Source organism: Microchirus variegatus (genome assembly GCF_963457635.1).
Source record: "Microchirus variegatus genome assembly, chromosome: 21".
Taxonomy (NCBI): domain Eukaryota; kingdom Metazoa; phylum Chordata; class Actinopteri; order Pleuronectiformes; family Soleidae; genus Microchirus; species Microchirus variegatus.
The window spans coordinates 6,658,643-6,730,731 of NC_139822.1; the positions used below are offsets into that span (position 1 = coordinate 6,658,643).

Consider the following 72,089-nt stretch of genomic DNA (forward strand, 5'->3'; position numbering starts at 1 on the left):
ATGTCAGTGTGATGACCAATAAAAACACAACAGGATTTAAAATGCAATTTCACTCACTAAAGTAAACAACAGCTGTTGTTTATATTCACTAATCGTTAAAAAAACGTCTGGTCCGAGTGGTTATAATTAATGAACACAAAGAAAACATGCAGACCTGGAAAAGAAAAGTGTCTCATACAAAGTCAATGAACTGCTGATTATATAATATTCACTGCCACTAAATGTCTCACTACAATAGCATCTCTGACAAATACAAATGCTTCATCAGACACACCTCTTCTTCCTTCCTGTTCAGCAAGTTGTTCATGATAAAGTCTATGTGTAAGATGAATTTGTGCCCTAAATACACAAGAAAAGGCACAAATGAGTAAAGATATCCTGTTTACAGAAGGTCAACAAAAAGAACAGTGTGGTTAGCGGTTGTGCAGGTCTCGTCTCTCGTCCGCGGGTCGGTTCTACTGTCTGTATTTGAGCCTCTGTGTGATGATACTTTTCCACAACACAGTTCCAGCACGACTCGTCTCGGCTCGAGTCTACTGTACTTGACAGCTGTAAGAACTAGTAGTCTAAACAAAATAAACAGAAATTTGTGCCTGTTACTGTCCCAAATGATTATGTAGAGCCACATTGCGAACTTTCTTCAGAATTTTAAACTATTGTCTTCCACTGTGTCAATCATTTAACGTGCCTCAAATTAACTTAGGTCTCTCCATTGCTGTTGATGTTCGAGTCATCCTGCATGTGACGCAGAAGACACTGAAATCCTTTCTGAGCGACCAAGACATTCATATTGAAACATAATATCTGTAAAAATCTAATCAGAATCCCACTCGAAACAACCTTTTTTTTTACTGTCCAGACTGACAGAAAAATCAAGCTAGGTACAATCACAACAATGGCTGTAGTTAAAAATCCGATTTGGTATAGAGTTATGTGGAGCTGATAGACTTAATCAGCATTGAGTGAACTAGGGATGGGAATTTCAGACATTTTGAGTCGATTGTTTTTTTTTTACAGCAGCAGCAACAGCAGCAATGCGGGGTTGGAAACTATTCTACAGTGTACTACTTTGTTTTAGGCTCAAAAACATGGCTGTAATGTCCATTATTGACCATCAAAGCAGCGATAATAAAAAATGAGGGTGAAAAAAAAAAAAAGAAATCAGGATCTTGACTGGGTGAGATGCTGTCTTCATTCGTGTAAACGGCTTATTGTTGTGTCCACCCCCGTCCTAAACATTAGCGCAAGCTCGTTCGCACTGCACGTACACACGCACAGCCACTGGAGAGAACTGCTGTTGTCATGTAGGCTAACGGTACAGGTGACTGGCCACACACTCATCCTACAAAGCAGCCTTTGAGCACCATAGACAGCGGCTGAAGCTCCATAGTTACCTTACTGACCCGTCCTCACCTATTCCATTCACAAAAACAGGCCGGTGACTTGTGCTCCTCAATGTGCGCACCATCATCTGAAAGCACAGAGGGCCTGGACAGCAGGCTCACCTTTTCGTTCACAGCTTCTTTAACCTTGTTGGTCGTGAACTTTACGTGTTTTTGACACAGGTGAGCACATGTCGATTGTCGATCGATTTGTCGACAAAAAAGTGTGAACTCATTTGATTATGTTTTGATTAAAGTAACATTTGTTTATATTTAAAAGTACACACTGTACTACAGTGTTAAGAGCTACTGTTCTTTTACCTTTGCAAAAAACTACTACCCTTTAACAATAAGGACTTGATATGTAATATATGCATATAGTTCAGATCCTGGAGGGACTTTTTGTCAGAAAGCACCTTGGACATCTTTGTCCTCACCTGCAGCTGCAGAATGACTTTCCCAGCCTCACTGTTGGTGTGCACTTGAGTAAGAACTCCATTGTGCTCCTGTTGCTGTTGCTGCTGTGGAGGCTCTGGGCTTCTCTGAAGCATGTCTTTCACCACCTTGACCTTCAGGCGACTGCGCAGAGTGATGGCTGCATTGCCTTGGGGGAAAAAAAATCCATGTTTACATGTACAGTTAACATCTTAACAAGTTTGAAGATAAGTGTAATGAATTAAACTGCTATCTACCTTCAAATACTTTGGCTACTTCAGTTTTGTATGACTCAAACTTGAAGGGTGTCAGGAAACCAAGTGAGCCAAGGTGGAAAGCCATAACTGGAGGAACGCTGCCCTGCAGAAAAGAAAAAATAATCACAGTATGAGATCCTCATTATTCACACGTCAGTCATCATGTGCAAACTACACACAGAACTATTCCTATTTATCCTAATAACTGAAACATCACAATGACATACAGTAAGTATCTGTGCCATTTGAGATTTCTTAGGTACCAAATTATTAAAACCGATGTAATTTTATTTACATGTCACTATTGGTCTAAAAAGAACTTGTTTTGAAAATCTTTAAATTGATGCTCCCTGTGCGGTGCGTAATAACAAAACTCTGTGACTCTGCAGCGTCTTAAGCTACGCAGCACCATAGCTCTGGCTTACCTTGGTCAATTAGGGTGATTGACAGCTCGTTTTAAACCTCTAAACCGGTAGAATCAGACCCCGGTCTCCAAATGCGTGAGAATCACTTCATTAGCGAGTCAAAAGGACACAAATGCATATGACACATTTTGTGAGGACATTCTCTAATCAGAACGATCTAATGTCGCTCTGTAATGATCAATCAGACTGGGATTTGTCCCCAAAGCATGCTGGGAAGTGTAGCTCTTCATTAGAAGTGGTTTTGTACCGGTGGAAATAACTTGTTTTGATAAACAGCAAAGGTAAAACAACATTTCTGCTTGTATTTCTTGAAAGTCAGTTGTTGTTTTGCTCTTATTTTGGGGCTGGATCAGTGAATCTTGGTCGTAGAGTGATGAAAATGGTACAGCTGGAATCTGTTTGTTCTCCGCGGTCCAGCCAACACGTGTTTTTTTGTTTACATAATCACGCTGGCGCTCCGGTGCCGCTTTTCAATGTGTGTAACGTTTTTTTTCGCTCCTGCTGGTTTGATCCATTGGTGTTTTACTGTGTTTGTTGAACATAAGAATGGTTTATATGAGCTTTTAGCTGAGTTTCTGACCTTTCTGTGGGTATGCAGCATGCCTGTGTTTGTTAAAGTTAGACATGGTTTTATTTTGTCGCTGCGTGACACTGCCCCCGGTACCGGAGGAAACCGTGAAGCAGAGGTTAAAAAAACGTGCTAATTTGTTCCTAGCAGCATAAAATGCCATATTCCCAAAAACTGCTGTAAAAACATGATATATTAATATTTTTCCACTTTAAATTAAAACTACTTCAGCCTGAAATATACATCTTTATCTTTTTTATTATTATTTTAACTCATTAAAGTGAGGTAAATCCAAAGTCAGATTGTCACAGAACCCTCAGATTAATGTGCAATACTCTTAACTGTGCAATACCTGCAATTCTACTTGCCCTTTACCCTTGTTTTTAGTACTTGTATTTAAAACTGTGTACATATCCCACCTCTCTGTTTTATATTTTATATCTCTTGTACTTTTTTTAATCATTATATTTTTTTTTTCTGTATAGTGTTTTTTATACGTTATATTTCTTGTACTTGTATTATAATATTGTTCTACGTTTGTTATTATACTGTTCTTTCCCTTTCCTTTAGATGTTGATTCAGAGAACTCTGCACAGGACTTTAAGTTAAAGCACAAATGGCAAATAAAAACCCTTGAACCTTGAAGTAAAAGATGAGTGATTACCTGGAAGAGAGAGGAGGCATAAAGTAAAGTCCCATCTCCACCCAGACAGATAATCAGGTCAATGCAATCAGAGATATCATCATAGCCTGCAGGTAGATGAAACCAGAGTTATAAAACACTTTGCTGCTACAATTTGAATTAAGATATTTCTAAAGACTTCAGCAAAGTAGTCAGAATGCTCCTGTTTCAAGAGGCCAAGGAAAATATACATATGACTTCTGTATACTGAGGATTTCGGACAAAACATCCACCATATGTAGTCAGTTACTCATTCAAAAACAAATGGATTTCTGAAAACAGTAGATTCTACTGTAAGATCCAGTGTGTAACATTTAATTGGCAGATTTAGAAAATATCACTGTTAATTATGTTTGCATAACTGTATACTTTTTTACTTTAAAATAAACAGTTTGGTTGCTGTAGCCTTAGTTTAAGTCTTCTACATGTACTTTTGAGCAGGGCTTTATCAAGGCGTTGAGAATGAGGGTTTACATTCTGTCTGGTATGTGAAGGCCACAATAACTTTGCAAGTCTGATCACTTTTTTGCCTTTTTCTCTACAGAGCTCCCCTACAGTTTTGGAGTACATATTTTAACGATACCACCAAAAAAAAACTATCCCATTGTCTACCATTTTATCCTCAATGTCAGTAAAACCTCACCACTGAGACTCCCCCCTCCCTTGGAGGAACTCCAGACATCACGTGACTAAATTTTTCTATTCTGCCATGTTGGCAGGAAAGGTTTTGGCTAAAATGAACCATACCAGTGCCACTTTCAATTCATACTAGTGCCTTGAGCACTTAAAATCCAGAGAGATCTAGCAATATACAGTTAGGTCCATAAATTTTGGACATCCACACAGTTCTCTTTATTTTGGCTGTATACACCACTACAATGGATTTGAAATGAAACGAACAAGATGTCCTTTAACTTTCAGCTTTAATTTGAGGGCATGTACATCCAAATCAAGTGAACGGTGTAGGAATTAGAACACTTTCTATATGTGCCTCCCACTTTTTAGGGGACCAAAAGTAATTGGACAATTGACTGAAAAGCTATTTCATGGACAGGTGTGGACTATTCCCTCATTATTTCATCTTCAATGACACAGGTAAAAGTTCTGGAGTTGATTCCAGGAGTGACATTTGCATTTGGAATCTGTTGCTGTTAACTTTCTATATGAGATCCAAGGAGCTGTCACTGTCAGTGAAGCAATCCATCATTAGGCTGAAAAATCTAAACAAACCCATCAGAGAAATAGCAAAAACATTAGGTGTGTCCAAATCAACTGTTCAGAACATTCTTAAAAAGAAAGAATGCACTGGTGAGCTCAGCAACACCAAAAGACCTGGAAGAACATAGAAAACCACTGTGGTGGACGACAGAAGAATTATTTCCCTGGTGAAGAAAAAGCCCTTCACAACAGTTGACCAGATCAAAAACACTCTCCAGGAGGTCGGTGTATGTGTTTCAAAGTCAACAATCAAAAGAAGACTTCACCAGAGTGAATACAGAGGGTTCACCACAAGATGTAAACCATTAGTGAGCCTCAAAAACAGGAAGAAAATATTAGAATTTGCCAAACAACACCTAAAAAGGCTGTTAAAATTCTGGAAGAACATCCTATGGACAGATGAGACCAAGATCAACTTGTACCATAGTGATGGAAGAGAAGAGTGTGGAGAAGGAAAGGAACTGCTCATGATCCAAAACATAGCACCTCATCAGTGAAGCATGGTGGTGGTAGTGTCATGGTGTGGACATGTATGGCTGCCAATGGAACTGGTTCCCTTGTATTTATTGATGATGTAACTGCTGACAAAAGCAGCAGGATGAATTCTGAAGTGTTTCCAGCAATATTCTCTGCTCATATTCAGCCAAATGCTTCAGAACTCATTGGACGGCGCTTCACAGTGCAGATGGACAATGACCCAAAGCATACTGCAAAAGCAGTATTTTAAGGCAAATATGGAATGTTATCAGTCAATCACCTGACCTGAATCTGATTGAGCATGCATTTCACTTGCTGGAGACCAAACTGAAGGGAAAATGGCCCAAGAACAAGCAGGAACTGAAGACCGTGTCAGTAGAGGCCTCACAGAGCATCACCAGGGATGAAACCCAGTGTCTGGTGATGTCTATGCCTTCCAGACTTCAGGCTGGAATCGACTGCAAAGGATTTGTAACCAAGTTTTAAACAATGAAAGTTTGATTTATGATTGTTTAGTTTGTCCAATTACTTTTGGTCCCCTAAAAAGTGGGAGGCACATAGAGAAAGTGCTCTAATTCCTATACTGTTCACTTGATTTGGATGTAAATGCCCTCAAATTAAAGCTGAAAGTGTGCAGTTAAAGCACATCAAATCCATTGTAGTGGTGTATAGAGCCAAAATAAAGAGAACTGTGTCAATGTCCAAATATTTATGGACCTAACTGTGTAACAGAACTTAACAGACTGAATATATCTGAGCTTTGTAATGCCCCTGGGTGCTTTTCACAAGCATGGAAACAGCCAGAGTGGACATTATTCCAGACCTACCAGTATTCATCTTTCTGATGCAAAACGTGTCATTTGACTCACAGTAGGGCACATTTGGATAAGGGAAAACAGATTTTTTTACAAGTCAGGGAAAAACTGAGGGAGGGAAGCACCTTTTCTAAAAAATACTACTGCTATTCTAGCAATACAAAGCCACATTCAAATCGGTGAAGTATCCCTTTAATATAAAGAAAACAAAAAAAGTTATTTAGCGTTGGATTCTGTTTCTGATATGAAGTGATCAAGCATAATCCATTGTGTGTGAGTTATCATTGCTCCATCTCCTATGCTCGCTTTGAGTGCGTTTTATGGCAGGGACCCACTTTTGCCATCACTCTGGATCTCTGAGGATCCAGTAAAATGTTCTCCCATTTGCTCGTCCCTGACTGTTTTGTCATCCCAGGGCACAACATCTATCCCACCATGTTTACATTTTGTGAGTACCACCATTTTACCTGGCAAACATCCTGTCTATGGCATTTGAACAGCACCACTTCCAAAATTTGTTTTGGTTCCGAGTGTTGCATGACGGGACTGCATGGTGTTAGATACTAGAGCTCTACGCAGTGTAACTATTCGATGTCGCTTATTATTACACCGGGGACCTTTAACACTCTTATGACCATCATGATAATCAGGCCACCTGGATTTATTTTGATTTTATGGCTGTATTATTGTCAAAAAATTTTCAATGAGTGAGTGCTTCTGCCCCTTTCTCAAAGATAACTTTACGGTACTGAGAAGCTAATGTCACAAATGTGTGATGCGCTGGTGAATCTTGTGATTGGACAGTCGTTCCGCAGAAGTCCTGAGGGCTACCGTAATGACAACTGTATGGGCGCAAAGCTCTATTTCTCTGCTTTCCATCTTCTACCACTTTATCCTCCATAGGAGGGTCGCGGGGGGTGCTGTGCCAATCTCAGCTGACATAGGGTGAAAGGCGTGGTCACATCCTGTCCAGTCTAGAGTTTTTGAATTTTCTAAATATCACAGATGGTCTAGGAGTTATGGTAATGAGAAGTATGCATGCCAAATCCTGTCAATAACGACAGGTACCACAGAAGGGTTAAATATTTTCTTACTGGTTATATTGACAAGATTCTGTAAAGAACTATGAGCTCATTAAGTATTGAGTTCCTTTGTGTCTCGACAAGTTCAGCACAGATATATGGCTAATGATAGGTTGTGTTCCACAAGTGACCAAAAGATGGGATTAAAACAGTGTCCATTGTGTTTAACAAGTCTCACCCTCTCTGAAGGTGCAGAGCTGATTGCGTATGGAGCCGAAGGCCTCGTCCTTTGACAACGTAGCATCATCTGCGACCCTGCGCTCCACATACACCATCATCTGCTTCTCCTGAAAAACCCAGATGTGCTTTAATACTGACATGACCAAAAGACACTCAGACACAGCTGAGCGAATGCCAAACATGTAAGTTAATATGACAGTGTTGGGAATTTGATACATGTGTGGTCACTATCCAACTCTGACTGTTAGCTTGAAAACATCCGGCCACACGTGGTTGTCAGAACTTCATGTGACAGACATACACATTCATGTCTGGACCACTTCCATCCTGTTCTACCACAGTGTGTTGTTATTTGACAGTGAATAAGAAACAAACTCTTTACCAAATGTAAAACACAGTTATTTCTTTTGATAAAAAAAAAACAAATATCGCAGTGTGTATTGCTACTGATATACTCACCGACAAGTGTTAGAACAAACAGTAATTTTACAGACAAAAACAAAATAAATCACAATTTGTGAGGTTTTCTGATGCTAGTATATATCAGTTGTGTTTGTAAACAATCAAGCAGACATACATATATTTTTAAATTATGTTTGAGAAACATACAAATGCAGACTGAACATCCATAAATCACATTTTAATCATGAACACTGAACACAAGTCTTATTTATACTGTCAAAAATTCATCTCAAAGCTCCACTGCAGAACCTAAATCACACTCCATGGACTTCTGAGTAATTACCAAAACAGTACAGTCTCTGACCTACTTTTGTCTTTTCTTCCCCTCTACTCTCACACACACAAACACAGAACAAAGAGGGGATGTTTTATGATGTTTCCTTCTGCAGTAATTGTGTAAGTTATGTGCTGTAAATCTGTCTTTTAACATATAATTACTTGTCCAGACTGCAACCAGGAGCTGTGTGGTGAAGGAAACAGCAGCAGCTGTGATTGGTACATGCAGTCACATAGTCAGACAGTGCACTTGGTTTGCTTTGCATTCTGTCAGCGAATCACACATTTTCAATACTGCACGATTATGTTGCAATGAAAATGCGATTGTGACATCCTACTGAAAGTCCAGGTTTATTTTTAGCAGTAGAATCCACTTCTGAAACTTTTCATGGGGCTTAATGGTGTTTTCATCCTGAGTGCTTTTGTATGAAGCTGCATCCCTTTCCTCGCACTCAGACGTGACATAAAATGTGTCGGTGTGCAGCTCGGAAATGTCACCACAGACAAAAACAAAACACTGGCGTGAGTGAGTTGTGTGGAGCTGATAGGCTTAATTATGAAGTCAACTGACAATGGTTTGAATGTAGCAGACATTTCTTTTATATATTTAACTGTTACACACTATAGCTTTAAGACTTACAGAAAAGCGTGCAAATAACAATATTTAACATGTACCACACACAGCTCACAGTAACAAACAAAGTAAAACTGAATATTTTGGGTGTAAATAAACACTGTATTTTCCTCATCTGTAAGACCCAAATCCCACTATGACATCAGAACTTTCTCACCATACAGCTTTTAAAATGATGTACCTCCACTAGAAATCTGCAGAGTTCTTTAAAAGGCTCCACCAAGCTGTCATCTCTGATTTTTCTGATGACCAGCACATTGACTGGAGGTTTATTCCATGTGAGCCGCTGGCTGGCCGGGTCCTGGATGTGCCTGAAAAACAAGAACAGATACAGACAGTTGACGTGAGTGGGTAAACAAACAAATTATAGACACAATAAGAAAGAACTATTAATCACTGATGTCTAAAAAGCCCCCTGTAAATTCTAAATAAAGCTTCTGTACTGATTATGTTTGAAAATGAACATTAAATCTAGAAAACTTATAAAGACGCAGACAGAAAAAGTGATCAAAAAGTTCAAACACATAGAACAAAATAAGCATAATCACATTGGCTGCCTTTTGTTGACAGCCCCAAAACAGTCAAATGTTGGCATTGTATCACGCATTGTCAAATAAATGAAGCTTACACTGCACTAACAACTGAAGTCATTAAGTGTAATGATACTTTCATATTACATCTGTGTAAGTGAAGTCCAAATTCCAAAACAATTATCTTAATCTACTTTACCATTTTACTCTCCTCCTTTGCATAGTGAACAGCAGGCATACAGATGGTTTTCAAGGTTCAGGGAAAAAACTCTGATCAGCTGACAATAAGCCTCTGTGATCTCTCAGTGAGGCATACCATTGCCTGTCAAGATCCAATCAGAGCATTCATATCTATATTATCTTACTCAGTTACACAAGCACTTTGTGTCAATGTCCCCAACAAACAGTAAAAGTATACTCTGGTCAGTTTGTTCCACACAAAGTTTGACACACTCAGCACCGTCAAGCTTACATGACTGATGTCGGGTTGGGAAGAATACAGGCTTTGGGTCCAAAGTGAGTGGCTGGATATGGTCCATGTAGAAAGTGGGCTCTCCTGTGAGAATTTAAGAAAAAAAAAAAAGAAGTCAAAACACTATCACCTCATGTCCTCGGGTAGCAGAGTTGTGCCAGTGGCATGGAAGACCAGCTGGCGACCTGCTGTGCAAACCTCTTAGGTGAGCTTTCCGATGTGTCGCTTGCTGACCCAGAGGGCTCCAAGTGCTCGTGTTGGCCTGGCAACCTCCGCCTCTCCATTTCCCAGAGCAGCTGTTCATGACCATCCCCCCGTCGATGTGAACTCTTCCCCTCCCGTCGTCTCCTTGGTGACTTTGATGGGAGCTCCCTGTGCTTGGAGGGTCTGGCTGACTCGGACAGCAGACCAGGGGGTCCTGAGGGCCGCACCATACTCCTGTCTGGCACTGCTGAGGTTCCCAAGGGGGGGCTGGTCTCCGAATTCTCCATTCTACCAGGAAAAATGCAGATGTAAGACTTTGAATTTCAGTATGATTAGTACAGAAGTTACTTGCCAGAAAATTGATCTGAAAATCAATACTTTTAGTCATCATAAATATAATTGTTAAAATTGAATTTGAGATTGTCGGACAAATCAATAACCTAAGAGTCACATTCATAGAAAACAACATCAACCATAAAAGAGTCCAACTGAAAAAGCTGAGAATTTTTACAGTTTGACTCAAAATTATTAATCAAGTATCAAAATAGTGGATGGTTAACTCTGTGTTGTTATACTTATAATTCAGCTATTAGTCCAAGTTAACCAAAGATGGTATTTTTTCCTCATGCCAAACAGGAAGTGAAAATATACCGAATAGCCACTAAAAAAAAACTGAGTTTGAATGGTAGACAATGGAAAAATTATCCTCTACTTCTGGCTTTATCTATAACAAGATAATGGTTTCAATCAGCTCTCCTTCAATTGAAGATAATGATAATGTTCCATTTAAAAGAAAATAAAAGATAATGAATGGCATTGATGAATGAATTAATGAATTTAATTCATTCATCGGTGCCTGGTTGCAGGTGATGCCTCTGAAATTCTGATGGCCAGATTGGGATTTTAAAATGGGAGTTTAGATTCTTATGGGTGATGTTGCAGCCAGTTGACACTTGGAACAGCAGTCAATCAGCGTCCTGACCTACATTCAGTTATCAGTTTATAAAGAACATCTAGCTCAAACTAATGCCATCTCACATAATTATCCCAACTCCTGTAAAACAACCCTCTTAAGGCCATTACGTTGAGAATTAATGGGGGTGGATACCTACACTGCAGTGTAAAGCAGCTTTGAGTGGTCATCAAAACTAGAAAAGCATTTTTTTTTTTTTAAATACACTGTGGGAAACTGACCTGGCCTTGGCAGAAGTGTGTTGTATTGTTTGTTGTTGTTTGTATTTGTATTGCGAGTGTGACAGAAAGAAGACGAGGTATTGAAATAGATGCATGTGATCCCACACAAACACATTTTGCTCCACAATAAATTACTTTAAACTGATGCAGCTAGGTTAGGTTTCATTTTTTATGTGGCTGCTAATGTTATTATTGTTGCCCTTACTGTAACTGGGGTTATTGTTTTATTGTTGACGTAGTTGTCGGCACTCTATTATGTAACTGCAGGAGAGTTGAAGGTTAAAGATAAAAATACAACACATAAGCCAAATGCCTTAAATCACCAAAAAGCTCTTCTTCAAAAGCATAAACTTCTTCTTGGAGGTCTTATGGGCTGTGCTATGAAGAGAGATTATTGGGTTAGCGAGGTACAGAGCCTAAAACCACAGTTTACCATGTCACGGATGTGGCTCTCTTTTAACCTGCTGCAAGCTTAACCTGGCCCAGACCAGGTTATGTTCAGATTTGATCTCATGCTCTTTAACATAAATGGAACTACCCGTCATCTCTTGAGGCACTGATGCTATGAACAAACTTTAACTCAACAAAGCAGCATTTGTAAGTATCATAGCGGCAAATCGCCATCACTTGGTGCTTGGTTCTTGCAAATTTGCAGAGTTTAGCACATTTATTATCATCTTGCTCTGCTCTGAGGAGACATTGAACGACTCAATAATGTCAGAACTTAATAAAAAAAAAATTACATTTCAAATATATTTTTAAACACTTTAACAGCAGAATAGTAATTGGTGAAGTTGCATGTTACATATTCATATCCTTAACCTCACCTTTCCCCCTCAAGTGCGTTGGCGAACCAATAAAGCCTACACTTGGAAGCAAAACTTAAAGTTTAAGTGGACAAATAATTCATAACAGAGCTGCTTCCTTGTTAAAATATTATTCTTTCTCAACACTATTACGCGGCACATGATAGGTCCAATTTGTGGTGAAATAGAGTCAGATGACGCGTCAAAAAGAAAGCCTGAGTCTGTTGAACTTGCGTCATAGTACAGACCTCAGGAAAACAGTTTTAACAGAAACGTAACATTAGAACGTTAATAAGAAATAACTGATTAGACTGCATTATTCTCCCTGGGTGCAACTAATAAACGAATGAATGTGAGTATCAAGCCATGACCTGCAGCATTCCATTTCACGTGACATTTACAACAGTCTGTTTAGGTCAAATTAATCAGCTCTTTTAATAGCGACACCGAGTGACTGAAGTGAATGAAACACACAAAACTGACGACAAACCCCGGCCTCAGCTTAATTAAGCTAACGTTACCTAGCAATAGTTAGCAAGTTAACCGCTCTGCATTCAACGTGGAGACTGGACGAAACGACGCCCTACGGTGTCAAAATACGCAAACACACCACGGAGATAACGGTTAACGGCAAAACATGTATTTAAAGACAAACTGTGGCGTCAACGTCTACCAACGGACAGAATTGAGCAGGTTTGCTGTCCTTCGTCGTGGGTTTGTTGGTGGTAAGCAATCAGTTTGAAGGTGCATTACCACCACCTACTGGACTGGAGTACTACTACTACTACTAATAAAAGTAATAATAATAATCAGAATAATCATAAATAATAATATACTGTAAATCGTGACAAGAGCAAAGTATTGCATATAATATGTTGAAATGTATTAGGGTTTATTTCTTTAATGTTAATGTAGATTGTTCCAACACTCCTCTGTGTACTCATTTAGAGAGTGTGTGAAAATATAAAATCTTTTCAAGATGTTATTGTCCTCTCAGGGAAATTTTTCTTGGGCAAAAGAGCACATGCAGAACAACACAGTACACAGAGACAACAGCCAACAAAATGACCTATAATGAATGTCAAAAGACAATATTGCACCTGCACCTAAAAATGAGTATTACATCACCCTCAAAACACATAATTTAAAGAATATTAAAATGTATACAGGCAAAACTTTTCTTTAAAAATATATATATATTATTATTATTATTATTAGCAGTAGTAGTAGTGGTAGTAGTAGTAGTAATATTAGTAATAATAATCTTGGAGTGTCTGGTGTTTTATGAGTGAATGTCAACACGACAAAGATTACGTCACACTTACGTCAGCCATTGGTGCCATGTTTCTTTTGAGCTTTTCCCCTAGCTGCCCTCCTCTCTTCTGGAACAGCCTGGTGAGTTTGTTTGGACATCCAGCTGGGACAGGATTCTTTGTCCCTGTAAGACAGGAAGATAATCATTAGTCACATAATTAAAGCTTATCTGCCATTCAGAGGTTTGCTGCTCTACTGTTGGAAATATACCTCAACATATTTTCACAGCTTTAACAGCAACACAGAAGATAGATATGGCTTACCACGTATGTGGTGTGTGCAAAACAATATGGAAATATTTAGTCCTGTGAAAGAGTACTGGTTTGGTGGAACTCGTAGAGCGAGTTGCGCTGACTAGCAGCCAACTTAATTCGATGCTGCAGCTGTAGTGACCACAACTGACAACTGAATTCAGTTCTAACATTGATAGCCATAAACAAACAGAGTGGGAAGGTGAGGGACATTATATAAAAACTGTAGGGACCAAGGCACTTTATTCACGTTGCACTAACTTGATTAATTCATGTTGAATTAACTCAACCAATTCATGTTGATCTTGGCTAATACGTTTAACACATTTGACGATTTCATGTTGAACAGGATCACCAACATGTTTTGCCTCGTGGCCAAATCACAGTGTGACAGCCATCTTTGGTTAGATCAGTGTAATCAGTGTGGCAAAAATATTGACATACACTACCGGTCAAAACACCCCAATTCCATTTTTTTGTGCCATTCAAGTCCAATGAATAGCTTGAAATGGTACACCTGTAAGAAGTGAAGGTAAAAATAAAAATAAAGATAAGGTTACCCAAAAAACGAAAAGAGGAAAGTCAAGGTGTCAGTGAGAAGAGTTTCCTTCACTCAGAAACTGACAGAAACTCTGACAGGAAGAGGTCTGGCGGAGCCAAAGCCCCAATCACAAGACAAGTTTCTGAGAGTCAACAGCTTGCATGATAGGCGGATCATCATCATCATCATCATCACCTACTCCACGGCGTACAAAACTCCTGTGTGATAAACCGAAGATTTCAAACTTTGATTCATCAGTCCATAACACCTTCTTCCAGACTTGTAGTCCATTGGACATAATCATATTTCTAATAGTCATTTTAATATTCTTGATTAAACAAAATATCATAACATAGAAGTAGTTACCTGAGACTTATTTGAAAATAACTTGTGGTCAGCCACTCCCTTCACTCACAGCATGTTGACACTTGTTCAAACACCGCTCCATGCAGCTGGACATGTATGATTCACAGGCTGATGTGTGCGCGTTCCTGGGTTTTAAAACACGCCTTTTTTTTTTTTTTTTTTTTTTTTTTTAATGGTGGTTTTCCGTGAAGTTGGGGACAGAGTTCAAAAGGAAAAAGAAAAGAGGCAGAAAAGCAAAAGTCACTCCATAATATCGGATGACTGCATTCACACAGGTAATCAATCCTTTGTCTTTGCGTTGTTTTAAAGTCAGACTCTCATGTCTGGTTTTGCCAGGTGTTGTTTCAAAGGCCTGTTTTAGCTCGTTAATCTTCTGCTGTTTTATTTGCTAAACTCAAACATGTTCTTCATTCAATTTGTTTAGTTTACTGACTGAAACTTGTTCGATTATTACATTTACACATTTTTCTCTCATCTCTCTCTGCGATAATTCACTTTAACAGAGTGAAGATTGAGGCTTGGTTTTCTTGAGCCAATATTTAATCAGTGTCACTTCCTCTTTAGCCTGTGCAGCTTTTACCACTTCTTCTGAAACTGTTCATAGTTTATTACATGAATGGAGACACAGCAGGTGTAATGCAGCATTAGAATAGAATAGAATAGATGTAAAATCTCCACACGAAAACATTTGCATCACGTCCAGTGTAACCACAGCAAAACAAGGAGCTGCTCACACACTTCACATGGTGGCGTTTAAAAAAGGGGGAGGAGACTGGGACAACAAGCTTTGTGCTGATTAGACAAGAGAGTAATGAAAGAGTCGACCAGTAAGCAGAGGTTGGATTTCTGTATTATAAAACTATACTTAACCCTTGTTGTTCAGTCAAAGTTATGATTTATGTTATATCACATTTTTATTAGTAATATAAAGTAGCAACAATTGTGCAGCCAATAGCAAAATTGGAATGCAGTAGCTGGAGTTTGACCAGAGGGAGGCAGTAGATGCACCAATTTTTATCACAGAATGTAAAAATCTCAATACTTTCCACTGAACTGTGATGATTTGCACCTGGAAAGACAAACATCATTACTAGATCCACATACACTGGTTTACACCTGAAACAAGTGGTTTCGTGGTTTTGATTACACTATACAATGACTAATTGTTGTTTTGAATTTAAAATCCTATTCCTTCAGGCAGCAGCAGCAGCAGTACCAGCAAGTAGCTGTCTCTATAATGGTCCAGAGTTCTCTGTGCTCTCCTGGTTAAACGCGTCTCCAGACAACATACCATGGACATCTCCATTCCCTCCATCCTGCTCGGACTGGGGGGGAAATGTCTGCTCAACTGGTTGCTGGTGTTTTTCCAGAAGAAGCACATCTGCAGAAGTTTTGTGGGGGTTTTCAGTGTATCCCTGTCTGTGGTGGACACAGCCATGACCCTCCTCTTCGCCGTCATTCACATTCACAGTGACGGACACTTCCTGCTCTTGGACTTGCATCTGACCAGATACCACATATGTTTGCTGGTTCAAATCCAAGGGCAGATCTACAGTGTACTGCAGTGGCCTGTTGTGATCGCATCAGGTTTGGACCATTTCTGCACCATTTCACTGCAACCTCTCCGCTGCAGGGCAAAATGGATTGTGCACTCATTTGTGACCGTTCTCCTGTGGCACCTCACTGCTCTCTACGTCTTCCTGCTGTCTGACTTTGTTGCCGTCCTGGAGGATGTGCCTCACCACCAGCTGCAGCAGTGCAGTGTGTTTCACACCACTCAGATCCTGCAGGTCATCACACTGCTTTTCCTGACTCTGGGCTGTGCAGTGCTGCATGCTGTTTGCAGCACACGATTATTAGAAAACCCTCCTGTGAAAGAACAAATCACAGACCACAGCGGAACTCACTCTAGGAGAAGTGTTGTTTGCCAAGTCCTGTGTATATTTCTGACCACATGGGCGCCGCTCCTGATTTTTCTGGCCATGCTTCTCCTGCTACCCATGGGAATACCCTCATACCTGGGTCTGAATGTTGCCTGGCTCTGCTTTCTAAACAGCTTTTTGATGGCGGTCATTTTGTGTGTAGTCTGTCCAGCCTCACAGTTGGCACAAAATGTGGCGGCAGTGCCAGCTGACAGTTTCTGTGAGTGGAGGTTTAATTTTAGCTTGGCTGCAGATAGAGGGACACAGCATGACAACACAAACCACTTTTATGTAGGACACTCAGTCGACGAAATAAAATAATACAGAAATCTGACTGACTATTATCTGGTGATGGCTTTCTGTCACTGACTCAGTCCAAGATAGTTGATGAAATATCTCATCAACTATTTAATGAATTAAAGTGAACATATAAGATAAGTTGTCTTTGGTGATCTGCTAGGTTTTCCTGGAAAACCTTGTACTTGTCTAAAACTGTGGAATAGTTCGGTTTGGTACAGTGCAGTACAAATCATTTTGCATACTACCAACATAACCGGACCCCAACCGCTCCATTATTTGGCATCCTTCCCTTGAGTTACAAGAGTAAAAAGGTATGGTAAGAGTGACTCCACCCAACAGTCAGCTGATTGGGTGACAGGAAAACTTAAACATCCCATTCTCTGTTCTCATACAAAGCTTGAAGTCTTGTTGAGACAAACAGCCACAAGCCGAGCAGGTGGATGCAAAAAAGAGCTGCTGGATGTCCTTCATTTTTGTCGTGCTTGAAATCGTCATTCGATGTCGTCGCCAAGCAGTGGTACGGCCATCGGGCACAGCCTACACCCCGTCTCCCAAGTAAAGGTACTGTTCTTATTTGAGATTCAAGCCTGACCCAGGGCTAATGCTGCGTTCCAGAGCCCATCCAAACCAGTTGCACGTGGGAATTATCCTACCTCCAACTAGAAAAAGTGAACTGGAATACCTGTCGAAGTGGGACCTCCTACTCGCGAAGTCGGGGCTGATCGACCTACCCCGACTTCGGAGAATAATGGCGGCGCCCATGGAGTCACACAAATAGGCTATAAACTTTACTTTTCTGTGTATAGACTTGTTTTAAACACAGCAATTTTATCACAAGAGTACATTTTGATTTATGCAATGACATATGGGGTGGGTCGCCAGCCACCACCACAATAGAGGCCGGTGTCTAAACATCTGAAGTAACGACACCGTGGATAGTACTGCTAGCGAGTCGTCTGATCCGCCAGAGGGGTCAATAGTCAGCCCTCGGACCTCTATGAAGGTATATTTGGTGTATAATATAAATAATTTCTCATTAATGAAATTCTTGATTCTAGATCATTGAGCATTTTCTTGCACGAGTGCTCGAATCTGCTTCTACGAGTTTCAGATACTTTTTCTCCTCGCTAGGTGGTATAAGTGGTGCAAAAGGATTTGTAACTTGTGCACACCGAGCGAATCGATCGACAAGAAAACAAGGCTCAGAGTGGGTGGTGATTTTTGAGTGACAGCTCGGAGTCGCAGATTCCCGACATTAAAAGTGTCAAATATACGAGAAAATAAAGTCGCAGATTTATGAGATTAAAAGTACATTTCCATTTTATTAAATACATAGACTCACACCCACAATTTCTCCCGTTGTTTATGTGTTTTATACATATAAACCGTGTCTATATCAGTTCAGTCTGTGTGCTGCCGGCTGCTCCCGTCTAGGTGACAGCGGCTGGATAACCTGCCTTCACCAGCTGACTGACAGACATTTACTAAACCAGAATAGTTTTAATATCGGCTCCATGGGAAGAAATCAACAGTGTTTAACTGATTCATTTACTTTTTTTCTTCGCCCAGGCAAAGCCTTGATCGTGCACCTATCTCTGGGGAGAGGCGGAGGAGGGTGCCGTGTAAACAGTAGTGACAACAACACCCTGGCGTGACAGATTTTTATTTTTTTTTACTTTATTTTCTTTAGTTAGTTTTACAAATAAACTTACAACAGTAAGTGAGTAGTAGTAGAGGGCTCTGGGGCTCCAGGGAGGCGGGTAGGTGGTGGTGGTTGTCCCTGCTGTGGAGCTCCAGGGTGTGGGGCAGGGAAATTCGTGAAAATTAAGAAAAAAGTCAAGTTAAACTAATGTTAAACAGTTAATATTAAACTATGGGACGCCTCAGGGCTGCAAACCTGGCCTTGAGCCGACCACATTCTATTACCATACGGGCCCTACACAAACTGAGTCCAAAGTATTGTTCTGATGGGTTAGAGCCTCCACCTGAGTACTGTCTCATAAGGTAAGGGAGAAGGGGGTAGGCAGGGTCCCCCAAGAGAAAGATAGGAATTGGCTCCTCTTCATCCACAATCTGCTTTTCAAGTGAAGGTTTCTTCCCAGTCTTTAAGTATATGTTCACGTTTGAATTTGAAAAGACTCAAAGTGCTTTACCATCTTTAAAACAAATACAATTACAATAGTAGAACATACATGGGATAGCCTTTATCTAGAAAGAGAACAAGAGAGCTCAAAAACTTTGATTAGGCCTACCTGTATTTGTGGTCGCACACAGCTTGGACGTTCAGGGAGAACCTGTGCTTCCTGTTAATGTAATCCATGGGGTTGACGGCTGGCTGTTTTATGTCAATATGTGTCCCGTCTACCGCTCCCAAACTTTACGACCGATGTCGGATCTGCGAACACTGAACAAGTACACGAGACAGTACACGTTCAGGATGTTAACACACGCAGCTCTGATACGTTTCGTGTGTCCGAGCGATTGGTTCATATCCATCGATCTAAAAGACGCATATTTTCACATCCCTATTTACCCACCTCACAGGAAGTATCTCAGATTTCGTTCAGTATCGAGACGTCTGTTATGAATACCTGGTGCTCCCGTTTGGGCTCTCTGAGCCCGCGGGTGTTTGTAAAATGCACCGAGGTTGCAATAGCACCTCTAACCCCGGATTTCCACTGGACGCGTTACAGCCGCGCAACGTCAGTGGGCGCGTGACGCAGTGCCTTGGGAGCCAGCGGTATTGACGGAAGATCGCGCAATAATCTTGAACGGATGCGAGTTCGCAAGATCGCACTATAGACTGTGTGTATAAAGGAAACAACAACACAGCTTCTTTTCATTCTCAGACGTGGAAGAACTGTTGATCTGGAGTCATAAATGATTTTATGTTTCCCGTCTCTCGTCGTACATTATGACTCTCCGAGACGCTCTGATTAATTGACTGTTTACCTGGTAGCACCGGTCACGACGTAATGTTGATGTGAAGTTGTGATAGGCTGTATGACCTGCGTATTGTGTTTTATTTTGAAAGGTGGGCGGAAATGTTTTACTTTGATTCTGTGTCACTTTTCCTGTCTAGTGCGAACTGCTCTGTTAGAATTTACAAGGTTCAGCAGCGGCAACGGCAAAAATAGAACTGCTACCTATCGATAGCGCTGCGGCGAGCCGCTTCTGGGACGCTGCTGAGACGCGTCACAGCGCACCCAGTGGAAATGCTCTCATTGATTAGAATGGAAGCGTTCCGCGGCAGTAACGCGTCCAGTGGAAATCCAGGGTAAGGGAGAGAGGAATGCAGCTGGCCCCAGCAACTTCAGGCACACACCACCCGCCGGGAGCGGCTGCCATTACCCTTCGGTGCGTCAGTACGGCATTCATTCATTTCATTTCAATTGTAGCTACGTAACTGGCAACCCATTGCTGCTCAACCGCTGAGACTCTACTGACTGCTATGATTGCCAAAACATAATTTCAAAACATAAACAAACTTTCTGGTGCGGAAAATTTTTAATGCAAATATTTTTTTTTTTTACTAGTTTTGTTGGTGAGTTCAGTTTGTTATATGAACATTATTCCTGGTCCTCTGTGACATATTAGGAGGATTTTGTGGCCAGTTATGGCTCTAAATTTATTACATAATGCACCTTTAAATGCTTTTTCATTCTCAAGATGTAGCTGCATTTTTTGACTCATAAATAAAATTAATAATCAATATTCCAAACTGCCTTTTCTTTTTAACTTCTAGACTACTTATTCTGTGCCTTAATTAAAAGACAAAGCAAAATATAAATGTCTTACTGCGTGTCCAACGACAGTATTGGCCAGCAGCGCGGACGACACATCTACCCTTTCCATATCTATGGTGCTGAACAGGTACTATATCACATCGCCTGACTGCTGACGACTGATTGACCAGAGTGCTGTCACAGGAAGAAAAGTCTTCCACAACTGTAGATCAGTTAAAACTACTTTAACAATCCCAAAAACGTGGGTTAATCTCCGACAATTACCAGGGAAATGTCTGACATTTCAATATTTAACCGAGAAGTCTGGTCTGCGACGGTCCTCCACTCGTTTGTGTGGCTGTGTTTAGCAGAGCCAGAAGAAGGGGAGTGGCCAGTGACGTCACTATCCTGCGCCGCTCCGTATTGTGATTGTCTTTTAATTAAAGGTACAATATGTAGTATTTATGGGTTTATATAACCCAAAATCCATATTTTTATACATATTATGTGCTCCTGCATTGTCTAGTCGCTGTATAATAGTTTTTGTTTCATTTTCGTAGTGTTTCAAAAAGTCATGTTAGATAACATGACCGCGGACCGCGGTTGCATAGCCACTGTTAGTAGCGAGACGCCATGTTTCTACCGGAGCCTGTAAGGACAAACGCGAGAGAACAAAACAAGCGTCTCTTTACTTGTAGCGGAAGTCCCGCCTCCTCTCTCTCCGCTTCGTCTGCTACGGCCGCGGTAGCTCGCCCTCTCCCTCACCTCACGAACCTCATCTGCTGACACGGAGAAAGACAACGAGGACGACATTTGACCAGCTGCGGATACCGTAGCGCTCAGGGAAGGGAGGGGTGAGCAGAGCAGCAGGTCTTTGTTGTAAATTTCAGCCTCTCCTCTAGATGGCACTATAAACTACTTATTTCCCCTTTAAGGCACATAATAAGCAGTCTTGAAGTTGAAAATTAAAATTCAGTTTGGAATATTGATTATTAATTTTATTTATGAGTCAAAAAATGCAGCTGCACTTTGAAAATGAAAAAGCATTTCTGTTAATGCATTTTAATTTGGATAATGGCACAAATTTGTTTCCATAAAATTGTTGTGTTACTGATCAAGTTATTGATGAACTCATGGTCTCAGTTGCTGTGGTGCTCGTGTGTTTTCATATGACTTGTAAATCAGCTGTAGGACACTGGTACTTCCTCTCTTAGATACCCAGTGCATAAGCGTGATGAATACATGTGAAGTGAGGAGAACTTTGTTAGCGTCACGAGCTGATGAGAAAAGGCAAAAGGCAGCAGTGGTTTGACACTACAGAACTTTACTTGAATTTGATCCAAGTTCATTGTCTATACAGTGCATATTTACAGGATCTGAAATCAAGGAAGAGCAAAAAGAGAAGAAAAAAAACAAAATAAAGACTAGATACAACTGAGGTATTAGCTAAAAGCATTTACAGGTATGTCATTTACTAGTAAATATCAATGATGATAAACAGTTAGAGATGCAGTGTCTTCTGCTTAAAAAACATTTTTTATATATCACAACATGAGGTAGGAGAACAGTGTCTCGATTCATGCAAGAACAAAAGTCTCATCACACTGTAGTATTGGCAACGTAGTATGCAATGGTCACACACAGACACTGCATTTCATATTTCTGAACAGCATCGTGGGGGAAGAACGGGTTCTTATCAGCAACGCCATGAATATTTACTTTTTTTTTTTATCTTTTAGAACAGGATATGTGGAAATTAAAACGTAATATTCTTAATAACCAGTGATCTGTGTGGTCAACTCTACTTTTCACTTCTCCCACACCAGCATAGTATAATCACCTATAACCTATGCCCCAAAACTTCAAAGCATTTACAACAGGTCAAAGGTCATCTTGGATTAGTTCAACTAGTTTTCGTCACCATGTAACTCCTGCATTCAAATGTGTCTTGTGTGTAAAAGCCTGGCTTCAAACATCAAACCTGTCAAATGTTCTCAACAAAGAAGCTCTCCTAACACTGCAAAATGCAAAGAAAATGGCCCAGCACGCCATCATACAAATGATCATTTACTTTTTTCCATTAGGGTGTTTAATTAAAGATGCTAAACATCGCCCCCTTGTGTTTAAAGCACACAAAAAATAATAAGACATTGTCATTAAGTCAATTTGCTATTGTGATGAATTCAAATGGTTTTTTTTGTTGTTGTTCTCAATAGAAAATAACACTGATTATCTTATGAGAGATGTTTACACATCCTGATGAGAATATTCAGAAAACAACTACTCACAAAGAGCTACAAGAACACTTTTTTTCTTTCTTCTCCTTCTCTTTTCTAAAGCTGCCGTGTGTCAGTCAGACGTGGACATTCAAAACACACACACTTCATCTCTCTCTCTCACAATCTCACACACACACACACACACACACACACACACACACACACACACACACACACACACACACACACACACACACACACACACACACACACACACACACACACACACACACACACACACACACACACACACACACACACACACACACACACACACACACACACACACAATTTCCAATCGAATTCAGCTTATGTGGCGTTATATCTAGCTCAATAATGACAAACTTGCACATACTCAATGTTCATGCATATGAGCCATCTCCATAGTTTGTGTGTGTTACATGGGGAGGATTCTTTTTTTCTTCTGGTTTGATTGGTAGAGTGGCCCGGTGACACTTGCAAAAAGCAAACATGCAAAAAGAGGAATCCTTTTTCATTTTCTTATCTTTTTTTCTTCCAAAATGCATTTTCTTAAACAAATATTTTCAATTTAGCAGAGAGAATGATGGGTAACAAGGGGGGGGGGCTCATTACATTACAAGTTTAACAGTTTGTTAAAAGATGAAATCCTCAAAAAAAACAAAACAAATGCTTCGAAAGGGGGAACGTGTGAGACAAAGTATTATTTTCCTATTCTGCCTTTGTCCTGCGTCATCATGTCTCAGTAAACCATGCATTTCACTCCCTGACATCCACTCAACAAACGTCAAGTCCTGATGTCTGTTAAGATCACTCGAAGAAAAAACAAACAAAAAAAGAAAGAAAGCAAAAACATTTTGGCCGTGTGAAGCCTTAGATCTGGTCCAATTTTTATAACCTTTTGAAGATTATTCATATAAGAACAGTTAATATATTAATGACTACTGTATTTACAAATTGAATATAAATCTTGAATATTAATTCATTAAATATTTTTCTTTCATAGTTTCAATAAAGGTTTAAATGGAACAAGAGTAGAGTGTATATTTGTGGCATGGGCTTGATTTCACTGGTTTGCACCTGGCTTCTATGACCATCAACAAAGCACAACTGTACCCTGCCCAGTCTTTAAGATCTGTTATTGTAAAGGGAAGCTGTGTAAGAAAATCTGCATCGAACAGGATGGAGCACAGTGGAATGTCTATCAATTTGCATTTAGAGCAGATGCATAAAAAAGCTCAGCCGTTGAGCCTAGGCCGATCCCCTTCTCTTTTTAAACAATTATTTACACACACACACACACACACACGCACGGATGCACACACACACACATACACACAGGGATCTCCTCAGTGGCAATAAAAAGCACTTTTGCCTGGCAACTGACACAATAAAAGTCCTCTCTTCTTCTGGCTGGATCTCTGCTCACTCTCCTGTGCTTCTACAAAACACCACACACCCCCAGCTGATCTAGCACAGGACATGGATGGACGGGTGCGTGAGATTGAGTGCGTGACGACAGTTCTCTGGGAGAGGAAGAAGGTTGTGTAGAGGGATCCTGTACGTCTGGGCCCCCATGGACATGGTACAAAACAAAAAAGGGCTCCCTCTGTACCCCTGGCGCCCAGGCCACCCAGTCTGCTTGTGGGGGGAGATGCATCAGTCCCCCTCTCGTCCTCTCCCTGCCTGGTGTTATTTGTTCAGCCAGGCAGAAAAAAAAAAGCAAGACTGAGCCCAAAACCACCCTGGACTAACTGCTTTCACCTACGACCCACATTCTTTGACAAACAGGGTGGACGTGAAACCGTCTGTTAACAATGAAGTCAAGTGATACAAAAAAAGGAGGAGAAGCCCAGAAAACAGAGAGCCAGTGGAGTTTTGATCATCTGCTGGGAAGCTGGGGACCATTGTTCTGCATGAATGCCCTGCACGGCACTGACACACTCGATAGTGTGTGTGCATGTAAGAACTTCATAGATTTTATAGTAACACAGTACAGTCGCTGCACATACGAGACCTTTCTTCTCTTCTCTGAGAAAGGCTTTGCCAGCTCGGTCAGCCCCCGTGTCCAGACGCATTCCTTTCCCAGGAGACTCTGGAGGAGGAGAGCACATTAAGTGCATTACACTGCTCATGGGTTTGTTCATGCCCAGCCTGAAAAGAGCACAGTGTTTTCTGTCTAGGCCAAAGTGGGCCAAAGCAGTGTTAAGGAGTTTCCCAGCAGAGGGCAATGGTCCCAGCTTACAGCAATGGAAGGTGTGAGGTCTCTTGTAAGAGGGAGGAGGCGGAGCAGGGGTTGTGTGTGTATAAGGAGTCACTGGGCAACTGTTGGATCAACCGATAGACTGTTTGGTCTACAACATGAGAGTCCAGGTGCCGCCAGACAGAGTGAAGAGGAAGCTGGTCTGTGTTAGGAGCAGCTGGAGTCCAGGCCAAACAGTCTGTTAGCTTTTTACCTTGTGTGCCTCACACTCAAAACAGTCATTTCACTCAAGTTCAATGTCACCACTGGCATATTTTCTGCTTAAAATCTTTTTTTTTTCTTTTACAGTAAAGGTTCTCCTCCACATAAATTTGATATCTTAACGTTATACCTTTTCTTTCTCTGTATTTTAGGAAGCAAAAAAAAGAAAATAGTTTTTATGTCTGTGCAGTTTCCTGCATTCGCTGGAGCAACTGGCCTGAAGGTACAGAAAGACGGAGAGGAGATGCAACCAGGTGCTGTTACGTGTCTGTGGGCACCGGCTGCTGTGCCAGGTAGTATCGCGAGGTGACGTCCACAAAGAGCTGAGAGAAGTGTCCGTGCTGAAGTCTCAAATCTCCAGAATCCAGAGTGAGCAACAAGGGGTGAGGTGAAATGTAAGGGGGAATAGTGATGGTTGAGTTTGTCTCTACTCAGCCAAACTCCCGTCTGTGAAGCAGCAGTTTTTTCAGTAAAACTATAAATTAAAATTATACATGCCACAAAAAAATTTAAATACTGTTAAAGGAGAGGACAGAGGGAACAAAAGAAATAATAATAATAATAATAATAATAATAATAATTAAAAAAAACACACACACACCATAAAACTTTTCTTTTAACTGATGTAAATTACAAAAACACAAGTCAGTCCTTAACTGTGTCTGTAGAGGCGGTAGGTGAGGGGGAAAGGAATGAGGGAGATGAGAGGGAGGGGAGGCACTCGGAGGAGTGGCAGTTACTTCTGGCCAGAACCTGGGGCCTCCGAGATGGAGGAGGAGAGTGGGGAGTGGGCATTAGGGGGTCCAGTTGAAGGGGTAAGAGGAGGAGAGGGACTGCCTCCCCCCGCGGTAGACCGAGCCATCTGCTCTTTGAGTTGGGCGATGGTTTGCTCCAGCTTCTCCCGCGCCTCCCGCTCCCTGCGCAGCTCCTCCTGCAGTTCCTGACGGTCCGCCTCCGCCCGCTCCAGACGCTGACGAAGCTCCGACAACTGTGGAGACACAGACATGAAGTCAAGCTGTGACAACAACACATTAGGAGACATTCAGTCTAGTATAATTATTTTCATAAAAAAAGGGTTTTTGTCTTTGGAATATAGTGAAATACATCAATATTCATGATATCCTAACCCCAACGTAAAGTTAATATTATAATACATCTCTAATCAGCACAACATTAAAACATCTAGAAAGTAGATTAAAAAATTAAAAGACAAATTGTGATGACATTTTCTGGGGATGTAGGCTATGGCCCAAGGATGAAATTGTTATTATTATTATTATATACGATTTTGGTGGTGATCCAAACACAGAGCTGGATTCTGTAGTTGTACAATAAAAACTACAAATCATCTGAATTACCCAAAACATGACAAAAAGGACACCCATGAGCGATTCTACCATGAGCAAGGTGTCATGATTTTACTAACTTTAAAAACCTGTTAAATTGAAGAATTACAAAAAAAAGGACAATGTTTAACCTAAGTATAGCAAACATATGCACAGCCTCTCTCACAAATTGGTAGACAGCCTGACTTTGATGCCAAGGGGAGCAGGGGCATGAGGAGCTAGAGCTTCAATAACAGAGAGGAGGAGGAAGAGGTGGAGGATACTGCAGCACTGAGTAGTATTGGCCCGAGGCCAACAGACCACAGTCTATCTCAAGATTAAGACTAGCTGAAACCTAAACAATGGACATGAATGGCCACAATTTGTCAAGACGCTCAATCACAGAAACATTTTGAAACACACGTTTTGGTAGAAAACAACCTGCACTGTTCTCAGATGAAACAGGAAGAGAGCAATATTAAAGAGTGGAAAAGTTGGTTGAATGACTTGGTTGGACTCTTACAACCAATGCTGAACTCAGGTTTCTATGGCAGGAAGCCCCTTGGAGTATTTCTTCTCCCCTTTAATGGGATCCTCATCCATCGCAGGATTGCACCTGCCATAGAAGCCGTAGGTACCATTTCTCACCTCTTTGGTTTGACGCCGCCATGGTTTGAACTACTGACCACCGACTTAAGAGGCAACCGACTCTAACTACTATTCAAATAAATATGTTTTCATTTGGTAAGTCCACCAATCCACTCAAACTGTTCTTCTTTGGGCTTCTCCCTTTAGGGGTTGCAATATCGGATCATCTGCCTCCATCTTGCCCTAGCCCTTGTGTCCTCTACTAATATAATCACTATCCCTTCTCTGCACATTACCAAAGCATCTCAACCTTGCCTCTCACTAATGGTGTGAAATTAATACTGACCTGAAATTAAAAGAACTGAGTAAGGCTCAAAAAATTACAGATGAAAGATGGTAATATATTTAAGTAAATTAATTTATTGTATATGCAAAAAAGTATGAATTTGATTCCAACTGGACTAAGATCTGAGAAGAAAGCAATGCATTGTATCATTCTGATTCTTTTTTTGATGCCATCACATATAAATTCTCCTCTACCTGTGCTGTGTAGTGAGCCTCTTGCTGGCGCTGTACCCCAGTTTCACAGGCACATGCCTGCTGCCTCAGCTGCTCCAGACGGGTCTCTAGCTCCAGCTGTTCCTGGCGGGCCTGGTTTAGTTGCCGCGCCTGCTCGCTGTGAACCGCCTCCAGCTCACTGCGAAGCTCCCGCTGCTCGGCGCTCAGCTCCCGTAACCTTGCTGCCTCGCCCCCGCGCAAAGCCTCCAGCTCCTGAAGGCACAAAGACTAAAGTCAGAGGAAATCATGATGATGTGATACTATTGACCTTTGTCAGGAAAAAAGCTCGACATTTCAGCCGTTCTATTAGGAGACAGGTGTCAAATACACATTTGGATATGGGGGAATGTAATTCTTTATGTCCACGCTGTCCAATAATTATACAATGCTGTGTATTAACCAAACATTGTCATTTAGAGTAACTGTGCTGCTGCAGAACCATCTGGTGCCTAAATGTTTCATGTGATATGAGGGAAACATGAAGGGGTCAGTGGAAGGTGGACCTCACCTCCACATCCACATCAAGGACACTTTTAATAAGCGTGGACAGTTATGGTCTAGTTTATCTTGGGCTCATTTATCTTGGTCTTTGTTTTTTCTCACCAATTCCAGCTGCAGCTGCTTGTGCAGCGTGGAGTTCAGCTTATCCTGCTGCCTGCTGTACATCTGCATGATCTCCACGACAATCCTGTCCTTGTCGTCCTCCAACCCCCCCACCACCGCTGCAGCGCCACTTGTGGTGGAGCTTGTGTCTTTTGCCACTACTTCCGTTACCGGCGTCAACAACGATGCAGGAGGGGGAGGAGGGGGAGGGGTGTGGACAGGGGCGTGGGTGGCTTTCTTGCAGCTAGGGCTGCTCGTCTCCATGGAAACTGCATGGGTTTGGCATTCCCGTTCGGTGGCCGAGGAAGCAGCGGCATTTCGGGATTTGGCCTCCTCAGCACTAGCAGCAACGGGAGGTGACGCATGGAGATCTGAGGGGGGGGGGGGGAGAGAGAGGAGGATGAAGGAGTTAAAAAGGGGAATACAAAAACAATAGAAGGTGCTTTAAAGACAGAGGTGCACACTCCCGCCTACGCTACGGTACACCCTCGCACAACCTCACAGAAGCTCACACCTCCTTTCTTACTCTGAACACGCACGCAAGCACGGCATGGCAACAGCCAAGGAACGAAACACTCGCCCACAAATTCCCTGCGTGTGACCTCAGACACAGAGAGAAGAGGGAGGAATACAAACCACTCCTTCCCCACTCTGCCTTGTTTCCTTACTGTGGCCTTTAACGCTGCACATCATGGGGAAAACTGATCAAAGAGTGCTGTGCTACACTTCCACACACAAGGACACGTGGACAGATGCTGCAGTGGCGCATGTGCAGGCAAGCAGTGAAAGAAACAGTGACAGAGAGAGCATGACGAAGACTGGGTTGTTTACCAGAGTAATGTATTCATACAGTATGTGTGTGACAGGAAACGGCATGCTCCGTACACAGCTTGTCTGGCGCTGGAGAGGACTCTCATTTACGGACTCAAGATGGCTTATGTGTAGGTGCACACGCACACACAATGGCCACACACATAATATGTCATTTGGGGCAGTCACACACACACACACAGGCAGAGGATGGGGGAAGTGACAGCAGACTGAGAGGGAGGCAGAAAGAAAGGAAGCTGGAGAGGATGGATGGAGGTTCAGGAGGAAACAGATTGGACGGAGAAGAAAAAGGAGAGCACAAAGCCAGAGAGATGAGAGAGAGACAGACAGACATTCAACATGAAGTGATAACGACAGACGGAAACTACTGCTGTGATTCTCTTTCTCACCCTGACACTCCACTGAAACACATACTGTACATGTGTATAAACACACCTCTAATGCCTTAATATACACACATTTCAATGTTCACATAAAATCATAGAGTACAGAGATGAGGTCACTGTCTTTTCACCCCTCATGCTCAATCGTGAGGTTCCCCCAGAGTCTTTATGTGAAGGTCAATGTATGATTATGTGTGTGCTGCTGCAGGCTGCAACGTTAACTGTGTGTGTGTGTGTGTGTGTGTGTGTATTGGTTGGCGGTTGTATGTTTACAGTAAGCACGTGTCAGCTCTTTGAGTGTGCTGCATGTGCATGATCTGCATGTCTCTGCTGCTTATGTTGTATGTATGCAAACAGACCACACTCGTATGTGCTTGATGTATTTAGACATGTCAGTGCTGATTGTGTTTCTACTGTACAACTGACAACCTCGCACAGCCGTGTTCCTCTTAATATTTCATAATCAATTATCGTCCCTGCTACCTACCACAGACTGTGTAAATCATTAAACCTTGAACTAATTCTAATATAAAGTTCAAACCAGAGTTCATAAATATTTGACAGTGGATTCTAAATTCTTTAGGCGCAGCTTTAAACCAGAGAAAGGTTATAAGCCCCAATTTGACAGCTATCTTTTCCTATATCATGCATTATGTGTCAATTCACAAAACTACACAAGCAGCAGATAAAACTAGTACATGTGTTGAATTCAAAACAGGAAATCAAACATTCAACTCGACATCCTGACCATTTTCATCATGACATTGCTACGCTACACCTCACATAAAAGTGATTTCTGAACATGAAACTTCAGTAAATTTGCCACCTCACACTAGGTCACTACTGCTGTTCTAAAGCCAATCATTTAATGTTTGGGTTTTGAGATAGAGACAATTTTCCTGCATTTTCACATGTTTTCAGCTCTGCTGTTTTCACCGCCTTATGTGAACACAATGGTTCAGTGTATGGACATTGCTGCATTTACTGACACAATAGTAGGTTCTCTTTTATCCAATTTGATTAAACTTGAGTGCAGTGTTTCATTATAACATGCAAATGAAGGTGTTTGTTCCAGCTGATAAAATATAACAGTTTAATGATAACAACATAGTACAAAAAACTTCAGTAATCAGTTATTGAACACATTTTATGTCTGCACTGCAGTAAATGCAGTATTTTCATGAAAAATAATAAGGCTGAAAATTAAAAAGCTACAATTCAAATACGTTCATTATTTCACCCACAGCCTTGTGGCTTTCTGACCTGCTTATCCAATAGTTTTTTTTTTAATATTCCTAGACCATGGAATAATTAGCTAAATCATACTACAGCAATGGCGCTTTACAAAAGCAGCCTGACAACCTTTCCCAGAAAGAAATAACAGATGAATAAAGCTTTGTCTGCTTGCGATGGTTTTGGGGGGAAAAAGAAGAGAGAGAGAGAGAGAGAGAGCGCATATGTTCATAGTCCCTATTTAGATTCTGGATGTATGAGTTGAAATGTGCTTGTAATTTTGCTAAAATGTGTAAAGTGTGTCTCTGTGTATTAATGTGTGCACCATTACTGACCTATGGGTGGCTCGACATGGCCCAGCACTCTGCGGCTGTAGTGGCACTTGAGCAGCGCTCCGAGCATCTCAGGGCTCATCTCCGCCTCCCGCTGCAGAGACACGTTGGGAGCCACCATCTTATCATACGTGTACAGGTAGTAACTGGAAATGAGAGAAACAGATAGAGAAAAGTCATTTAAACACAGGAAGATAAACCCTTACTGTTTTTTTTTTTTTACACAGAACACTGAACCTGCATTTGAAAGGTTTCACTTGAACACTCAACGGTATAGTAGTGTGCTATTGATAATATACATAGAGGCTACTGACACCAGTATCTGTTTTTGTCAGAGTCTTTATTATCCTAGCCATAATGGTAGCAGAGTCACCTTTCACATACTTCTCTGACTTTGCAGTTAAGACCATAAAATGTTATGAGTTATGTTCTTTACAGTGCTGATATAGATTTAACAACATGTATTCACACAATAGCGCTGATGTGGCATTTACCTTCAGAAGCGGAAACAGAGTAGTAAAAGAAAAACATTTATTGGATGACTGCTTTAGTCTACAGTAAGTGCACATGAAGACATGAGTTGAAAAACAGTGTGGAATATGGATATTTCTTATCATGTGTTTACAGGATATCAGCCCAAACAGACCTTCAGCTTATCACAAATGTTCAGATTGTGGCTACAACCGAGACATAGATAGGACCTGGAGATGAGCTGAAGCCATTGACAAACACTATCTGTCTATTTCTGGCTGCATAGTGGGAAAAGGAGAGGAGAGGAGGGGAGAGCTTTGAAACCCTCCCCCACAGCAGTCCCCTCCAGACAGCACTGAGGCTGGAGCTGTGAACTAGGTTAAGCATGACAGCTCAGTGGGGCTCTGCCTGAAAAACTACAGCACAACCAACCAGACCCTGCTCCCTCTGCACTACATGGAAATAAAGCACTGCCTGCTCTGCCAGGATGAGAATGTGAGACGCCTTCAAATGAAACGGCTAAGATGTGATTGAATAATGTAAGCAAGGCTCTGTTTAGACAAGTAAGCCACTAATGCGTTTGAAGCAGCAAAACATTTCATTATTACAAAGGATGCAGTTTTCTGAAAGGTGACCTGTCATCTAATCCTGCCATTTCATGTCTTAACGTCTGCAAGCCTAAATACAGTCAGTATGTCAAGGCAGTCACGTGTAGCTATGGCACCATTAACCACCTAATTTCATCCTTTAATGTGGATGAGATGACTTATTATTATGTGAGCTATCAGAGCACCCTACCCTTAAAGCCGAAGGTATGGACTGGGTTAAGGAAATTTACTGAAAGGGAAACTGAAACATGCTTGTAATCATCTCAAGGCAGACATTATTTCAGCCGTGACCCATGTTTAACAACAAACTTTGACACTCAGACAAACATCTGATAACTCATCCTCTTACAGCGTCACAGCACTTTTCTGGACGCAAGCAGGGCAAACGTGTACTTTCACAGAGCAAGACAAACACACGAGAGCTGCTAGACAACATGTTCAGTTATTTTTCAATCACAACAGGATTGGAATATCACAAGGTTTTAGACAGTTGGTTGCTCCTCAACCAACTGTCTAAAACCTTGTGATATTCCAAATCCTGTATGTATCCTCAGACTATGCTTATCCTCCTGATAAGCATAGTCTGAGGATACATTATAAATGCCTTTTTATCACACTTACTCTATCACACCTTACACTCTAAACAATACATATGCAATGGTATAACAGTGCTGTTTAGTCAAGGTTAATAGGATGTAGTACCTGGGATGGACCAGGGTGGGGTGTCCTGGCTCCTCCTTGATATCCGAAAAAAGACGATTGAACACCAAAGAAGGTGGAGATGTTTTCCCCTGTGGAAAACAAAAACACACACATAAATATGGCAATATGGCAACATTTGTCTTTTTTAGCTTTTGTGTTACAGCAACAAAGGCACAATGGCTGCTCTTCAATCCTCATTTATCGACCTTTGCATACAATTTTGCAGCTGAATGGGTGTATAATCACAATGGCAGATCAGATGCATGGAAAAGTGCACACACACACACACACACACACACATGCATACACATGAGTACATGGAGAGAAACAGCGGGAGAAGAAAAGGGAATGTGATGTACTGCACATGGCACTTGGGGTGCCATAATTTAATAAAGCTAATATATGCATGCATACATGTTGATAAGGGATCATCCATCAGGTATCACATGAAAGTCAGAGTGCGTGTGTGTGTGTGTGTGTGTGTGTGTGTGTGTGTGTGTGTGTGTGTGTGTGTGTGTGTGTGTGTGTGTGTGTTGGAGGAAAAAAGATCATCATGATAGAGTGCATCTTCCCTCTGAATGTGTGTAAAGATGGTGATTGGGGGTGGTAAAGAGTAGAGCCTTTCAGCAGTGCCATAAGTATATTCCTGACAGGTCAGAGAAGAGAAGTGTGCCGCTATGAATGGATGAACAGGGGGTGTGTCTGTCAGTGGGGGTAGGGGTGGTGACCCTGAGAGCTGAACTGTGCATAGAGGAGGGGGAGAAGAGATAGAGGATGTGACGCCGGAGCAGGAGGAGGTGATGGAGCGATGGATGGATGGGTGCAGGGGGGGAACTGACGACTGACCTTTCTGGCAGGGTCAGCATCAACCAACTTGTCACTGGATGAGCAGAGGTCTGCAGAGGATCTCCTCACCTGGCTCTCCTCCTCCACCGACTTCTGAAACACACGGAGACAAAGTGCTGGTTAAACACACTCAGCAAGTAAAACTGACAAAACGGAGCACAGAGGTAGCACAGGAAACATTTGTAGGGATCCTCGCAACAATTAAAATGATGCACACTCGTGTCAGGCAGCCTGGGACTGAGAACGAAGAAGTGGAGGGAAAAAAATTACAGCTGGCATCCCAGTCACGGGAGGGGGGGGGGAAATAGAGACAAATGGCATTTAAAATATAGGAAATAGAGACAAATGAAATCCAAGAGATGGAAAATGGAGACAAATGGCATTAAAAGTGAACAGCTCAAGTGAGCTACTGCCTGAAACGGCCGTGATACAGTGTTGGAGAGAATGAAGGTGGCAGGGAAATGGATAAATAATGGAGTAAAGAGCAGAGACAATGAGCCTGTTGAGGAAAGCCTATGAATAAAACACAAGTAAAACCATGTTGGTAAGTCAACATGGCTACAAGATGGCCTGTCATTATGTATTTCTGCACATTCATTGTTATACATACGGCATGATTGGATATGTGTATGTTGACTGCTTATAATTCAGTGTGTCAACTTCGCACCCGTGAGCCCTGTACGATCAAATAAATACTGCTGGCGCCGCCAGTGTGCGTTTGTGGGTGTGTGTGTTTTGAGCAAATCCAGGAGACACACAGCAAGAGGCCACAAGCTAAAGGAGTTGATGCTTATCTGTGGCAGACAGGCCTGACAGTACACACAGGCAACCTGCAGTTTACACACATGCACATTACACACACACACACAGCACTGAAACTGGAGGGACAAGAAATGTACAATGAGCTGCTGGATAGACCACAGCAACAGACAGAAACAGGATGGAGAAAAAGAGGGCAGTGAAAGAGAGCGGGAATCCGATGAGAAAAAGAGTATAAAAACTGAGAGAAAGAGAAAAATGTTGAAGAAAGAATCAATAGTTGACTAGTAAGAATGAGCGCGCACGTACACGCACACGCACACGCACACAGAATAATAAACAAATAAACAACCTTTCATCAGCTGGACTTAAAGGGACACTGTGTAGTATTTATGGGTTTATATAACCCAAAATCCACTTTTTTATACATATTATGCGCTCCTGCATTGTCTAGTCGCTGTATAATAGTTTTTGTTTCATTTCCGTAGTGTTTCAAAAAGTCATGTTAAATAACATGGTCGCGGGCCGCGGTTGCATCTTTGTTGTAAATTTCAGCCTCTCCTCTAGATGTCACTAGAAACTACTTACTTCACCTTTAAGGATTTTCATCTATGTTGCCAAGAGAATTTACCAAAGCTAAACAGCCTCTGAAGAAACCTGCCTAATTACTGTGACAGCCACGAATCACATTAGCTACTAATAATCACTCTGTTTCTGATGTATCACACACTGTCATAAATTACATGCCAAAACAAGGACATTACACCTTCACACAAACACACCAGTTGTGTCATTTATCAAACTGGCTCGTACTTGCTTCTAAAAACATAAAGATATGTTTCTGTTTTATATTATTCACTGCTGTGTGACATTTCAGACTGAAATATTCTCCCTGCTGCATCTTCTTCAGCAGTAAAACTGTCTATTTTCACACATAAACAAAACAGAAACAACTACTACAGAGCCTATGAATTCATGTGTACGGTGTGTAGGGGATTGTCCCTCGTTTACAAGGACATGGGTAAATGATCATGTGCATGCAAATGTAGGAGGCTGGAGCCATATGCGTAGCCAGGTATGTCTCTGTGAGTACGTTTACAGAAGGGGGCTTGTCTGCTTATAGGTGCTTGTGGTTGGTGTTTTTTCCTTCTTTTTTTTCCTCCAGAAGGCAGCACTGCAGCACAGAGGGAGGGAGGGAGGGAGGGAGGGAAGAAGACGGAGGGAGGGAGGGAGGGAGGGAGAGAGGGAGGGGACAGAGATGGGACAGGGTAGAGAGACAGGAAAGGAGGGGACAGAGAGAGAGAGGAGAGGAGAATTGACAGAAACAACAATAAACCCTCTGCAGTGGTGTGGAGGTGAGCTGGATCTGCGTCAGCTGGATTTTCTCCAATATCAAGGTTGTGTCTTTGCCTCTGTGGAGGCCTGGAGGCGTGTGTGTGTGTGAGTGTGAGTGTGTGTGTGTGTGTGTGTGCGCACGCGTGCCTGCCATGGATGTATAATATGAACTGGATAGAGCACCGCCCTTTCGCTTCCGTTCATTCCTATGAAGCTGCTCACCCAGCGCATATGCCAAAAAAGTTTTTTGGCGTTTATTTCCGGGTTATGGGGCCCATAGAGCATGCGCAGTAGTGTCCCTACCATAATTCCTCTCGCCTATGTGAACGAGCCGGATTTCATGAATACCGACGTCACGTTAACTTCGGCTTTTAACCATGGATTTGTAAATAAATGCAAAACCAACGATAGCGAAATGAATATAGTAAGCTGAAAAGTACAATGACGGAATTAAAGATTAAAACGATCAATAAAAATGGTTTATTTGGGTTAGGACCGTGACTATTACGTTATATGTGTTACAGGAATCATGTTGTTTTTGTCTGATTTCCCTTATATACTTATATAATTATTATTAGGAACAATAACAACGTGTTAAAGTAGGTTTATAACTCCCGATTCTGTTAATGAGCACCGAAATAAACAAATAAAACCTGCTTTGTCATAATATTTTGAAAATGTAAATGAAACCCCCTCATTGTCTTCATTTATTCACATTTCTCATAAAGTGTTCATGTCGTACGGTTCACTGACAGCAGCGCTGTTCCCGAGACGCCACATGACCGCGCTTGGCTGTGCTCGTACACAGCTGTGACGTCACTCTGAGAAATAAGATTTGTCTGGGCTTATTATGGCCTTTAGGAATGTTTTTCAAACATGAATCTCCATGAATTAAAAATATAGAATATAAAGATTTATAAAAGCCCGTGTCCATGTCTCGAGGTGTCCTGTGGACACTTTTACACGCGTCATTTTTACTATTGCGGTCAATGGGAAAATTGCTTTTTGGGCTCCATGGGATTTTTTGTTGCAGTACCCACAGTGGCCACCATGCAAAAATTGTCTTCAAGGCAGAGGGGGCGGAGCTCTATCCAGTTCATATTATACATCCATGGCGCCTGCGTGTCTGTCTGTGTGACTCTCTATTGAATGGAATCAATAACTAGACAACAACTGTCTAACGTAGCGTTTATCTTTGGTTTACTACTGCGACTGCTTGATAAACGAACATTTCAGGGCGGGGAAGGGGGAAAATCGACAGCATATACAGAGTTTTTTTTGCCATCCTGAAACAGCGCTTCAGGGTTTTTTCATTTCAAATGCTCGTGCATTGCTGTTGTACTGCTGTGGTACGCCAAAGTAAATTTGCATAGTCTGCAAACTGCATTGTTAGAAGACTTAAGGGAAAAAAATTCCCACACTTTTGAAGACCGTAGACGTGTTTTTTGCTGAGCGTTTTAGTGCATATTTACTGCCACCACTTGACTGGAGTGAGAGTTCACCTGGTAGGTTGTTTGGAACGGGGATTCAACAGGGAAAAAAAGGGGGAGATTTTGAAGTCGACTACGCGTCCCAGCTCTAGTGTGTGCGCATGTGTGGAGGTTGAAAGCACTTCTAGCAAAACATCCCAAATTCCCAATATGTTACTCCCCCCTGCCCAGGTGTGTGTGTGTGCGTCTGTGTATGAGACAAACACAGACAGGGGGCGAGGACAAGGCCAAACTGACATTAATACCAGCTCACCCAGTCATCTGACTGACCCCCACCACAGCAGATGTGCCGAGGAGAGAAGCGACAGCTCATTATAAGGAGGTGTGGGTGGGTGTGTGTGTGTGTGTGTGTGTGTGTGTGTGTGTGTGTGTGTGTGTGTGTACTTATTTGTGGCACTGGGCTGGTGTTTGTGTGCAGAGAAAGAATGAAAGGCATTCGTACATGGGTGTCTGTGTGTCCAGTGTCCATATAGAACATTTATGTATGTGTGTTGCACTAATGGCTGCCTGTGTCTCTCCCTGTAATTCCTGCTTACCTGACAGTTGACAGCTTACCGCCCACCACCCACACACCCCCTGCTCGTTATTCCTGTTGCTTTATTTCTTAATGAATGTGTGCGGGTGCAAACGTTGGCACATTTTAACACAACTCTTTTCCACTCCTTATTATGCCACTTTACCTTTTTTTGTGTGTGTGTGTGTGTGTGTGTGGGGGGGGGGGGGTTACAGAAGGGCAAGGGGGGACACCCTCTAAAAGAAATCCTAGCTAAAAGCCTGGTTGCTACGATGACACACATAAACCTACACAAATGTTTACACACTCACAAACAGACCCTAACCCTTCTATGTCTCCAGTCCTTTGTCAGACTGAAGCTCGCCTTATGACAATGTGGATTAGCATTCCATACACTCACTCAGCTGAACTCTGCCCTTGTTGTTCCTAATCACCAGCAGTCTGCCTGCCGCGTGCACGCGCACACACACACACAGACACACACACATAGACGCACACATGTGAACTTTGTGGACTATTTCTACAGTAAGGTCCTGCGACCATAAGCACACAAAATATATCCCCAACAGATGCATTATTATGTTTTTTTTCCTTGTGTCTGTGTTGCCCGAGTGCTACTAAAGCCCAATTTATACTCCTGCGCAACGTGCTCTACGTAGGTTACGCAGAGCCTGTCACAGAGCCTCTGCGTCGTCTCTGGCTGCACTAAATATTTTTTAAGTGTCCGTCACTCCGTCAAGGAACAACGGAGACGTCAAGAGCTGTGATTGGTCCTCAGGACAGGCCGAGCTAACGCTGCTCTGTGCCGGCTCACAGTGCGCACGAGCACCGTCCACAGAGGCGGAGCTGATCACCGCTGACAGCGTCGGTGCCAAACTATAAATACGTCATATCTTAATACACACCGCACATGTTTAGACTCTAAGGGTGAATTCCAATTCCTTGCTTAACCCTCAATCTTAACCCTCAATCTCAAAAATGCGCGCTCCCGCTAGTGCAAGTGCTGTCCCGATTCTCAGAAAAATTGAGTTGAGTATTGAGTATCGCCCTCAATATTGAGATTTTCCAAGACTACCCTTGGGAGCAAGGGCTACCCAGAATGCATTGCGTGTTTTCACATGAGAAAGATGGCGTCGAAAGCAGCGAAGCAAGTGCGATACAAATTAAGTATTTTCTTGGTTAATAGAGATATAAAAATTATGAAAACCATTGTATTATCCTAGTTTAGGCCCATATTATGGATTACTGACGTCATTGTTGCGTAACATTTATTTTTATTTTACGATCGTTTGTCAATAGCCGGCCGGTGCGCACGCTCGATCGTTCGCTATTGTTAACCCTTCAATAAGCCGTGGTGTGTGGTAACTGCCAGCTGAATATGTCCGTGGTTGTGGTACTTGTATGAGTATCATCTTATAACTAACTGACAACCTAATAACTTGACTGAAATAAAATAATAAATAAATAATCGTGACGTAAATGTGTTCTTCTTCTTTTTTGGAGTTGACAGACTGGACGCAGCTTTCGCGTTATTCTGCCCCCCACAGTCTGAAGACGTATCTGCCTTTAAGGGGTGTCCCATTTCTAAGTGACAAAATAACCCTCAACACTTGGTTTTGAGGGCCAGTTAAGATTAAGGGTTGAGCTTGAGGGTTAAGATTGAGGGTTAAGATAGGAATTGGAATTGGGCCTAAGTGGCTAATTTCTCCCCTCAAATTATCTTAACACTGCTTTCCGGGGCACAGAAAAGTGAGAAACGGCAACTGTCAATGTTATTTCTCTGCAACAACAACAGTCTTTCTCTCTCGGACGCCACTGCTCACTGTAGCTAAAAGCACAAAAACCTTGCACAGTGACCCCTAGTGATCGGGTGGGAAATTGCAGTGCGTGTCCGTCACCACGACGGAGAAGTAAGAAGGCTCGAGGTGTCTCCGTGGTTACGCAGTCGGAGAAGTATAATGTGGCCTCTAATCTGTCAATAACAAGCAACATTGTACTACACAGACATCCATGGCTACACATTCCTGTATACACAGTCTGACAAACGCAGGGGGAAAAGTAAATGCAATTTCAGCCACAGACAATAATTTCCACTATGAGCTCCCGGTATTTCCCACAGCAAAGTACGACATCTAACATGAAACAGGAATACTTGTCTTGATTATCTTCTCAGCTGGAAATGTACCACAGTGGGTGCATACAGAGACACAGACATTCACATTTAAAAACGGTGTCGTTTTAAGCTTTTGCAGATTACATGAATTTTAAGAGGGCCCACACTTGGTGTAGTGGTTAGCACTCTTGCCTTTGCAGCAAAAAGACCTGGGTTCCTGGGTTCGAGCCCCGTTTGGAACAACTCCGTTTGCATGTTCTCCCCGTGTGTGCGTGGGTTTTCTCCGGGTTCTCCGGCTTCCTTCCACAGTCCAAAAACATGCGATATGGGGATTAGGTGAATTGATCACTCTATATTGACCGTAGGTGTGACAGTGTGAGGGAATGGAAATGTGTTTGTCTATATGTGGCCCTGCGATGGACTGGCGAACTGTCCAGGGTGTACACCGCCTATCGCCCAATGTCTGCTGAGATAGGCACAGCAGGGCAGCACACTGCCCGGTTTTTATAATTATAATAAAAGAGGAATGTTCTAACACAAGTCTACTCATCTTTGAGTGTAATATACATGTACACACACACTCACCCACATAGCAGGCAAAGTGCAAACAAGTCTGAGGTCAAGCTCTCCTTTTCCTCCCCCTGCATGTCTCTCTACTCCAGTCACGTGGACAGATGACTGCCGTCTCAGTGAGTGCACGCACACAGTTGCTTGTGGCTATAAATACACATGCTGTCTCCATACATGTATAATAAAATACATACAAGGCATGGCCCCCTGCCCTACACACATATCCAGTTAAGTGTTGTGTTCTCCACACAACAAATCATTCTTTTTAAAAATTTTGCAAATATATTAAGCAAAAACAAACACATTTCGGAGGATAATTGAGAATATAGCCTACGGAGCTTTAACTCCTGCTTGAATTTAACAATTGGCAATGATCCTAAGAAGCTGGAGAATAGTTGAGACACTAGCACAGTTGAATCAATTAGTACTCAGTATACTGTGTCTCTTTTATGGAAAATACATACACATTATTGTATCAGTTTCTTACGTCAGAGTATTTTCTGTTTTTAGGTGTTAAAAAAATCAACTCATGTAAATAAGTGATTCTTATCTTCAAAGACTTTAAATCTATTCAAAACTTCCTAAAATCGTTGTTTTTTTGTTTTTTTTAAATAACATTGCTTTGGTTTTGATTGGCCTGTTTCATTTCAAAAGACCTGTGCCCTTAGAGCGTAGTCCTCAGACCTTAGTTTTATGATTAATGATGATGAAGTGCAAATAACAAATAATCTTGGAGGGTTTTTTTTCTCTATATTACCAACGTTTACAGACAAAACAATCCAATGTTTAAGAAAACATGACCATTAGCTGCATCCCTGCAAGTCTGTGTAGTATAGTTTTTAGCAGGCAACATGAATTGACTTTTGAGAGAATGTGTTTCAGAAAATCTAAAACTGTAAAACCCTGGTCAGGATACATAACAGACAATCACATGCATACGAGCCCAACTAGTCACACCCCGAATGGCAACACTTATCTATGGCACAATAAAGAGGACACAGGCCTTTGTTTGAACTTTCATCTCAGAACAGATGGCCTTGTGTGTTTTTGTGTCAATGAGTATGTTATTTAAAATATATTTAACATTTCTTTTGGGCCCTAAAAACGTATAAACACTGTTGGGTCCAATTGTTCTCACATCTGCTGAAATGCTGGCACCAGTGGCTTTGTATGAAACGTTTGAAAACTGATACAAACCCCCAGCAATCGCTGCAATCTCATTCATGGGGCAGAAACTGTTGGGCTCACAAAACATAACTGTGCCACCCATCCTCCTGCTTCCTCTCCTTCCTACTCCTCCCCCTCCGAGCCATTCATGCACCTGGCATTCAAGAAAGGGAGGAATAGGGCAAAGGATAGCAGCAAACGCAGATGGAGTAATGCAGTTCATTCTCCTTTTTTTGCTCTCTCAGTAAGGAAGTAAAACAGCCTTTACTTGGGTGTCTTTTCATTCTGGTTCAGACACCAGGGGAGAAAAATAGGAACACACATACACAGAAACTCAGAGACTCAGAGACAGTCAGTCACGCCCTGTCTGTTTCTAAACCACATCCTGTTCTGCTGCGGTCGGCAACTGAGTCGAAGATCAAGCTAGAGATAGTGTAAGATGTATACTTCCTGGACAGACCATGCAACAACAAGATATTGTAGCTCCTTTGCTGCTTCACGTCAAAGTTCCCCTTAAATTTGATCTATGTTGTCTTGTCTTTTACAGGGTTCGTACGGCTTTTTAAGAGTAAAATTCAAGCACTTTTCCAGCACTTTCAAGATAAAATATCAACTTTTTCAAGGAACTCCGGGCTTTAAATAAACTCTATATATACATATATATGACAAATAATCCTTCCTGTATACATTCATTTATGTTTTACTGTTGCTCTTTCGCAGAAATGACAACCCAATTTAAATAGCAAGGGAACAAAGCTATTGTGTTTATTTGCCATTCATAAGTTTTTTAAATGTATTGTTCTGTGAAGCAGTGTAGCTCACAAAATAAAAAAGTAGCACACAGAGCGGTGTGGTTTATTCTTTTGGCCACAAGATGGAGTATCAACTAAAGTGAGCATAGCGTATCCATAGCATAGCGGCGCACCAGATAACTTTATATTTTCATTTTATTCAGCGTGAGAAATACAATGTGTGGCAGGAGTGCGTGACAAAAGACCGAAAAGCGAGACTGCCACGCTCAGTTGGTGAGACTTGAAAGTAACACCCGAGCTAAAGCTACATGAACATGAATGAACAGTCCTCCAAAAGGACATTGTCTGATATGAGATGAACCAAAACTTTATCTCAAATAACTAACGGTTGGCATGACTTGTAAGTGCTGATTCCCCCATTCCATAAAGCACTATGTCCTTTTTGCAGAACGTACAGTAAGCCTGTCAGCCATTTGGGCTTTGTCGCAACCGCATTTTATATTATATAATATATATATTATATTTTTCAAGCCAGTCGGCATTGAAACGGAAAAATGGCATGGTGTTATGAGGAGCAATAGGTCCATGTGAGCAGCAAAGTGGTTCTGGATAATTCCTGAAGCGATCGCCAGGTGAGGGGCGTGCGCTTCAGGAAAGAAAACACGGGGAGCAACACTCTTGAGAGACGGCTGAACAAAAAACGTTACACCTTCATTTTATTTTAATTTCCAGAAGACGTTTTTTTTTGTAATTACAACACTGGTCAATATAAAGTAAATCCAGCATTTCCCAGCACAGTGCTCAAATTTCAAGCACAATTCAAACCTTGAAACACTATATTTAAAATCAAGCATTTTCCAGACTTTCAAGGCTCTGTACAAACCCTGCTTTTACTAACAGTTAAGATCAGACTAAAGCCCAATTTATACTCCTGCGTAAAGTGCTCTACATAGGTTACGCAGAGCCCTCTGCTTCGACGGATAGCCTGTCGGAGAGAGAACACACAGCACATGTTTAGATTCTAAATGGCTTATTTCTCGCCTCACATTGTCTTAAAACTGCGTTCCGGGACACAGAAAAGTGAGAAACGGCCACTGATTCAATGTTATTCAGCTGGAACAACAACAACAACAGTCTTTCTCTCTCGGACGCCATTGCTCACTGTAGCTAGAAGCACAAAAACCTTGCATAGAGACCCCTACTGATCGGGCGGGAAAATGCAGTGCGTATCCGTCACCATGACGGAGAAGTATAAGGGCGCGAGGGGTTTCCGCGGTTACGCAGCCGGATAACGCATTACGCAGTCGGAGAAGTATAATTTGGCCTTTATTAGTGTTTGTACTGAGAATTGGATATATTCACTGAGGTCCCTCCCCCACACACACACACACAAAGGCATTAGTAGTATTTCTCATTAATTCAACAATGTTATTACTGTACATTTGTGTATCATGAAATAGTAGGAAATATTCAAGTGCTCAATCAAGTCAAGAGGCAATGAATATTCCATACATTCTGCCCAGACTACTTAAATATTTTTTTTAATACAGCAAGTACTGAGACTATTCAACTAGTTCTGTTTCCCATTGATTCAGCCACTGGACACACAGATGTGATTAAACCAGCACAACATAGATGAGGACAGGTCTGACAGGTGGACGATTAAAACAAACAGCTGACACGGAGAAACAAGAAAGGACACAGAGAGAAAATAAAAGACTGGCGGCAGACAGCCAAGACACAGGAGGAGGCAAAGAGACAACATGTGACTGTCTGTCTGTCTCCGTCTCTGCCTCCCCTCAAACACACACAAACCTGTTCCTCCCTCTTTCCAAACACGTAGAGAAAACAGCAGAGCTAGACAAGCATGGTGATAAGGATCAGCCAGACTAGTCATACCAGTGTGTGCGAGTGTCTCTCTCTCTCTCTCTCTCCCTCTCTCACAGATAAGGACGGTTCATTCCCAACTTGCTTTGGCTTCAGGCCTAGGGCACATTTTTGCGTCACATGGTTGATCCGTCTAGACAGTCATCTCTCACACACACGCGCGCGCACACACACACACACCAGCTTCTTCCTCTATAACTACAGCTTCAGTCAGCCATTTTACAGTCCACACACCACAGCCTTGACAGCTAGAGCCAGTGCTACTCAATGGAGAAACAGTGGATGGGAGTCTATAAGGGAGAAAACTGAAGCAAGCTAAAAGAGTGAGGAATCCCCCTCTCAATAAATGTCCACCTACCATACCAGCGACCGCAGTTTAATTTGGAAACCAGCCTCAGTATTTCACTATGATCCTTTACATAAAAAGCAGCCTCTTTAAGCTTATGCGATCAATTTTTCTATTCATCTCTTCTGTCTCTCTTGCTATCTCTCCCTTTCTACTCTGTTTCTCATGTTTCACAGTCAAATCCCAGATGGCAGTCTCTTGTCTATATTCATGGCGGTGCATGAGAGGAGTTGTAATAATGTTACCTCATAAATGGACAAATTGCCTGACTGGAATACAATGGGCCACACTGTCTAAGGTATCCTCCACTCCTACATCACACACACACACCATAAATAAAGATTACTTTCATTATAGATTTATCTGCTTACTTTTACGGAGTCTGCACTCCACTCATGCAGGAAGTACTGAACGATTCTGTGAACAAATCTTTTTAATTAACTGAGTCTAATGATTCAAGATACCGAAAAGAAAGTCACCAGTCACTAGCTTGTTGTTTGTTTGCGTGTAAAACCAAGATGTGCTGTGCTTTACATGCTATGATGACTCTGCCCATGTGGAGGTACTATAGTCATGGAAAACCATCCCAAAACCATGATTATAACCAGTCCAAACCCCTAAAAATTATCAAAGAAGATTACGAAAACCAGTTGAGGCTGTTACCGGTTTATAATTTATATATTTTCCTTAATAAATGAATAAACATTTCCTGGAGGCTAAGAACTTTATCTCTAAAAAAAGGGTCATAAAACCTCTCTATCAACCATCTTTAGCTCATCTGTCTAACCTTGTTTGTTATATGAGAAAGGTTATGGTCCAGCCCTGTGAAAGATAAGCCCAGCTAAAGGGTGAGAGACTTGTGATGACTGAAATTTCCTGTTTGTTCCTTTCGGCTACTGTAACACAGGGTATGGTGATGAGTATAGGCTCTCTCTTACCAGGTCACTTATCAGCACAACATTCTCACAATTCCCTCCCTCCATCCCTCTTTTTTAAAGTTATGCAATGAGTTTAAATATGAAGTAAGTATTAAAGGCCTGTTTTAATTGTGGTCAGTGATGTCCATCCTTCATAAAGGAAAATGGAGTGAGTCAGTGATGGGCATTTAAAATCATCTAGATGCAAAAGAGCATGCTGTATAAACTGTACATGTGCAGCTCAAGGTATCTTGCATAGCAGCTCACTGTGTGTGCTCTACTTTCCTTCCCCATTGCCCCCCAGTGTGTTAATTACGAAAGCTGTTGAAGCTCAACTTTGTGAATCACCCAGGCCAAGAGACAGACACACACTCAATCATACAAACAGGTAAACAAAAGTCCCATCAAACAACCACTCCATCAAACATCGATGAAGGATAACGAGTAGAATGATGTGGTTTACTGCAAGTTAAACGTTGATGCACACATACACACACAGACAGACACGAGCAGACACATGTCTTGTTCCCAGGAGGATGCATCAACTGAGAATGAGGCCAGTCTGCGGATGACAGTACTCATCATTTGAGCTTTATCTGGGCCAATGTGTGTGTGTGGGCTTTACCACCTCTAAAAAGAAAAGTGTGTTGCCATGAGACATTTGTTTGGAGGTTGGTTGGTTACTGGTTCAAATCAGCAATTAGGGATGTGCAGGCTTCCACCACAGAAACCCAAATGAACAGCCTGGTTGTCTGTATGAGGGAGCTGAGCTAACTATTTGAATGGATAAAACAACTCAGAGTGCTTGGAGACAGAGGGGAGTGAGAGAAACGCGGAGAGGGTGAGCGTTGCTAAGCAGACTGAAAGCAGAGAGAGACTGTCAGCAAGCCAGAAATGCACTGCTATCACTACAGAGAGAGAAAGAGAGAAAACACAAAATGGAGACACTGCCCAACCCTCTGTCTTGACAATAAATTACACAGCATTTACTAAAAATGGCTTGGAAAAAAACATGCTGAAACCTGTTTATAACAGCTGTTTAGTGGCTAAATAGGAATCTGCAACAATCGTATCTTAACTTGGCCATTTTATGTCTAGAGTTCAAGAACTTAAAAATTAGCTAATGGTGCTAATGCTTCTTGACAAAATTCTTGTGCTACATACCGAAAAACAATTTTAAAAACATAGGCTTTTCACCCTGGACTAAAATCTCTCCTCCCTTGCCCTACTATGCAGTCATTTATCGATCTGCAGTTTGTTTACTTCTTCCTCAGCACAGGATGCTGCTCTGCTCTGCTTTGCTGGTTATCACTGTCTGCAGCGAGAGAGAGAGAGAGCAAGACACACAGGGAATGAGGGTTAGAAGGCTGACCCACTGCACAAACAGCCCCACCTGGCCAAAATGTCTCACATGGTAAAATCTATTACAGACATGCTCAAAGAAAGAAAGCTAAATTCAAACAGGCCCTGGGTCCTCTGAATGTTGTGCAGGGAGCAGTGGTCTCATCCATATTACATGCAGGAGCTTGTTTGACGTGCCTCCACTGCTCATCTCTGCATGGGCAGCCTGGCTTTTCTGTCCATGCCCCTAGGGTTCTCCTGTCGCTCGCTCGCTCGCACGCACACACGCACAGTAGTTCCACAATGGCTGGCGGAATGCAGATGTCACTACATACATTTACTTCTAATCTGATGAAATTGGGATTTTCAAGAAAGAACACTGACTGCGCACAGAGAGCCACCAACATTTGAGGCTGCTATTCATTTCCATCCTGCCTGTGCCGATATTAAAAACACCAAATCCTGTAACAGAAGATCACCAGACTCACCTCATTAAACAGTAACCGTCTGGGCGAGCTTGACAACAGCCCAAGTAAAACATGGCTGTGTATGGGAAATGTCATTACAGTTGAGTCAGAGCTCTAAGTGAACACACCTGGGGGTAGATCAAACAAAGTGAGTGAGAGACTGGAACGGTGATAAATCTCTGTCCTGGCTCCACCATGACGCTGATGAGCAGAGACCAGACCACAGCACTGATGGAGCACCATGACTCACACTGCAGGAAAGGGTTGGCGTGGTGAATGGAGGAAGTGGTGAAAAGTGGTTTTGTGCAACACTGTCTGTGTTTGACCCTTTAAACTTCCTTTAATCATGAACACTGGACTGTCATCTGCCGTGTGTCCTGTGCTACTTGTACTACATGTTGTCACATGGAGACAACATGGAGACAAGTCATCCCTCTTGTCATGGTGAAGTCACTGTCACAGAATTTCTGTAATTCACCTCCGGTTACTTTATTTCAACAGGCCCAATTATTTTTTGAAAAAGGTAAATTGTGGTGTCCGCTAAAACAGCAAACAGAAAAGGGCAATATTGCTCAAATTATACATTATCTTCCTGGGGGCAACTCCCTTTTCTCTCTCAACATGAGTCATTTTAATCATCAAGTACTGTACAAATCTGACAACAATCTGGACTCATCTGGCATCCGGATGCATCTCAGCCAGTACATTTTGAAGGTGATGACAGAAAATGTTTGGCATAACAAAGTGCACTAGTCACAGGAACTGGTTAAAATGTAGCCAGACTGTAAACCACAAGGCAATGCTTTACTGTTTAAAGGATAAAGGGTAATAAGGGTCTGTGATGACCAAGTCGGCTCACGACCAAGGCCGTTTTCAGTATGAGCAACAGAGAAACCAGAAAACGAAGAGGACACAAAAGGAAATATAACTTCAGAGTGAACAAGAGTTAGCATGCACTATTCTGTTTCGTAGGTACAGTCAGGAAGGACCATTAGAAGTTGAATCACTTCAACAAATGCAACACCCAAAGATTTGTCCTTAAGCCTTAACTATATTGTAAACCTATTTTGTAATTAATTGCATCTGAAGGTCAACGACCTTGAAGACTATCTACTACTTAGCTTATACTAAGTAGTATAAGGTGCAGTAGGACTGTTGAAGATCCAGAGGGAAATTGTGCTCTATTTACAAACTCTAGATTAGCTGGTATAGACCGCTTAGGGAGATGAGGCAAAGACTACCGTAGGGTTGCATGTATGTGTCTGCCCTAAGAAATATCAGGGAGACTGATGATTGCCACGAGCCCCCATGCAGGTGGGAATGGTAGTGAGATAAACACATCAACATTCAGCATGCCATAGGCAAACTGAAATGGAGGTCAGGTCAAACCACATAATGCCACTTGTTTCCCCTTTGATAATGCAGTGTGTTTCCAACTTGCTAACTTTACAGGCTTGGCCAGTGCAACATTAGTCAAACTCCTAGTGAGTCCAGGATTTACAGGCTATGGAGGCAGCCAGTAGGCAGTTGAATGGAAACAAATCTGTCAGGAGTTTGATGTTAGTGGAGCAAAGGTAAGCCTGCAAAATAAAGGACTTACAAGACAAGTAATCACCTACTACCCAGGCTTGGCAGGTCTGCATCTCACAGTGGGTCACTGCTCTCTGCTTTCATCCGCAGTGTAGGCAGAAGGTCAAAACTAACAAGGGTCTTGGCAGCACTTTCACTGGAAGCCATTGTTAAACATGTGGTACCATTTGACAAAAGGACAAGGACACTCAGTCAAGCATATCAAGCAGAATCACTTCCATAGGGAAATGATGAGCTATTACCAAACATGCAAAAGCATTACTGACAAAGGGGAAAGATGGGGATTCCTTTAATCATATAGACCGTCTATTTTCTCCTGATTTCTGTGTTTGCAACATGCATAATTGATCAGTGTAGCAGCTAAGCATAATGTGTTGTGGGACTCATGACACAGCTTTGATATCTTGTATTTATCTCCTTGTCTGGGAGACTGTGCCTGTGGGTGAAAATATAAGAGGCGACCTAAATGCCTATATGGTGTGTGTATGCATGTCTGTTTATGGTGCCCCTATGGAAAGCGGTGTCTCTGAATCTCTCCATTTAAGTCTTCATTAATCACCATTCCCACTGGGAAGGCGGCACAGAAAAGTCTTTCAAATGCAAAGGTGCTTGCTCTGCTTGCACAAAACACACACAGGCTGGCTGTCTCTCCCCCACAGCCCTTTTACAGTATAACACCCTCGGCCTCCAACTCCCTCCCTGCCCCCAACACACCCACAACCTGCTTGTCCGACTGTCTCCCGGGGACACCAGAGAGTGGACAGTTAATCTTCTCATCAACACATTGATTAATTAATACCAAGGCTCCTCATTAATCTGTTTTCACACAAAACAACCCAGGCAAGCTTGTCAAACATATAACAATGCAAACTAGTTTCTCTTCTTCCAGTCATGTTTGAACTTAGAGCAAATTATGTCCCCCCCCTGCCCCCTTACCTTCGGGCAACAAATGGTCAACAGTGTACAGTGAACCTACAAACAAACTGTCTTTAAAAGGACTAGAAGTAATGTCTATAATGAATCACTAAAGCATCCAGTCCTCATTCCAACATGAGAGGATGAAGAAGCAACAGTGTGTAGCTGCCATCTTCTCTCTGTAACATTCCTTAGTCTTTCCTTGAGTTCATGGGGTGATGCTTAGGTTAGATATATTCAAGCAAACATTAGCTTAACATTAGTAAGAGGGCTTAGTTAGATTAGTACGTTGACTGAGTGTTGTTGTGAGTGGCAAATAGCCTTTTAAAAGCCTGTGGGAGTATTAAGCAGGGAGGAGCTTCGCAAGATTGTTTAGTCTATATGGCTGCTGGCAGACGTGGCACAGGCTCCACTGTATCTGAACCGACCTATCTCTGGTGCCTGCTGCTGTGGTTTGAACACATCAGAAACATGTAGCAAAGCATCGTCTTCTCCTATTGGTGAGGAAGGTGAATAAAGGTCTGAGCCAAGGAAACAGTCAAAAATAACAAGCTGCAGCTGTGGTGGGAAACTGAGCACCAGCCAACCAATAAAAACAATGTTTTAACCGTGCTGGGTTGTGTACAAGAAAAGCCATGAGCGAGTGGACAACTAATTTAAGTGGTTAACTGGACTGTGGCAGGGGGATGCGATCATTTTGAATTGTTGGTTCTGAAACCAAAACACATAAGAAGATTTTTCTTGCCTATTTAAAACAAAATTAATGACTCTGGCCTACCTCCAATTAGCCGCAATGCTGTTATGGAGCTGTGGTACTGGCACTGACCTAATAGTGACATGCCAGAGGCCCCCTCAGCTCAGCCCGTCCGACCTTGTGGGGCCCCATTTATCCTTTTACAACAGGCTGCAAACACTGGCCAAGGCTCGGGGTGTTTAGCACAAGGAACACAGATAGTCTTCCACACCAAACTACATACAAGTGGGATAGACTGTAGGTTACTCTAGACCAGCATTCAAAGAAGCTGCTGTGAGTGTTTGTAGTATAAGTGGATAATTACTCTTAGGAAAAAGCATAGACACACATAGAAATGTGTGTACGGGTGTGGGGCAGAGGAGAGCGCTCAGGAAATGCGAGCTCGCCAGCATGTGATTGGCCAACCAAGAGGGATGTTCCAGGCTAGATGTGTGGTTCAGCTCAGGTCTTGGGAAGGTTAATTTTCAACTCGGGGAAAGAAGAGCTGGGGCCCCAGCCCCCTGGAACAACCTGCCTGACAAGGCTTGTTTCATGGAAGATGACCTAAGTGTAGAGAGCAGTTTGTGACTGAACCAGCAGCAAGACACACCTGTCCTAGCCTTACCACCCATATCCTCTTACTTTCATGCTCTTTACTCCTCCTCTCTGCACTTTACTTCTTTACACAAGAACCAAGAAGAAGGACAGGTCAAACTGAGAGACTGGTGAACATGTCTTAACACAAACAGGAACTTATGCAACACCAGCTGTGGCCGCCATAACCGAGTCTCAGTCCCTATTTCCCTCTTCTTCCATTTCCTCCTGCCTTGGTCCATCTCTTCTTCGGTTCAATGCCCATGTCACCCAGCAACTCGCCACATCCATCACAGTTGGAAGCCCGATCAATAGCCAATGGCCTTCCTCTCAATCGCCTCGCACACAAGTGGTCTTTTGCCTTATGTAACAATCAACTTATCGGGTCATTCAGCTGTTTAATTTTGTTACTGTCCGCTGATCGAGGCCCAGGGGCTACTGACTGTTTACAGACGTGGGCAACAGCAGAACGGTCTGGGTTGAGCGATAGATGAATGAGGAGCAGACAGTGGGCCATAAGTCAAGATGTGTAAGGACATGAACCCAAGAGAAGCAGAAAGAGGTTTGACTGGCATGAAGGAATAGAGGGATATGTTGAGATAGGGGAAGGCAGCACAGTCAATGATTATCATGCCTGCCAACATTCAATTAGATGCAGCCCAAGAGAATGACTGACAAGTGGACAGACAGACAGCCCAGGAGACAGCCAGAGAGTGCAGATGCACTGGTCCGTGGTAATGAAGTCACCGGTTTTCAAATAGAAAATAGAGGAAGCCAGAGAGATGCAGCTGTCTGCCATCTGTGCTGCAGCCACTGTGTCAGCCCAACCAGGGAGGCAGACAGAGAAAGGCTGTTCTCTCAGTCTGACACTTCTGACTCTGGGCCAAAACAACGCTACAAACAGGGCTGAGACAACTAAAACGCACACAGTTATGTTCACAATGTTGCTCTTCAATGAGGTTATGCTTGCAATAGTTCAAACATTCCTAAAATATCTGCTAATATTTTTTCTTTTCTGGAAATTGCTACATTTGTTGTTCTTGGACTGAGACAAGATTTAATATGAGCAAATTAAGGATTTTGGCACCACCGCACATTGCTGTCTGATAACAATCCATGTAAACATGTAATACCTATAAACAAAATGTCTCTCCAGTGAGACAGATACCTCATAAGGTGGTGGGGACGATCGTCACATTGGAATGTATATTACTTCCTGTCTTGCTAAGGAAAAACAGACCCAGTATAAGACCCAGTGGAAAGTACACGTGTCCACCACAACCCCTGAAGGAAAAATAACTCATTGTTTGACCAAAACTTATGTAACAAACTATTGCTGTCTGTTAGTGGCTTCAGTCTTAGGGATATGAGGCAAAGTCTGTCTACTGATCTGTCTACTGATCCCTTTTGGGATCAGTAGACAGGGTGTAGTACCTTAGGTCACAAAGCATTATTTATAGAGTGAAAGTTGCAGAGTTTTTAACTGCGCCCTCTCAAACAAAACACTCCTAACAGGATACAGGACCAGTAGCCGCTGGAGAAAGTGGGGAATACGGCTTCCAGAAAGCTCCACTTGTTTGTATCTCTGCTCTTCTAGAGGCCTCTGAGCTCACCATTAAAAATGAACAGCTTGAAAATGTGCACATTGACACTGTGTGTAAATAAGGGCCACTGAGGGGGAAAAAGGGTTTGGCCAACACCCCAAGGTGAGCCATCTTTTTAAAAAGCATGTGCAACTTTAAGCTGCCTGGCTGGCCTTCCACTAACATCCACTGGGATGTGGAAAGTATGAGTCACACTGTCAGTGCAGTGGAGGCGGCTGGACAGAGTCTGTAGGATGTTCAGGGTGATGTCCGTCTGCCTCACTTCCTGTTCAGTGAAACACACACTTGCATCACAATAAAATACACACATAAACAGAGAGTGGTTGGTACTGGAGGGGAACCCCCAATTCCTGATTGAGTAAAGTGAGATGGTGCCCAGTTCTCTTGTCTCTGACCAATCACACACATCCGCTGCGGTGGTTGTTGAGGGTAGGAGTGGAGGGCATCCTCTTTGAATGCCAATATTCACCTGCTTCCTCTAGACCCACAGGCATCTGTCTTTCCAGGAATGTGTCCATTTGTGCCCATGTATGCAAGTCTACAGGGACAAAAATGCAATTTCCAGTTTTTCACACCATTTCAGCAGCAACCAACCCCTCAGAAGGTGAAATCTAGTTACTACTGTCAAACAATATGTTAAAGATCAAAAAAAGAATCCCCTCCCCCCCAAAGCACCTGAAAAAAAAATACAACACCTGAAAGTGTGGGTAGACAGGGGCTCCAGAGAGCCTAAGAAGTGTGAGACGACGATGTGTCATACTAGCCACCAGTTACACATACTAAGACAGACAATGTCTCACACATAAAAACACACACCTACAGACACAGGACTCCTCTTTTGCTGTAAACATATGTTATTGCACATGTGCATTTCCTCTGTGACATTTAAATGTCTATGACTCTATAACTTTAAAGATAAATTAAAAATTAGACAATCGCAGGGGGAGCTGAGGATGACTGGAAAGAAGTGGGACACTAGGTGAGACACGGCGGTACTCCAAGTGCATTCCCACAAAATTACACCAGCCAGAAGAGAAAAACATCTCCCAAAGGTACAAAAACAGATCGAAATGTGTGTCTTGTCTTTCAGAAACGTTTATTTAGCTGTCTCTCAGAACCCAATAATTTACTTATAAGTCGCTTTCTGTTCATTGGTTAAAACCAGCTGGTGATTTGATTGTGAACAAACCACGGTAAACAGAGAAAGACACAAACCCAATTTTACTTCTAACAATGCACACAAAGGGAGACACCAGTTACTTGCAGGGAAACAATGAGGAGCCCTTTTCCCCCTCACTAAATGCAGACTTTTCAATAAGAGCAGTGCCACTGTGGCTCAGATAGGGCATTAATATAGTCGTATTTAAACACAGCAATAGGGAGAATTGTCCTCTTTGGAAGACTGTGCAGAATTCTGGCTTTCGGGATAAAATTACATCAATAAAATAGAACCACTTTCACTTTCACTTATTAACATAATTTATGAAACAATTTGGTAAAATATTCCATCCATCGTTCAAGACAAAACCATATGTAAAATATAGGTTCATAATTACAAAATGTAGACCTAATTCATGTGGTAGATCCTGAACCTCATATACATTGGCCTTCTGTTCAATGACATTTACAGTGACCTCCAGCTGACCTGAGGGGACAAATGATGCACTTCCCTTCAGCTGTGGCCAGCTGGTCTGACTACATCCGATCAGACCTGACCAAAGAAAATGGTACTGCCTGTCGTCCTCTGTCACACATACTAGGTCAACTCTGGTTTAAGAAAACAGTGACTAGTTAAGTCAAACCTGCTGAACACAAAGAAAATAGAACTGGACTATTAGAGAAGAAGAGAAAAGACATTATTCAGCAAACAAAAATGTTTTGGTTTCCTCACGAGAATGATGGAGAATGACGGTTACAAACAAGTGCAGACATAGACATGGGTATCATCCAGGAGTGCACTTACTTTGTCTAGTGACCTCTTGAGCTGGTAGTGGAACTTCTCTTTGACCTCATCCAGGAGCTGCTTGAGCTTGGGTTCCTCAGTCGTGTCCTGGTACTTTCTGGCAAGCTGCAGGTAGCAGGGCCATTTGGCTGAATCAAAGCCCCAGTGGCAGGTCCTCTTATCAGGTGATTTGTGTGAATGCATGACAAACTTCTGTGGTGAAAAGAGCAACTGGCACTCAACACACTGGATGCAGGGCGCCTCGGGCTGGGTGTAGAACTGGGGCACAAAGAGACCCTGGCACTTCCCCAGACACTGGTGCTCCACCTGGAAGCTGGTTTCGCTCTCCTTCAGCAGGCCATGAGCCGACAGCTTACAACTGGGGTCGGCAGGCAAGGCCACCCCAGGGTGCAGTAGAGCGTTGCACAACCGTTGTGCATCCGTCAGCGTAATGAGGCCACAGGACGGTGCGTTGAACGGCAGAATGCCCAGCACCTTGAGGATGTGCAGCTGCTCAGCATCACAGCGTGAGCAGTAGACATAGAGCTCGTCACACACAGTGTTGATCTGCTGCAATGAGAAGTCACGGAGCACAGAGTTGAGCACCTGGGGCAGGCAGAGACGCTTTTCTCCCCCAACAACAAAGCAGGAAATGGACTCTCCCTCCAGAAGGGAGTGGGTGAGTTCAGTAGAGCTGTCACATGGTACCAGCAGAGGGCCACCTCCTAGAACAGGAGGAGATAGTAGTGGGGGCATGCCAGCTGGGGACTGCTCATGGCCGGTACGGGCTGAGAAGGCAGCTGGGCCCCCAAGCGAGCTCTGGCTGCTTAGGGTGAACTGGGCCAATGTGTGTTTGAGCCCAGGGCTCAGGTCCAGGGCTTTAGCAGAGCCCACCACATGTAACTCAGCTCGGGCTGCCACATCCATGTCAGAGTCGTGGCACAGATCCTCAGTCTGCTCCCTCTTCACTTTGGGAGTTTTGGGGAGGGAATCTAAGCTGCGACGCTTCAGGTTGATCTCTGCCATCACACGCTTCTTGATTGGTGCGTCTTCTAGTCGCTCTCTGTACAGCCGTTTCATGTTGCCCTTGAATGAGGTCAAGTCTTTGAAAGGGGTTTTCAAACTGGTCTGGGTACTTGCCATGTCTGAGCACTGGGTTATTGTCGTTTCTGTCAGCTGACTGACTTCTTGTATTCCTCGGAGTCTTTTGTTTTTCTTCCTGGAGTCTTTTTAAACAACACAAATCTTCTGGTTGTTAGACACATGCATGATTGTGACTGGAGTTTTCTGAGTTCTGATCCAATTCCTGAGCATGCAAAAAAAGGAAATGATAATTTAGAACACAGAAAAATTATTATCGAAACCAGTCATTCCCAGAGACATTTTGTTGTTTCCAGCCTTTTACTTGTATATGGTTTCAATAACTAATGCATAGAATTAAGTTGTGATTCATTTATCAAACATCAATACAGAACAACACGTTTCTGCATGTAATTGATTGTGGCGCACCGCCACAGCAAAATAAAAGCTGCAACACCTTCAGAAATAATTGTTTTGTTGATGTTTTTTTTAACCTTGTTTTCATGTTGTTTTATGTTTATATTAATGTAAATGATTGTATATAATGTGATTTTGGCACAAAACATGGTGTTTTTCGTGAAATGTGACGCTACGCAGCCTACTCTTATTTTAAAAAAACCAACACCGGAGTCACCACCTGCATGTCTGCAGCATGCGAAAAACGAAGAGAGTTGAGACAACAGTCCGACGTGGAGGGAGCGAAAAGGGTGAAAGATATGTACCTAAGCTAAGCTAGGTTATATTTGATACAGTTTTGTTCACAACATATTACCAACACAAAAATAGGTAAATGAACTAATGGCCAAGACCACAGACCTCACTCGCTCGTGCTCTCTCTCTCCCCGCCTCCCGCCCAGTGCCAATAAGTCTTCACGCTGTCTGCACATACCGGTTTAAAAGAACAACAAACAAATGCTGCTCAAGAGTTTTGTTCAAGTAATGTAAGGTCCTGAGTGTTGTCCCAAATATGACAGGCTTCATTCAGTGATCGAAACAAATATATTAACACTAATGAAACGTTTACATCGTGATAAATGTATTATTGATTGGTTAATACAAGTTAAGCATTATTTCTATCATTATTTCAGAGAGATTCTTATTTTTATTTTATTTTTGTACCATTGACACTTGTTAAAGAGAGATTACTTTAGGCCTAATAAAGCATGTTAAGTCTTTGGTTATACAGTAGAGAGAGATATTATTTTGTTGTATATTCATTTTTAACTGTAAAACTTCATTTTCTATTGATAAGGGAAACCTGTTACGTTTCAGAGACACGTTTTGAACAGCACGACATAACATTAGCTTAGGTAATGCCATTGTTTATTTAAAGATGTTTATTTGGCTGTATTCAGTATAGACTAGTTTAGTTATTTAACTTATATCTTTAATTTGTTGTTTTAGCCTAGTGATACTGCAAGGTCCTGTTTTCAATTCTTATTTTCAATTCATGTACCGGAAACCCTATAGTCAATAATGTATTTAGAAAACATTCAGTTTGAAATAGTCATAATTTCGCATTACAAAATTCATGTCGTTGTGGTCGTCGTCCCCCCCAGACCTTCCCCACGGTTTAAAAAAAACCCCGGAGGAAACCTGTTCTGTATACAATAAACAGAAACATTATCTTATACACAAACATCCTCTTGTCACGATTTATGCTGTAAATTGGGTCATCATAGTCTGCCATCATTAAAAAGCAGGTCCCCACAAAATTAGTTAGAGAAACATCAATCTAATCATTAGATTATAATTTCCTCGAAATGGCTTCAACTGCTTTATGGTTGTTTCCTGGTTGGGGAGAGAAGTCAATGGCTGTTTGCATGGACCACTAAACCAAATGGCCATTACCATACTTCACACAAACAAATGGGGTTTTTCAGCCCTTGTAATTGAACCCCTGAGGAAATTTGCATCAAGGTTTTCACTCATGGTTTTGAAGCAAACTTTTTGGCATGAAGTAAGAATTTTTACAAGTGAAACCAGTTGACCAGACACAACAACCCCACCAACCACCCTGCCTCTCTCCCATTAAATTGTTAATTTAACGGTGACACACAATGGTTAAAAAACATTTCACTTTGCAAGTGAAAGTGCCCTTCCCAGCCATACTGTGCCTTAACCCCAGTCTGCTTACACCACGCTGACCCTATCAACTCTGTGAAAAACAATTGATAAAAGCGTGAACAGCAGTCGGCCCCTTCTCTCAGTCCTTACACAGCTTGACACCGAGCTGAGTGGAAAGCAGTGTTTTCCCTTTCATTATGTTCAGGCATTTACTGCAGGATTACTAAATCTAGCATAATAAGGTAAACAACACGTCGTCTGGTATCCTCTAATATAAAATGCCATGTAGTTAATAATGGCCACTGCTGCAATATGACACCAAGAGAGGTGGCAGATTGCAAGAAAATGCATCATGTACTGTATCAAATGCATTTTAAGGAAACTGTGCACTGAAAATCAAGATTCCCTTTTTGTCAAAATGAGCACATAATGATTAAATGACGACAGTGACTAAATCTGCACGCTTTTGAAAAAATAAATACAAAGAAATAAATATAATCTGCATCCCATTATCTTTTTTCGACCGACTGACTGGATGACATGCTGCTGCGGTGCTAACCTCCAGATAGATAAACCGAAGGGTTGACGCGTGTGGGTATTTCAATGGAAAATAATCACCGTGGGACGATTGAGAAATATATATATATATTTTATTTTATTTTTAAACGCTGCAATATCTGACCAACTGCCGATCAATGCGGAGAGGCAGCTTCTCCACCTTTATTGTAACCGAAGCGCGTTTCGGTTAAAACCTCCAACCTGGTTTCTTACAGTTATTACAACAACCGTGTTGGTTTGCTGGGGTATTTTTTCTTTGACTAGTATCACATACATATTTCTCAATGCGGTCACTTATATTATTCTTTTCCTGCTCTGTTCCATCCCACAAACCCTCCTCTTCTCCTCTCCTCTCCTCCAGACTGCACACTGTACCTCGCCTCCTCTGTTGGCTCGCCACGACAGCACTGGTATGCAGACAGCGCTGATAATGACATTCACTGTGTACGCTCCAGTCTGGTCTGTGAACGCACCATGGACCAGCGTCACGCACACACCGATGAGGGTGAGGGCACGGCGGGGTGTACAACCGCGGCTCGCACGTGTGTCAAACGCACAAACACACACATAAAACAGCACGTTTGTCATTCCAAAGCGATATTTTTCTTATTTCGTTCCCTTATCCTCTGTTTCATTTTGCTGACATTCTTGTATATCTCAAGACTGTACATGAGAAGCAAAAAAAATAGCCCATTCCCTTTTCGGTTACGTTCTACTGAAATAATTAGATATGTGTAAATTTCCTCTGTCAGTTGCATATTCACTTAAACGACATTTCCTTGCTCTTTAATATTTAAATAAAACCTAAATTATATTAAAATATAATAAAATATTTTCATATGGTAATTCATCACTCGCTCGAGACGAGACTAAAACATTACGCATTAGTGTGTCATCATTTTAAACCGTTAATAAAATATTTTGACAACAAACATCGCGGTGAAAAAGGCAAACAAATGCATAAATGTGCGCAATTTGTGTCGAAATCATAGGAGAAGCGTTTATCATGTTAATGTTCAACAAGGACCGTGTTACGGTGTTAGCTTAGCTTAGCTCCCCCAAAATACCCCGGGTACACTCGGCTATAACCAGCGTTGCGGTGGTGGGCTATGAAGCCCCCACAGCCATGCTAACTTAACCCGCTTCTCCTGAGCCATGAGAGCGATAACGAAGCAGGCTGATCCGCTTGGTCTCACCCAGGACACAGATGGTAATACATGAGCAGCACTGTCCGCCGCGACGGAGCACAATAACCCGCAAAACACGACGCAGTGACCGATAAACCAGGCTAACCGAGAGCGTTCACATTACAGCAGGCTAACTAACTAACTCACTCCCAGACAGAGAGGGACAGCAAAAGCTAGCTTCTCCCCCTCTCAGAGTCCGTCCATTGCGACTGAACAATTTAAACTAAACCGTTAATCGTGAACTACCAACGAATATGACCGCCAAACTATTAAAATACAGTCACGCAAATGCTCCGTTCTCGTTTAGAAACACTTGCCTGGTCGCTGAGTGTGTGTCAGTGTCTCTGAGAGTGTCGTCCTCCCTCGCTTGGGGTCTCCTCGGTACTGGAAAAGTCTGGCGGAGCGTCAACAAGATGCAGCCAGAGGCTCCACTACAGCCCGCTAACGTCACACTGCACACGGGGCTGAGAGGCGGAGACGTCACCCGGCTGACGGAAACTATGCGGGGGTGTCTCTGTCTCTCTGTCTGTCTGTCTGTCTGTCCCACACAGTCTGGGTCATGTTTCCTCCAGCACTAGATAAACAGAATGGGGACTGTAAAGAGCCACTTAAAGGTACAGTATGTAAACATTTTATGAGGGCTTATTTGTAGAATTTGAATATACCAGCCATGACTGTGTTTGTACAGCTTAAGTGTATCATCAGTTTAAATATATATGTATATATATATATATATGTATTTACACATATAATAACAATTTAAAAAATCGTTTGGTTTTGTAACCTTGGGGGGAAAACATTATATATGTACTATAGACAAGTGGCTAAGATAATTTAAAGGTAAAATGTGTAAGATCTAGTTTAAATTAGGGACAGTAGGAATGAGAGCACTGCAGAGAATAACGCCACTGCCACAACCACACAAAAAATAACTTTATAAATTAGGGCTGCAATAAGGAGTATTTTCATTTAATCGACTACTTGTTTGATCCCTAAAATGTCAGAAAATGTTGATTGGTGTTTCCCAGCAGCAGTCTCTGCGTCTCACTGAACAACACAAACACGAGCGTGCAGCCATTTACCTTTTCACATAAGTATTTCCCACCGACCGCGAACCCGTTCTGGTTCACAGAAAGCGTTGAAAACTTAAACAGAAAAATTTAGTCAGTCAAAATTCTCTTTCGTCCCGTGGTCGTCCCGAGAGAGAATATTGATCGTCCCGATGACAATTAATTACGTCCCCGGGAAGGTGTTAATTTTAATCCCTGGGTGCAGACCTAAAAGATTCCGAGTTCCGACTACAAATGGAACGTACTTTTCTGCAGTTAAGAATAGCTAAAGTGGAAAGTGTAGCTATTTTTAACTACCATGGCTATCATTCCACTGGTACACTCGTTTTGCTTAATGCATAACAGTCCTCACTCTCTGTGAGAGACACTCTCACTAACTCACCCAGTTTACAATCACCTGAATGTATGAATTAACCACAGAATGAGCCCTATATTTACATCAGGGGTGGGTCTTCTCTATGGAAGCCGCCATGTTGGACTACTTTGTTTTTAAAGGACAAATTAAACCGTCATGCTATGATACTGAATAAATTCTTTGAAGTGTTGTGTTGATGTCACATAATGTAACATGGTTTTCTGACATTGGTTTTGTTTTTTTTAAGCCTCCAACTAATAGTTGGCAGCACGCTTTCAGCCATTTGACTCTCTCACCCTCCTTCCACTGCTCTCACTACAGAAAGAAAACTATTGTTGTTCATGCATGTAACACTGTTATTTGTACTTCGAGGGTTTTTGTGTAAGCAGAAAAATTGCTGCAAATGTAAACTTAATATTTTAAATATGGCTGTTTGGCGGTTTTGGTAGTAAAGTATATCACTATTGGAAAAAAGTGCATCACAATACTGACATTTGTAGAAGAGTTATTAAAGGTCTAGTGCATAAGAATTAGTGAAATCTAATGGTGAGACTGCAGATTGAGTCAACTGGAAGAATCCACTGTTCATGCCTCCCTTTTCTAAGCACACCGCAGAACTACGGTGACTGTTGATACCAAAAAGGATGCTGTTCTTCTTCCATAGCATGTTTCCATAGCAAACTGCTTCAAAATGCAATAGCTGGCTTGTTTGTTCTTATTATACATCCATGGTTTAGGCCAGTGTTTCCCAGCGTTCACAAGTCTACTTCGGGACATTTGGAGTTATTTACATATTCTGAAAGTGTGATTTATAAGCTTTCCAACAATGTCAAACACATGTAAATCTGATCAATCATTTTTGAAGAAGATGTGGCCATTTGAATGTAGGCACTCCTCAAACTTCTTTAGGGAGAAATTCAGCCTGAAAGATTTTGACCTACTTGAGGAGCCAGGCCAATAGCTGCTCATTTGCATCACATTTACATAGTCACAACCCCCCACCCAGTCTAGCTGTCAGTGACATCTGATATCTGTTAGCCCACAGGACAGAAACAGTGTAGCAGTTTGAAAAAAAATCAATGTAGTCCAAAGTCCAAAGCCACAGTCAGGGCCAACAATCAGGAAGTGGATGCATAGCGTGCAGTGAAGCTTGTGTCCAACCCGCCAGGCACCGTACCAGAGCATGAAGTTGTTGTTGTGGAGTCAGGAAGTACAATGGCCCAGGCTGAAGAGGGTTTGAGGGAAAGTGCATCTGAAGAAGACAGCGGAAAAGGACTAGATCGAATGAAAGCTGTTTATTCATGTCAGTCTAATAAATGAAAGACTATAAAAACAGTACCTGCTGTGCAAAATCAAAACTATAGTGCATCCTGATCTTCTTGCTTGCTGATGGGGAGGGTCCAAAAGACAACTGAGAGTCAACACAAGTCTTTCTACAGGCAGCAGCCATCTCATTCTACACAGCCCTCTCTTTTTGTACAAGGGCTAGACCAGCGGTCCCCAACCACCGGGTCGTTTGGTAACGGGCCGCACAGAAAGAATAAATAACTTTGGATAAAATAACATTATTTCCATTTTATTTATTATCGGGGTCTGAACAATGACCGGATTCCCTCTGTTACATCCGTCTATGACTCACTCTTGAAAATATTTCTTGACATTAAACCGGTCCATGGAGGCTAGATGATCCTGTTGCTTATTGATGGCTTGTGACTTTCTCTCATCTGGGAGGTTTGCACTTGGTATCAGCCTCTCATTATTCTGTTGGCACTGCCAGCAGAGATCTGTGCACTGCCTGCAGCTCCTGATGTGCGGGAGGAGCTGCTTCCACAGTGCTTTGAAGCTTGATTTACAAACTGCACATTCACCTGAAAAGACAAATATTATGTTTATGTTTATTCTAATGGCTCATAGTGTTACTGGTCAATATAAGCATTTGGCTATTGTATAGAAATCAAATTTTACACTAGCCAAGAGCCTTAGCCGACCTCATGTATAGACGCCACACTGAGGCCTTGGACACATGGGTTGGCAGCAACTTCACATCCCAATCCTTATGCCCTGGATGTCGTCTAGGCAGCATGATGGCATTGTCTTCCACATAGTTTTTTATAAACCCCACAGCTCTGTCCATCTGTTCACCTGCGAGGCCCTGGTTGTGAGCTCTTCTACCTTAACCGTGGTGTTGCCCTATTCTCATCAAACTCTTTGATTATGTCAGTGCCTTTGCCAATTCTAGATTTCTAGGCTACCAGGAATAATGTTCATATAACATACTGAACTCACCAACAAAAATAGTACAACAAAAATATTTGCATTAAAAAAATATATTTTCCGCACCGGAAAGTTTGTTTATGTTTTGAAATGATGTTTTGGTATGAGGCGCCATCTACCGCCGTCTACCAATCATTGAAGTCAGTAGAGCCTGAGCTGCCGAGCAACCCCCGGGTTGCCAGTTACGTCTACAACACCAACAGCTGTTTTCATTTGTTTTCCGTATTGCTGACAATAAACAAACTATTTACACAAACAACACCGTCTCTCCGTCCTTCCCAAACGAACTGTGTCTGGACCCAGCCTACAGCAAGCGATCAGAACCAGGTTACGAACGTGCTTATGTCGCCGACACCTGATTCTGATCACCGGCTGAGCCTCTCCTCCAGCAGCCGCTGCCTTCACTGCCACAACGGATTTCCAAAACTGAGGGAACAGTTTAGAAATCTGAGGGAACTGAGGAAGACTTAGCCAAATTCGAGTCCTCTTTAGGTCTTTGCATGTATATAGCCATAAACTGGATTAAAACTGGACGTTATAAAAGGGGAGGCAAAAATGAAGGACAGTTCTGTCAAATATCATGCATAACGTTATTCCCTAGTCAAGTGATATCATGTAATGATATGACAGTTGCTATCTATGTTGTTTGCGTCCCATCCAAAAAAGGAAAATAAATCAGCATACAGGAGGACAAACTGACTGGTCAAAAGGGCGGTTTCCTCTCCCATTGTCCCTCTGACCCCTCTTTTTATGGACCTGTCCTCTGCAAAAGGTCAAAGGGCAATCCAGGCACTCTATTGTGCTTTTAGTGATGATGGGAGTTCATAAAATCTGAGAGGGAGGAGGGTCAGGAATCAGATTTTATGAATTATAGCTCCCATGTTTTGATTTAAAGGAGACTGAAATCCCCTTGGCAACTATTCCTCTCGTGTCCTGAACGCACACAATTATTCATAACTCAAATCTTGATCAGAAAAGGTTATGGTGCCCTGTCTACATATGCTGGAGAACAACACTGGCTGACTGACCCACAGTCTGATGTCACGCGTCTGCAAGAGCAGAGGATTGATAAAGCTTTGATAAACAATACCAGAGTTTCACTGCAGCCTGTCTCTCTCTCTCTCTCTCTGTGGCTCATTCTGTGACCGCAAGGTCAGCAGTTGTATTATGAGAGCAGATGTGCGAACGCCCTGTCCAGCCCCAGAGAACAACAAGAGGGACATTGATTTTCCTGTAATAACATCACTGTGCACTACGGGGAGCAGGTTAATCTCATATGTGCAATAATGTGACCAGCTGATTGTTCATCGGGGCTATGAAGCCAAACGCTGAAGGGTGGTAAAGCATGGACAACAGTGGGAGGAGTCAGAGAGTAACAGACTATAGCACATTGATAAGCTTGTCCATTAGCTGAGACTCTAACTGTCTAACTATTATTGGACTTAGTGCTAAGTGGACCCCAAGGGCAGGCACCTCCTACATCCTGTCTGGAATCAATGTTGGATATTGAAATGTGTCATGACTTCGAGCCTCAGTTGGAACAAGGGCCTTTCTGCAAGGAGTTTGCATGTTCTCCCCGTGTGTGCGTGGGTTTTCTCTGGGTTCTCCGGCTTCCTCCCACAGTTCGAAAAAACATGCAATGAATGAATGAATGAATGTATGAATGACGGTGTTCTGAGGGGCCGTTTGGCGCACATTGGCAGCCAAGCTTCCGTCAATCTGCTCCAGAGCAGCTGTGGCTACACGTAGCTTATCATCATCATAACCCTAACCCTTGGGTGTTTAGAAAAGCGCTTTAGAAATGGAAGGAATAATAATAATAATGAGTTGTTGAGTGGATGCAGCTGTAATGTTGGTGTTATGACGGTGGTCTGAGGTGTCAGAGTCAGGCGGTGCTGGTGTGTGTAAGCAGGTCGCGTCAGGTCTTGTCATCAAAAGCATGTGTTTTGCTTTTAGTTAAGTGTGTTGTGTTTTTTTTTTTTACTTATGTCCTCATCTAGGTCTTGTAATTGAACTGCTTATATGAACAGGGGGTGGACAAGATGACGGAAAGCCTGATGTCATCACAGTCATAAAGGTGGACTGGACAGTGACTGTATTTCGTTTTCTGCACATTTCCTTTTTTTTGTGTGCGACTGTGTTGATTCAGTAATGTGTTCCACATGCGAAAGCATCTCATCCTAGTTTCCAGAAACACCAACACATCAAGATCACATCTCTTGATGTGTATAAACCGGTGCATGAAGTTGTGTCAGTACTCTCCTTATGTACGTATGAGGCTTGCATGTCTGCACTAAACACTAAATCATGTAAATCTTCAATAAATAAAATGCCAAACAATGTTAGTGATGCTTACATAATTTATTTAATTAATTAATTAAATAAATATTTTGTCAATATTAACTTTGGATTAAGTTACCCATGGAAATTAAATCTGCCTCCACCATTGAACATTTTAAATGACTTTTAAAGACCCACCTCTCATCCTTGGCCTTCACTTCGGGATAAAAAATAGTCAACCCGGACACTTCTATAGTTTTTTACCATTTACTATTTTACTTATATTTTTTATTGATTTTATGTTTTATAATGTTTATGTTGCTGTGCCTTTAAATCTGTATAGCACTTTGGTCAACCTTGGTTGTTTTTTAATGTGCTCCTGAAATAAAGTTAATTGTTAATAATAAAGCGATTGTGCCAGTCTTTGAAACTACTGGGGTTGTCATGCATGACCAACTCTAGTGTTTACAGAGAACAGTGTGAAAAAAAGAGAAAACGTGGTCAGTGGATAGAGATGCTGGAAAGGCAACAGTTACTAAGATAAAGAAATGTCTTTTTCATCACTCTATATTATTGCTGGGCAAGTGTAAAAATACTTATTATTACATATTACTCCGTACTCCATATTAGACACTAATATTACTTGTTATCACAATGAATGAGTTACATTACTCGTTACATTATGCTATGTTTGTATATTCAATCAAAAAATGTTTGAGTGAATGGTGGGTTGTTGGATGGATGTATAGATGGATGTGTGGATGTACAGATGGATGTAGAGATGGATGTAAATATTGGTGTATAGCTGGATATATAAATAGATGTAAAGACAGATGTTAATACGGATGTAAAGATTGGATGTATGGGTAGATGTATAGCTGGATGCATATATAGATGTATAGATGGATGTATAGATAGACAGACAAACAGGCAGAGCGACCTGTTTCAGGTCTTTCACCTTCATACTCATATACAGAGACATTGGTCCACAGCGTGTCCCCTGTGGACGTTTTTTCTGCCTGTGCTTTTTCTTTGTCACAGTGCGCTGATGCTCAGGAGACTCCAGGCTTTTGCACACTGATTTCCCAGAGAAGCCCCTGCCTCACCTCCTCAGAAGCCAATGCACCTTTGCACACCCCACCAACCAACATTCTGCACACTCCACCTTTCTCTGCTCTCCCTGTGTTTCTGATGGCAGCAGTGCTGGAAAGCAATAGTGCAGATTTATGTGGGTTTTGGTCATTACATACAATGAACTTTCTAACATGGTAATTACCAATTTTGATTCCCAATCATTTTCATGTGACAGTATTACACTGACGGCAGCCTATGGTCACTTTTATTAACAAGTTATTTCCTGGAAATTACCTCTGAAATAAGAAGTAATACTTATAATAACATATTACCACAATACGACCTCTCTACTTCATGTTCTTTCTGCATTGCAATGTAAAACACCATCAATAAACTATCCTTACATCTTAAAATCACATTTGTGTGTCTTGTGCCAAAGTACAATACTGTATGTTTTTCTCTCCTTTTCTCTTCACCACACTTTATTTAATCAGCACATACTCTTAAGTCCCACATGTTTAGACACATTGAGCTGGTGTTTCTGAGTTATGTCAAGAGTCTTACTCATGATCCCGTGGTTTTTATTAATTAAGATGCCTCCACTCTTGTTATTACAGTCCACAAACATTTGTAGCTACTGTACCTCACAATAAGGTTGGAACAAGTAGATCCAAGTACTGACGCTGGAAATCACTCAGAGCTACTCATTACCCCAGTCCTCCTGCAGCCAAGAGCCCTGGTAAATGTAGTGTGATAACATGCATACGCTGCCAAGTACAGCGCTCAATGCACCTTAAATTGCAGTGTGTGTGTGTGTGTGTGTTTTACTAAGGGATTGCATTTAGCACCATGTATGATTCTTACACTTCTTAATTAATCCCTTCAGGGATGAAATCAAACACCCAACAAGATACCAGCAATTAAAGCAGGATGTTTCCTCAGATGCTCCTCTAGTTTACATCATTAATTATACAAGGTTAGTTTCACCATGTCTTCCACGGGGTGATGTGCAGCCACGGTGCCCGGGGGACTAGACTTCCTGTGTCCCCAGCAAGGGCACAGGAAGTGTGTCAAACGTGCCACTGTGGGAATAAAGAATTATGCAATGGTATTTGTCCCCGTCCTGCACGCAGCAATACTGCATGTGTTCTGTGTAGTCACACAGGAGAGAGTAAATTTCCATAGTCTCTCCTTCAATCGAGACAATGGTTTTAGTTGCACAGACTCAGACAAAGGGTTTATATCCACCATTGTGTGAGTTATTGCAGCTCACAAATCAGCTGCAATAACTCACAATGAGCTTTTTTTTTTTTTTTTTTAAATGATTTTTGATCAAACATCATTTCCATGGCCGGCTACCCTTTTACATTCTTGCCTCTCAAAGCTCAGCAGTGTGCGAGGGCCAAGGGGAGAGCTAATGGTGTCAGTGACCTTTTCACCTCAGAGTCTCTCCTCAAGGCAAAGCAAGAGTCACGTAACCGTCGGAGACGCAGGCGCCTGGAGTGGAAAAGCTCAAGCTTAACGACTTTTCTCCCACCAGACATGCATGTGGGTGTGAGAACTCGGGTCTGGCTTCGGCCATAAAACTCACTGACTGAAGTCACTACAGACATGAATGTGTTTGCACGAGGCCACGTGAGTGTGTTGTGTTTTAAGTAGGACAGACCAATGGGAAAAGAGTAGCATTTCTGTTGGATAACCTTACAAGTCAGATGTGACAGTCAGCTCTGCAGAACCTTTAATTTACTTGGAGAACACATTTATGCTCATTCACGCTGCTGTCAAGCAGCCTAAAGAGAATAACAGTCAGCTATATAGATCAGACTACGGTGGCCCTGAGGTGCAAAACACAAACGCAAATCAAAAAACAAATGTAAATCAAAATGGAAACGCAAATCAAACACAAGACAGACCTGTTCCGCTTTTAGGTAGTGTTTTTGTGTTTGTGTTTTTTGATGAGCATTTCCGTTTTTGAGTCGATGTTTTTGCGTTTTCTGCTTTTGTTTTTTGATTTGCGTCTCGCACCTCAGGGCCACCATATCAGTATAAATTGCACAAAGATACAAAAAAAGTGAAAATTACCATTAAACTGACGTGATGACATGAAAATATAAAGAGAAATTACTGAAGAAGAGGAAAGAATCTTTGGATGTTGATAAACGTAAATGTTGACATCGGAACGAGAAGAGGTCTGAAAGATGCTACATACCTTGGGCTAGCCATTGTTAGCAATACAACTTGATACCAATGCTCTACATGGTATTTATCACACGCAAACAGCGTAGCAACATGTCCGCTGTTAAAAATTAAACTGATTCTGTGAAAAAAATACAACAGAAGTGCTATTAACAGTAAACATAGCAGTGTTTTTGTGGTGGCAGCCATCTTAGAATATGTTGAGGTCGCTCCGAGTTCCGGCCACAAATGGAACGCGCCAAAGCCACAGATTCCGGAGTGGGCAGATTCGATGATGTGAAATCAGGAAGCAGAAAAAAGCATGCTGCATGTGCAGTCCAACTCAGTGTATACATGCGGGGGTAATCGGACTATGAATTGCATTATCCATGTTTGTCTGACTCAAATTGGACTTGACAGCCCACTTTAAACACACCTGACATCTGTACATCTGAATATATGTGACCCTTGTAAAGGTCTCGTGGTACACCGCTTTCACCGCTGGAGAGAGAGAACATTACATATTTTGAACTTTATGATAGACCGTCTCTCATCCTACTCCATAAAACATAATCATGTAAAATAAATAAGACATTTAAGTTAATTAGCATAGCCGATATGAGATCACTTCGCAAGTGGGCTGTTGCGCTTCTCTTAAGGAGAAGCAACTGGACATTTAGGTTGGATCCGAAATGCAGACAGACACGAAAGAAATTATCAAAATAATATTTATTAAGCTCGTAGCAAACTAAGGAAATTATAAGTGAACAGGAAGTGAGTGAGGGAAGGCGAGGGGTAGTGGCCGATGCAACTGCGCCGGGGGAGGACAGGAGCTTTAGGGGCGAGAGTCAATGTTCAGGAAAGAGTTCCGTCTTGGAACAATCTCACACAAGGACGGAGTTGAGCGAAGGGAAATCCCAGGAGCAGAGGGAAGCGCTGGCGAAGATCCGTGCCTCTCGTGGAGCAGGAGACGTGGTGACCTGGAGACAAAGCTGGGTGATTATCCAGGAAGCCACAGTTGAGCAAGAGAGAGACTAGACTCGTCACTTTACCGACTGGTGGGAAACAATGATCTGACGCTGGTGAACAGGCGGCTCCAGCTTAAGATCGTTCCTGATCGCTAATCAGGAGCAGGTGAGGCGGAGCCGCGCAGGTGGAGTCGATCACCAGCGTCCTCAGGGAAAGTAGGTCGGCCACGCCCCTGCAGAGAGAGAGAGAGAGAGAGCACACGGAAGCAGCAGGAGAAACAAACAATAATAATAAAGGTGCAGTTGAGAGTTGGATCGTGACAAAAAAATTATGACTGAGGGATGTGAATCAGCTCTATAACCATAGGATGAATTATGTTGAGGAACAGCAGGTAAGCAATATGCAATTCCATTTGCATTAAGAATGGCTAATAGTAAAAGTAATTACATTGGATGATTTGATTCTAGATAAATACAGTAGGTTTTGCAAGAAACAACACAGGACCATACTTTAACTGGAGCGAATTGTAGAACTAAATTGGTGAAATGTTCCTTTAAATGAATGACAACCAGATTGTACCACAAGGAGAGAAATAAAATGTTTATTTTACTGTGTGTGTGTTTTTTTTTTCCATTCTCTGCACATGAATAAAGTTCAGTAGAGTCCTGTGGATGGTAAACACCTCCAAAAGAACAAAAAAAACAAAAACAAATAGTGTTTCCATTAGGTTCACCCAGTAACATTTTGGAATCAATGTAGTGACAAAATAAAAATCCGATTCACAAAAAGTAACAAAGCAGTAGAAACGTGTAACAGATGAAGGACTTCCTCCTGTCGCCACGTGAGGCCAAAAATATGTTTCATGTAGAGAGAAGCTTGGACTGAAGGAGAGTCTGGAGGTTCATGCACCATCACTTAGTGTCTTTACAGTCAAGGCTCTTCAGAGCTTTTTTTTATATATATATATATATGCTTTCAAGCTGTTTTACAAAATGTCTAATGAATGATGGGTTAGATAAGGTAAAAAAAAATGCAGCAGAGTAGACACAGATTACAATTTCCAAGCCACAACTGCACAACGTCGTGACTTTCTAAATGAGCTCGTTTCAACTATCACTAAGCATTTTTGATTTACAATAAAGTAAAAAAAAAACCAAAAAAAAAAAAATATATGGAATGGAAAGTACAGAACAGAAACAAAAAAGCAAAAAAAGAAAATATATCAATTCTATGAGTGAGGACAGCACATTTGTCATATATATACTGCACCTGCTAATACGTACCAGCAAATACATTTTTCAGAAAAAATGCTTTGTTTTTGGTCCTTTGTGAATGTTTTTTTAACGTATGGTCTGCACAGCCAGACAAAGCCTGTGCTCCAGCATTCAGGTATCATGTGCTTCTCTTCCAGCTCCTTTCCTGGCACAGTGAGCTCTTTCATTCACAGTTTTGAGAGCGTCAACTCTTGATTAGTGTTAGTCGTCTACTGCAGTTTAAATTCCTTCATTCTGGGACAGGAGACTCAACGTGGACTTCCTCTTTTTTTAACCAGATGTTCCACTTTTTTATCTCAACAACAAAGCCTGAACTCTCTTTTTGGTTCTGTCTGAACAACACATACACTGACTGCAATGTTGTTAAATAAAACATGAGAAAAATATAGATATTTGTATCTTAAATGCCTTTATGATTCTCTTCTTCCTCTAGAGGAGGGATGTTGGGACAAAGCTAAATCCAAAATGACTTCAGGATGCTTTTCACTCTTCACCTTGACTCAATTAAAAAAAGGCCTCGTCTAAGAGTTATCCTTAATAATAATTTCATATATTTATATGTCTATGTACATACACATAAAATGTGCAGTGAAAACACCTCACCAGCTGGAAGGAGAAGATGCTCTGGTCAAACGTCCACTATACAGCAACATTGAAAGATCTCTGTAGCCTCGTTGGCTACTGATATAGAACTGATATCAGTGCAGATTCGTGTGATATAAAAATAATTAAGCAAAGAAGGTAGGCTTAAGGGCAAGTGGTTACAAATGGCAGAGTGCGAGACTGGTTTTGGCAAATAAGTGTTCTACTGTGCATGTTCAAACAGAAGTCCGTTTGTCTCATAACCATGCAGCTTGAAGACACCGAGACACCAGACATGATGAGTATGTGTGTTGGTGTGTGTGGGGTGGTGAGCGCGTGTGTGTGTGTCTACGTCCCTCACACACACTCCTCTGCCGACATCAGGAGT

At 42.0% G+C, this 72,089-nt stretch overlaps 4 protein-coding genes across 4 annotated transcripts in view; 1 reads left to right on the forward strand and 3 right to left on the reverse strand.

The window, feature by feature from the left end:
* nadkb (NAD kinase b) overlaps nucleotides 1–12,760 on the reverse strand; it is a 24,831-nt gene extending 12,071 nt beyond the window's left edge. Inside the window, exons 1-8 of the mRNA XM_083907936.1 lie at nucleotides 12,621–12,760; nucleotides 10,094–10,387; nucleotides 9,896–9,979; nucleotides 9,075–9,204; nucleotides 7,520–7,646; nucleotides 3,732–3,817; nucleotides 2,075–2,177; nucleotides 1,820–1,986 (exon numbers count right to left, since the gene is read on the reverse strand). Coding sequence (XP_083764062.1) covers nucleotides 1,820–1,986; nucleotides 2,075–2,177; nucleotides 3,732–3,817; nucleotides 7,520–7,646; nucleotides 9,075–9,204; nucleotides 9,896–9,979; nucleotides 10,094–10,386 — 990 coding nt within the window. The 5' untranslated portion in view covers nucleotide 10,387; nucleotides 12,621–12,760. The remainder of the gene's footprint in view (nucleotides 1–1,819; nucleotides 1,987–2,074; nucleotides 2,178–3,731; nucleotides 3,818–7,519; nucleotides 7,647–9,074; nucleotides 9,205–9,895; nucleotides 9,980–10,093; nucleotides 10,388–12,620) is intronic.
* A 3,103-nt stretch (nucleotides 12,761–15,863) lies between these two features.
* Nucleotides 15,864–16,814, forward strand: gpr160 (G protein-coupled receptor 160; the record flags this gene model as incomplete). Its single annotated transcript, XM_083907805.1, has 1 exon — nucleotides 15,864–16,814. The coding sequence occupies one exon, from the start codon at nucleotides 15,864–15,866 to the stop codon at nucleotides 16,812–16,814; it is 951 nt and encodes a 316-aa protein (XP_083763931.1).
* Nucleotides 16,815–25,889: 9,075 nt separating this feature from the next.
* skila (SKI-like proto-oncogene a) lies at nucleotides 25,890–55,899 on the reverse strand (the record flags this gene model as incomplete). The annotated part of the gene is made up of 7 exons (XM_083907734.1): nucleotides 25,890–26,228; nucleotides 27,694–27,924; nucleotides 28,315–28,685; nucleotides 31,097–31,239; nucleotides 32,875–32,963; nucleotides 33,721–33,813; nucleotides 54,778–55,899. The coding sequence occupies 7 exons, from the start codon at nucleotides 55,897–55,899 to the stop codon at nucleotides 25,977–25,979; spliced, it is 2,301 nt and encodes a 766-aa protein (XP_083763860.1). The 3' UTR covers nucleotides 25,890–25,976.
* Nucleotides 55,900–70,500: 14,601 nt separating this feature from the next.
* prkci (protein kinase C, iota) overlaps nucleotides 70,501–72,089 on the reverse strand; it is a 33,638-nt gene continuing 32,049 nt past the window's right edge. The window contains exon 18 of the mRNA XM_083908180.1: nucleotides 70,501–72,089. This exon is cut by the window's right edge and continues 57 nt beyond it. Coding sequence (XP_083764306.1) covers nucleotides 72,059–72,089 — 31 coding nt within the window. The 3' untranslated portion in view covers nucleotides 70,501–72,058.